This window comes from Rana temporaria, chromosome 1 (genome assembly GCF_905171775.1).
Source record: "Rana temporaria chromosome 1, aRanTem1.1, whole genome shotgun sequence".
In the NCBI taxonomy this organism is placed as follows: domain Eukaryota; kingdom Metazoa; phylum Chordata; class Amphibia; order Anura; family Ranidae; genus Rana; species Rana temporaria.
The window spans coordinates 335,270,020-335,342,108 of NC_053489.1; the positions used below are offsets into that span (position 1 = coordinate 335,270,020).

General features: G+C 44.9%; 1 protein-coding gene across 2 annotated transcripts; it reads right to left on the reverse strand.

Annotated features, from left to right (window-relative positions):
- Positions 1 to 2,099: 2,099 nt before the first annotated feature.
- HEMGN (hemogen) lies at positions 2,100 to 59,900 on the reverse strand. Of its 2 annotated transcripts, none has more exons than XM_040361129.1 (4): positions 59,728 to 59,900; positions 10,089 to 10,179; positions 3,992 to 4,458; positions 2,100 to 2,442 (listed from the first exon to the last, which is right to left on the reverse strand). In XM_040361129.1, exons 1-4 carry the CDS (start codon positions 59,819 to 59,821, stop codon positions 2,336 to 2,338), a joined length of 759 nt encoding a protein of 252 aa, XP_040217063.1. In that variant the 5' UTR covers positions 59,822 to 59,900; the 3' UTR covers positions 2,100 to 2,335. The 2 variants fall into 2 exon arrangements, with proteins under 2 accessions (XP_040217063.1, XP_040217064.1); XM_040361130.1 differs by having other exon boundaries at positions 10,101 to 10,179; positions 59,728 to 59,897.
- Positions 59,901 to 72,089: the final 12,189 nt, after the last annotated feature.

Genomic DNA, 72,089 nt, shown 5'->3' on the forward strand with positions numbered 1-72,089 from the left:
GTCAGACAGCTTTACGCTACGCCGCCGAAAGTTTACAGGCAAGTGCTTTGTGAATCAAGCACTTACGCCGAAAACTTGCGGCGGCATAACGTAAAGGGGATATGTTACCCCGCTGTAGATATTCGTGAATCTGGCCCATAGGTTCTGTGTCGTCTTCTGGGGTGAGTTTTTTTTTCTCCTTGTTAAGTTTGTTAAGTTTGGACAGCAATTGATAATTTGTAGATATAGGTTATTAGTTGATATACACAATTTTTTTACTTTTGTTTTTGTTTTTTTTCTGTATGTTGATTGATGTTTTGTTTCTATTGTAAAAGACTAACTACATTAACTTTTGTGCTGATAAACCAGTGGCATAGGCCATAAATCCGGGCACACAGGCCGAATGTCGGGAGACAACGACTGGTTAAAAAAAAAGGCCGACATTCGGCCCGTGTGTATGTTGGAAAACCAGCAGCTGGCCGACTCCCAATCAGTGTTCTAAGTCAATGGCAGAGAGTGCTGATTAGAGTGTTGACAGGGGGCGACCCCCTTGTAAGGACACAACAGCTCAGCAGGGCATAGTGGAAAAATTGGTACTGGACTTTATAGGCACTGAGATACAAAAATATTTTGAAAATGATAACTTTATTACAAATAGATTACAAAGAACAACCAGACAAGCAGTAATTAAAAAAAAAAGACTTTGCAAAGTATAAGTTGCCTATAAAATATATCAGCAGATAACCCATAACCCAAGGATTGATCCTGGAAAGATCATAAAGATGTCTTTGTTGAGACAGTGATATTTATACTAGCAGGCTTGGTACAGGTAGGTCAGGAATGTGGAGTAGCTTAGTGGGGGAGATCTCTGAACTAACCTTGCATTGTTAGTACAGCGGCTCCGACCGGAGCTGTCATTTTTTTTTCTGTTAAGCCCTGTACACATGATCAGATATCTGATGGAATCTAATCCGATGGATTGTTTCATCGGATATCCGATGAAGCTGACTTTCATTAGTCTTGCCTACACACCATCGGTCAAAAATCCGACCCTGTCCAAACACGGTTACGTTAAACACTGCGACGTGCTGAGAAAAATGAAGTTCAATGCTTCCGAGCATGCGTCGACTTGATTCTGAGCATGCGTGGATTTTTGACTGATGGACTTCCACACAGACGATTGTTTTTTTTCTATCGGTTTTTTATCCATAGGTACATTTTAAAACATGTTCTATTTTTTTTTACCAATGGAAAACAAACCGATGGGGCCCACACATGATCGGTTTGTCCGATGAAAACAGGTCCATCAGTCCGTTTTCATCAGACAAACTGATCGTGTGTACAGGGCTTTAGTGTGTACCAGGCTCAGTGAAGCCGCGGCAACCACAAAATGCATAGACCAACTTTAGTTATTACATGTTCTGGATGCTTGTTATGTACTTATTTTATTTTTAAAGCTTTGTATAATAATAATAAAGGGAATTGTATTTTTGATTCTCTTTGTTTTATTATGGTGGCATACAACTAAAATATACTAAAATATACTAAAACCCTATAATTTAGAACTTTTCTTTGCACAGCAGGATCTTTTTGCAGATGTATTTTGAGACCAGGGTGGGGGGCAGGCCCTTGATGCTCTGGGCTCACAGGAATTTGGTTGAATGATGTGGGATTGGTGAGTTAACAGGTGGCAGCACTGGAGAGTGAGTATTGCAGCATATTTTATTAAAAAAAATTGTTAAAAATATGCTTGGCATGTTTTAGTGGGGTTTTAAGTACACAAATGTACACCAATTTTAACCAAAGTAATGCATTTCATTTTAATATAAGGCATTGGTGTGAAGTAAATTATAGTAACCAAATAAATTTTATTAAAAGTTTGTTCATCTTCATGGTTCGAAGATTGTGGCTTACTTAAAGGACATCTGCTCAGATTTGCATTATTCATCTAGTTGATAAGCATAGCTACTGTATCAGTCATACCTTATCAACAAAACCTAATTATGCCACACCACATCCCACTAATGGATTCCTTTATCCAAATATGTCATTTTAGTGTTACTGGTATATTTTCATCATACATCGTACTTTCTACGTATAAAATAATTTTGCAACAAAGGTGAAATGTAAATCAGTAGAAACTATTTATTGAATATCTCACATATTAACAAGGAGGTGTATGGTCATAACTGTCATTCTTATATAGAAATGTATTTCTAAACACACAATAGTCATTCTACAACTTACAGACTTCAAAACCTAACATTTCCTAGAAAATGCTGTATATTATCTTTTTTTATAAACACAAAAAAGGTTTTCAATGAACCCTACTATGACCTGGATAATTATTAGAAACTTAAAGTAGTGGAGTGTAGTATTGATGCTCCTCTTGCTCAGGAAATTTGAGAACTTCAGATGGAGCAATAAGCGGCTCAGGCTCCACCTCGGCCACCTCTTCTTTATCTGGACAAAAGAATAAAAAGAAGTGAGCATTAGCAAAGAAGATATATTCGTGAAATTATGTCTTTGTAATGATGAAAACAAAATTCCAGAACAAGGTTGACCATTGCTTTTATCTAACTACCTTTTGTACAGTAATATTGAATTCTCAGTAAGGAAATTATTTTTAAAGGCACGGCCAATGCCCTATGTATCCTTTGGTAAGCATGCATAAAGTGAACTGTTTAAAAGAATATATTATTAGACTTTATTCTGTTTCCAATGTGTTACTTTATCGAACATACAGAAGGCAATCAGATGTGTACAAAACACCAGACTGCTCTTAGACATCCTGTGCCAGAAACATTCACTTTAATCTCTGAAGAAGGGTCACCTTGTCCATCCCCAGCCTGTGATTGAACAGTGAAAGGACCAGCTGGCTGGTTTTAGTTGGATCAGGCAACGATCTTGTGTTCAATATTCCTTCAGACGCCATTTTCTGTAGAAATATTGGGGCAGATCCACGTACATCGGCGCATTTTTGCGTCGGGCATAGCGTATCTAAGATACACTACGCCACCGTAACTTACTTATTTTTTTGGAATCCTCAAAGAATTTGCGCCGTAAGTTACGGCGGCGTAGTGTATCTTTGGCGGCGTAAGGGCGCGCAATTCAAATGGATGTGATGGGGGCGTGTTTTATGTAAATACGTCGTGACCAGACGTAAATGACGTCCGCATGCGCCGTCCATGGGGGTATCCCAGTGCGCATGCTCGAAATTAAACCGGAACAAGCCAATGTTTACGACGGTGACGTCATTCTACGCAAATCCCTATTCGCGAACGACTTACGCAAACAACGTAAAAAATAAAAAATTTGACGCGGGAACGACGGCCATACTTAACATTGAGTACGCCTCATAATAGCAGGGGTAACTATACGCCGAAAAAAGCCAAACGCAAACGACGTAAAAAAAATGCGCCGGCCGGACGTACGTTCGTGGATCGCCGTAACTAGCTAATTTACATACTCGACGCGGAATTCGACGGAAACGCCACCTAGTGGCCGGCGGAAAAATGCACCTAAGATCCGACGGGGTACTAAGACATACGCCTGTCGGATCGATCCCAGATGCAGTCGTATCTTGTTTTGTAGATACAAAACAAAGATATGACGCGGGAACTTTAAAATTACTATTGATACGCCGGCGTAATTCTTTTGTGGATCTGCCCCATTGTGTTTTAGACCAGCAACATCCCCACTAGCCATGAGCCTTTCTTGAATATTGTCTACCATTAACTGTGTCTTGTAATCTCTACCCATATTTATCACAACCGTCAAAATAAATAACATTCTCTTTCTAACTGTGCTGTCACTTTTAACTGTGAATAAAATGTAGGACTTGAAACAGTTTTGATTGTAATGATTCATAAAAAGCAAGGCAAAAGTCTCGTAAAATAGGCACACTGAGATATATATTAGAAGTGGATTTAGAGAATATAAAAGTTTACCTGTGGTTCCCTGCTTTGCAGATTGAGCAAGATGTGACGTTTTAAACTCCACAAAATATTACCTGTAATTAAAGAGGTGATTTCTCGCTGAAAGTGTCCATCAGCTTCTTCGTGTACAGCATATGTCTCTTCTGCAGTTTCTCCTTCGGTTGCTGATACAACTGGATCTTCATGATGTTCTAGATGCTCTAGAGGTTCTTGCTGGCTGAGAACTTGCTGGGCATCATACCCTAATGCTAACTTATTTTCAGAAATAAATTCATGCTGCCAATAAGTGGCCTGCTCGTGATCTGGTTTATTCTTTGGTTCAGGTTCATGTTGTGCTTCAGCAGCTTGCTCATCTTCATGATTTGGTTCAGGTTCATGCTGTGGTTCAGCTGCCTGCTCGTGTTTGTGATCTGGTTCATTATTTGGTTCAGGTTCAGGCTGTGGCTCTAGCTGTGGCTCAGGTTCAATAACTTGCTTTCTTCTCCTGCTGCCAGTGCCCCTAGTTTGCCGAGGGCGCTTACTTCTGGTCTGGGTCTGTTCACTAGAAATAAAAAAAAACATTTTAAATAACCTTGTAAGGAGGGAGCTGCTTAAAATTTAAACAGCAAAATCATAGCAAATTAATATACAGAAAAGTCCACAGTAACACAACATATCTGCATTCAAAATGCCCCTAGGCCTCGTACACATGACCGAACATGTCTGCTGAAACTGGTCTGCGGACCAGTTTCAGGAGACATGTTCGGTCGTCTGTACCGGCGACCGGACCGGATTCCCGGCCGAACGGACAGGTTTCCAGCGGACAAATGTTTCTTAGCATGCTAAGAAACATGTCCGCTGGAAGCCTGTCCGTCGGACATGTTCGGTCGTCTGTATGACTCACCGGACATGTCCGCTCGGCTGAAAGCCCTCGCATGCGTCGAATTGATTTGACGAATGCGTGGAAGCATTGACCTTCCAGGGTTGCACACGGCGCGGCCACGTCACCGCGTATTCTGTCCGTGCGGATTTCTGTTTGATGGTGTGTACGACCATCAGACAGAAATCTCCGGTGGACCGTTTTCATCGGACTGTCCGCTCGTCTGTACGGGGCCTAAAATGCAAATGCACAATATTGTTCTAATAGTAGTTTGTACTAATATTATTATGTACACGTGTATCGAGTTAGAACTTGTGTAAAACACAGTTTTCAATATAGTCTAGCTCTATTTAAACTAAAAATCTTGAATATAGGGATTCTGTAAAATTTTGGCAACTACAGATACTGCTATTCATGAATGGTGGTTGTACCTTAACTTAACATTATTATAGTGATCTGGCACACATGGTGATGTACCAACATCCCTACTATTAGAGTATGCATCAAAAGAAAATTGGATTTTTAAAGGTACATCACCATTTGCTGTATGTAGTAACCACATTTGGCTTATATTGATATTTTATTAATACGAGTACATCATTAGAAAAATATATATAACATGCTGTTGATTCAGTACAACGCCTAATGTTTTTACATGTTGACAACTTACACTGTCAAAAACATTTATTCACATCAAATGACCAAAAAAAAATAATGAAAAGGTATAAATGATTATAAACACAATATATTATTCACAGTCCAGTGCTGCTGGAATGTATATTGATTGTTGTCTAAAGTTTCACAGAACCTAAAGAAGTGGGGTTTGAGATGTATCGTTCTATTCCCCTGGCCAGACTGTATCAAGAAGTCAAGATACATGGAGTTGGGTGGAACAAATATCCATATGCTGTGAAACATATTTATATGTATTATATGTTTCTATGCATGACTACCTTCATGCTTTACATGAAACAGAAGTATTGTTAGGTGAAATACACCACATATTTTAATATTTTTACAATAAATGGATGCATTTTAACAGTATGGCACAGCAAGTCCCATGATGGAGGTAACTTGTTTTGGTCATTTGTAGTTTTAGGGAAGATGGTGCCTACCTAAGAAACCCTGGCACCATACATGTATAAGGTTAATACTGTATATCAGGGATAAGCAATTAGCGGACCTCCAGCTGTTGCCAAACTACAAGTCCCATCATGCCTCTGCCTCTGGGTGTCATGCTTGATGCTGTCAGAGTCTCGCTATGCCTCATGGGACTTGTAGTTTGGCAACATCTGGAGGTCCGCTAATTGCTTATCCCTGCTGTATATGTTACATATCATTTATGCCATGCTTGTCTTGAAAAAACGTTATATATAATTCAAACACAGAAAAAGCGCTTCCTAATACGTTTTATGAACTTTATCAGTAACCTGCCATGCATCAAATTCCCCTCTTCTGGGGGGTATGCATATATACAAATCTTTTGGATGCTATAGGTTATAGCCTTGTAAAAAGTATACATTTTTTTTCATGAGCTTTTATTTACTTCATCAGGAGTAGATGCTATTGACAGGGGGCCGGATTCAGATACCTGAGCGTATCTGTCCGGCCGGCGTAACGTATCCTAGATAGGTTACGCCGCTGTAACTTTGGGAGCATGTTCCGTATTCAGAAAGAACTTGCGCCCTAAGTTACGGCGGCGTAACGTATGTGGGCCGGCGTAAGCCCGCCTAATTCAAATGGGGATGTTAGGGGCGTGTTTTATGTAAATTTGGCTTGACCCCGCGTATTTTACGTTTTTTTTGAACGGCTCATGCGCCGTTCGTGAAAACATCCCAGTGCGCATGCTCGAAAATCCGCCGCAAAAAGGCATTGCTTTCAACGTGAACGTAAATTACGTCCAGCCGCATTCGCAAACGACGTAAAAATTTCAAAACTCGGCGCGGGAACGACGGCCATACTTAACATAGGATACGCCGCACATACCCCTCATATAGCAGGGGTAACTTTACGCCGGAAAAAAGCCGAACGCAAACGACGTAAAAAAAAACCGCCGGGCGGTCGTTCGTTTCTGAATCTACGTAAATAGTAATTTGCATATTCCTTGCGTAAACAAACGGAAGCGCCACCTGGCGGCCAGCCTGAAAATGCAGCCTAAGATACGACGGTGTAAGACACTTACACCTTTCGGATCTTAGGGATATCTATGTATAACTGATTCTCTGAATCAGGTGCATAGATACGACCGAGCGCACTCAGAGATACGACGGCATATCAGGAGATACGCCGTCGTATCTCTTTCTGAATCTGGCCCAGGGTCTCTAAGGAATGTAAAAAAAAAAAAAAATTAAGGTACAATAGAGAAAACCGTGGGGCAAATCCACAAAAAACCTGCCTAACTTAACTTTCAGCAGTTAAGTTACACTGGCGGAAAATTTCTACCTAAGTGCCCGATCCACAAAGCACTTACCTAGAAATTTTCGGCTGTGTAACTTAAGTGCCTCCGTCGCAAGGCGGTCTTCTCATCCAGGGGGCGATGACAATTTAAATGAGGCGCGCTCCCGCGCCGGACGTTCTGCGCATGCGTGTGACGTCATTTTTCCCGACGGGCAGCGCGCGAAATTGCGTTACGTCGGGCTTTGTGGATTGCGACGGGACAATAAAGTTGCGTCGGGAAAAAAAAAGTTACAGCGCGAAAAATACAATTTGAAATTTAAAAAAAATTGCGGCGATCGAAAAAAAGGTATGTTTTTACAAGGTGTTACTAGTTTACGCCTTGTAAAAGCATCCCTAATTTTACGCATGCAAAACTTAACTTACGCAGAAAACACAAAGCTAAAAAGCTTTGTGGATCTGCCTAAGTACTCATTTGCATACGCAAAGCGGCATTTCGACTCGAAATGCCCCCAGCGGCGGATGCGGTACTGCATCTTAAGATCTGACAGTGTAAGGCCTCGTACACACGACAGAGTTTCTCGGCAGAATTCGCCGAGAAACTCGGTCAAAACCCGGATTCTGCCGAGAATCTCTGTCGTGTGTACACTTTTGGCTCGATGGAGCCGCCGAGGAACTCGACGAGAAAATAGAGAACATGTTCTCTATTTTCTCGTTGTCCTCGTTCTTCTATGGGAGAAGCCGGCCCGCCGAGCTCCTCGGCGGCTTCATCCCAAAACTCGACGAGGAACTCGACGTGCCAAGCACGTCGAGTTCCTCTGTCGTGTGTACGGGGCCTAAGTGTCTTACAGATGTCAGATCTGCTGCCTATCTTTGGAAAAATCCTTTTGAGGATCAGATCCAAAGATAGGCACAGGGATACGCAGGCTGAACAGCAGTTCCGCCTGCGTATCTCCTTTGAGGATTTGGCCCCATATGTCTGAAACAATTTAAGGGCCAGTATATAGAATTAGTGTGTTTTTACTCACAAACCTGCCTAGAAAAACACAGGCTTCCAGAAATGGCAGCAACATATAGTATAATAGTCTGCCCCTAAAGCCCTGTACACATGATCGGTTTGTCTGATGAAAACAGACCGATGGACTGTTTTCATCGGACAAACCGATCGTGTGTGGGCCCCATCGGTGCGTTTTCCATCGGTGAAAAAATATAGAACATGTTTTACATTTTTCCTATGGATAAAAAAACGATAGAAAAAAACGATCGTCTGTGTGGAAGTCCATCAGTCAAAAATCCACGCATGCTCAGAATCAAGTCGACGCATGCTCGGAAGCATTGAACTTCATTTTTTTCAGGACGTCGTAGTGTTTTACAGCACAGCGTTTTGGCACGGTCAGATTTTTGACTGATGGTGTGTAGGCAAGACTGATGAAAGTCAGCTTCATCGGATATCCGATGAAAAAAAACCATCGGATTAGATTCATCAGATATCTGATCGTGTGTACGAGACATAATAGTATATCAAATCCAAACTTTTCATACTCATATAATGGGTCAAAAATGTATACTTCCCACAAGACTATAACCTATAGCATCCAAAAAATGTGTGTATATGCCCTCACCCCCAAGAAGAGGGGAAATTGATGCATGGCAGGTTACTCGGGAAGTTCATGAAAAATATTAGGAAGCATAATGCAATTCTCCATGTGTTAAAGTAGAACTATAGGCAAAACTTTTTTTTTTTAAATCTTGGATAGAGTAAGAAAGGGTCATAACCCTTGTAAGGTTTATTTTTTCCATCTTTGTCCAATATGACCCTCTATTACTCTATCCAAGATTTTAAAAAAAGAGTTTTGCCTATAGTTCTACTTTAACACATGGAGAATTGCATTATGCTTCCTAATATTTTTCACTTCCAGTTCCATACCCAAACAAATGAGAGGAAATTCCTGAAAATTTATGGAATTCCTTGGGGTTTTTTGATGTTTATTTTTAATCAAATCTAAAGAAAAATGTAGTCATACTCCAGATTAAAAAGCTTTATTTATTGATGAATCTGCTGTATAGCAGTCCACCTGAGCTCCTCCCTCTGGTGTATTTTACTTGTGATAAGCTTATACTAATAGGCTCACTATGAGTGAAAGCCATCAGTAGGAGATTCATTGTGATTGAGATTCAATGGGGGGAACCAAGCAGGCATGCTCCCAAGCCACTGCTCTGTGTGTCCATTCAGACACAGAGCCATGTCTCAGCCCCCAACCCTCTCTCTCCTCGTTTGCTGAGTGGATGTGATTGGCAGCAGAGGGAGCCAATGGCTGTCTCAGCCAATGATAAGGGAGAGTCCCCGGAGAGCCAATGCTCTTGTGCACAATGCTGAATCAAGAAGGAGCTCAGGTAAGTATTACGGGGGCTGCTGCACACAGAAGTTTTTTTTAACTTCATGCATAGATGTGCATAGAATGCATGAAGGTAAAAAAAAAAAAAAAACATCAGCCTTTAGAGCCACTTTAAGGTAAAACTAAAAGGCAAAACTTTTACTTTTTTTTTATTTTGGAAAAAGTAAGGGAGGGTTATAACCCCTGTAATTTTTTTGCCATTTTTGTCCTATTGGAAATGATTGGTTGAACAGAACTAGTGCCCCCATTAGAAGATTTCCTGCTTTGGTGTCAAGCAAACTTTCACTTTTGATGATAACGGTAACCAGGACAAATAAAGAGGGTGGCTCTCACTAAAGGGGGCAGAGACGGCAATAAAAACCTGACAAATGTTCTAATCTCCTTCACTCTGTCCAAAACTAGAAAAAAAAAACGGTTTTGCTTTCATTCATGTCACATACTACATACTGTAAATTTTCCCTGAATACACGTGATGAACATGTTTCAGATTACATTTTGATTTTTGATTTCCCAAAACATTACCCAAAAACCCACAAGTAAGTATCTTTCTCCCTGGACTCTTCTTTTTTTCTCTTCAAAAGCTCACGATCTCTTAAACGACGTGGAGAAATCACTGAAAAACGAAATGGTTTACAGTTATGCAATGAAGTTAAAATCCAGATTGTTAAAAGATAAACAGCTTCTCCTCCAGGTCTGCTACCTATACTGGAAGCTTTTTAGCTTATATTTTGGAGAAATTACAAAAGCTCTTTCATTGTTGATTCAGTAACTTTTTTTAATGAGAGCTTAAAAAAGGAAAATGATGTTAGCATGAAACTTCAGTCAGTGTAATAAACATGTCAGTAGTCTGTTTCCCTCAGTTTTCATTCATCCACCTTTTTAAACAGTGGCATAAGATACGTTTATATTATGGAGCACGCAGGTTAGCTCACAAATTCTAGTGTGTTAAATTATTTATAGCTGCTACCAAGCTGTGCCTAGATGTAATTGTTCCTTTAAAAAAAAAAAAAAAAAACTTTAATGAAGGCATTATTAAAGATATGTTTGCAGTGTTGGTGGGACTTTTGCAAAAAAAAAAAAATTGTAATTCTTTATTTATCGAAAGACATGAGCAGTACAATTTGCTTTCACAACAAAGACAATTCCCTGGCAGCTCGGAGACAAATTGGAGAAAGGATAAAGAGGTAAAATAATTGACATGACAACATATACTCAGTGGGCCAGATCCACAAAAACCTGGCGTAACTTAAAAATCCCATTTAAGTTACACTGCCTTAAAATTTTTACCTAAGTGCCCGATCCACAAAGCACTTGTCTAGAAATTTCAGGCCGTGTAACTAAAATTCCGCCGGCGCAAGGCGTTCCTATTCAAATGGGGCGAGTCCCATTTAAATGAGGCGCGCTCCCGCGCCGGCTGTACTGCGCATGCGCGAAGTTACGTTACGCCGAGTTTTGAGGATCGCGCCGGCTTAAAAAAGTTGCGTCGGGAAAAAAAAAAAAATGACAGCGTCGCTCGGCATGCATTCCTGAGGGAGAACTCCATGCCAATTTTCAAAGAAAAAAAACGGCATGGGTTCACCCCCCAGGAGCATACCAGGCCCTTAGGTCTGGTATGGGTTGTAAGGAGACCCCCCTACGCCGAAAAATCGACGTAGGGGGTCCCCCTACAATCCATACCAGACCTGTATCCAAAGCACGCTACCCGGCCGGTCAGGAAAGGAGTGGGGACGAGCGAGCGCCCCCCCTCCTGAGCCGTGCCAGGCCACATGCCCTCAACATGGGGGGGTTGGGTGCTCTGGGGCAGGGGGGCGCACTGCTCCGGTAGGTACCCACGTGGTGGGTGCACGTGGGTAGGCACCCACCACGTGGGTACCTGCCGAAGCATGATGGGACGGTGATGCCTATATAAATGGGATGCAAGGCGCGCTTCCATCATTACAGCGACAAGAGGCGACGAGGCAACATCGGAAGAGGGGAGAAGAACAGAAGAGAAGACCCTGACGTCACAGAAGACCGCGCCGGCTGCCTGTTAGAAATTGAGCTAACACACAAAGATAGCAGGCAGCCAGCGCTGAAGAAGAAGGCACCGGACAGCTGGAGAAGAACCGGGGTTCGCCGAGTCAACAGCGGAAGAGGGGAGAAGATAGAAGAAGACCCCCGGAGAGCGGAGAAGCCCCCCCCGGAGAGCGGAAGAAGAAACCCCCCCGGAGAGTGGAAGAAGAAGCCCCCCTGGTAATAGAGCTAATAAAGAAGACAGGGGGGGCCTCCGGAGCAGAATAATAAATTATTTTAAAAAACCTTGTGTTGTGTGTTTACTAACTTTAACTTTTTGCCTACAGGTGAATGGATAGGGGTACGATGTACCCCATATCCATTCACTTAGGGTGGGGGGCCGGTATCTGGGGGCCCCCTTATTTGAGGGGACTCCCAGATTCCTATAAGCCCCCGCCCGCAGACCCCGACAACAACGGCAAGGGTTGTCGGGAAGAGGTCCTGTCCTCATCAACATGGGGACAGGGTGCTCTGAGGTGGGGGGGCCCGCAGTGCGCCCCCCTGCCCCAGAGCACCCAACCCCCCCATGTTGAGGGCATGCGGCCTGGCACGGCTCAGGAGGGGGGGGGCGCTCGCTCGTCCCTACTCCTTTCCTGACCGGCCGGGTAGCGTGCTTTGGATACGGGTCTGGTATGGATTGTAGGGGGACCCCCTACGTCGATTTTTCGGCGTAGGGGGGTCTCCTTACAACCCATACCAGACCTAAGGGCCTGGTATGCTCCTGGGGGGAACCCATGCCGGTTTTGTTTTTACAAATTGCCGTGGAGTTCTCCCTCGGTAATGCATACCAAATGCCGTCGCTGGAATGGGCTTTTACATGGTGTGACTAGTTTACACTTTGTAACATCAGCCCTAGTTTTACACTTGCAAACTAAACTTACGGCGAAAAAAACGAAGCTGGAAAGCTTTGTGGATCGCCTTAAGTGCTAATTTGCATACTAGAAACGGCATTTCGACTCGAAATGCCCCCAGCGGCGGATGCGGTACTGCATCCTAAGATTCGGCAGTGTAATTCAATTACACATGCCGGATCTTCTGCCTAACTTTGGAAAACTGCTTCTGTGGATCAGTTCCAAAGTTAGGACAAGGGATACGATGGAGTAACAGCAGTTACTCCGTCGTATCTCTTTTGTGGATCTGGCCCAGTAAGACAAAGAACTGAGGTAAAAAAACAATCAAACAGGAATCATTGGTAAACTACAGGGTGAATCTGAGATGACCGCAACAAGAACAACCAAGACTCCCATGTTGGCTACTTGCCAGGGATCTAAGCTCAATGCCATTCGACAAAAGAAAAAATTGCATATATTATATAAGAAATTATTAGCAAGAGATCAAAAAGATAGAAACAAAGAGGAAGAGTAGACAGAGACAGACAAGAAAAGGGGGGGGCTGGGGTGAAAAGAGGGGTGAAGAAAAAAGGGAGGTGAGCCAGGAGAGGGGAAGCCAAAATCAGTAACTCACATATGAATAAGTGAGCATGGGCCCGCAGATCAGTCTAGGCTGAACCTTGTTGGTCAACTTTAGTTGGGGGGCTGGGACTACCCAGAGGATGACCTGTAGCAGATGGACATGGCAATTCTTGATAAGCAGTAGAACAGGAAAAGATAGACCACAAGTATCACGTGTCACAATGTTTCTTCTCCCTGTTGTAAAAGGTAGCAGTATTCCATGCTTTTATTGTGGTTGATTTTAGACAGCCACAAAGAAATGGGGGGGGACAGTTTGTTTACATAGAGCGGAAATGCAGGGCCTGACTGTGTTCAGCAAGTGTGCTGTAAGTGAAGATTTCTACCGCAAAAGTAGCTCAGGGGGCAAGTACCTAATTCCACTGCCGTGAACTGAAACACCAAGCTGGCATCCTTGGTCCCAGAAAGGTGGAATTTTTGGACAATCCCACAAAATTTGCAGATAGATATCCTGGATGTAGGGATGAGCCAAACACCCCCCCCCCCCGTGTTTGGTTCGGTTTGCAGCAGAACATGCGAACAGGCAAAAAATGTGTGTGAACAGGCGAACACTGTTAAAGTCTATGGAACACGAACATGAAAAATCAAAAGTGCTCATTTTGAAGGCTTATATGCAAGTTATTGCCATAAAAAGCAGATGGGAACCCGGGTCCTGCCCCAGGGGACATGCAAAAAAAGTTTAAAAAATTTCTGTTTTTTTCAGGAGCAGTGATTTTAATAAAAATAAAATATTCCTTTCAATATCGTGCCTGGGGGTCTCCTTAGTCTGCCTGTAAAGTAGTATATCTTTCCCATGTTCATAACAGTACCACAACAGAATTACCATTTCTAAAGGATGCTGATGCTGTACTCAGTAGTTTTTCTTCCATCTGTGGGTCACCCTATCCTTCCTTTTGCCTCCTACACTCTATTGCTACAGATGACCTGAGGACTGCACCCACCCCTTCTTTCCTTCTTTGCTGCTATATGTTACCCCTGTGATGGAACTGTCCAGATGGCATTGTAGGCTATAACACCTGTCCTAATTGGCGGGTAAACCCGGTCTTGCCTTATATAACTACCACTGTTTGTGCCTTCTTTTACAACTTACTGTTATATCCTGCCAAATGGAACGTTCGCCCTTACAGAGAGCTTCTCTGGACCCACTACCTCCCCCACTCCAGTAGGTGACAAGGCCACCGGTTTTTGTTTTCTTGTTTCGGGAACCAAAGCTCATTATTTTTGGGGATGGTTGAGCAGGGTAGGGGGAAAAGGGATTTCGTTTTTTTTTTTTTGTCTTTTTCTTTTTTCGACCCCTCTCACGGTTTAGTTGTTTAAACTGGCTGCACTTCTAGTTTTTTTCTGCTGCTGCTTTTTATGCTCCTATTTCATTCATTTCTGTTGCTACAGTGCATTTATTCCGGTGTCTCTCTTGTGCAATGTTTTATATGTTGTATTGCATCTCCCCATGATCCTCCCTATGTTATGATGTATATGACTGAATATGGCTAATGTGCTAAAACTGATCTCTTGGAATGTCAGGGGTTTTTGAACTCACCTCTTTTTTTAAATCAGAAACAAGTTTATTGTATAAAAGTAGAAATACAATCACATAAGTAAGTACACACATACATATCAGAATTATTTGCATTTACAGGGGAAAAAATTAGGGTATAAATTTATACTAACATATATAAACTTTTGAACTCACCTCTTAAGCGATCCTTGGTATTCTTCTTTCTTAAAAAATATAAGTCAAATATTGTCTGCCTTCAAGAGACCCACCTCACCAATGCTAAACTGCAGTCCCTTAAATGCCCTTGGCTGGCTACACAGTACCATGTTATACATACCAACTACTCCCGTAGGGTTTCTATCCTACTAGCAAAATCCCTCTCGGCTGAAATCCTGTGGATTAAGATGGACACAGAGGGGAGATTCATTATACTTACTATCCAAATTATCTCCATAGTATTTACACTAGTGAACATATATGTTCCTCCCCCATTTTCCTCAGACCTACTTTCCAATGTTTCCCTGATGCTGCTGTCTAGAAACCCAGGCCCCCCGCTCTATATTGGGGACTTTAATGCTGTTCTTGATCCTGCCATTAACCGCTTGGGGGGTGGGGGGATACCCTACCCCTCATTTATTGACTGGACCCAGGTGTATGGTATTACTGAGCTGTGGAAGCACCCAGAGAAGCAAGATTTTTCTTGCCACTTTGACTCCTTATACACTATGTCACGTATACTTTAGATATGGCATTCTCTACTGTTGAAGTACTCCCCATTGTGCAGGTGGCTTCCTACCTTCTCTGAGGGGTGTCTGATCATGCTCCCCTTTCTGTGGATCTCTTCCTCCTACCAAACTCGAGCATTTTTGTTTGGTAGCTGAACTCCCATTGGTTGGAGGATGAGGTAGTACAGAATGACTGCAGGAAGAGCATTGCGGATTATTGGAGTACAAATCAGGGCACTGCTGGGTCCTCAACTGCCTAGGAGGCTTCTAAGGCCGTACTACGATGCACCTTTTGTCCATTACTGGAATTTTGCACAACAACACCCAGCAGCGCACTGAGGATCTAGAAAATAAGGTGGTATCTGCAGAAGCAGCATATCAGACCTCATGGCTACATAGTTGTAGAGAATATGAGCTCCGCCTCTTGGACCTTACTAAAAAACGTATGCTCCATTTCATTCAGAAGTCGTTCTGACCAAGACCGAACTGAATTGGACAAACCTTTCTTTGTTGAGGAGCTCTCCCTGGCAATTTCCCAGCTCCCGACTCATAAAACACCGGGCTTGGATAGCTTTCCATCTCAATGGTATGCACAATTTCGACACCTTTTGAGTCCCATCTTACTCAATACATATAATGAGGCCCTGAAAGATGGAGTGCTCCCTCCTTCTAGAGATTTAATTGTTTTGATACGCTCAAATGAAACTCTTATAGACCCATCTCTCTTATTAATGAGGATGTTAAAATTCGGCCAAGATCCTGGCTAATCGTCTGAATGGGGTTGTTGCAAAATTAGTTGGGAGTGATCAAGGGGGATTTATACCAGGCCGCTCCACAATTTGACCTATCCCCATGCAGGGGCAGATTGGGGGGGGGGGGGGCAAACGGGGGAATTTGTTTTACAGGCACCTCTATGCTGAGTCTGCTGAGTCACTGCAGCTTAGCATAGAGGTGCTGTTAGCTGACAAGTCAGATCTTCTTTCCATGACAAGTGAGAAATTTAACTCATTAAAGGATTATGACTGACCAGTGCCCACTGGTGTATGCCCTCCTGAATCACCCCCAGTGTATGCCCTCCTGAAACCCCCCAGTGTATGCCCTCCTGAATCCCACCCAGTGTATGCCCTCCTGAATCCCCCCCAGTGTATGCCATTCTGAAACCCCCCCAGTGTATGCCCTCCTGAAACCCCCAGTGTATGCCCTCCTGAATACCCCCGTTGTATGCCCTTATGAACCCCCCCAGTGTATGCCCTCCTGAACCCCCCCCAGTGTATGCCCTCCTGAATCCCCCCAGTATATGCCCTCCTGAAACCCCCCCAGTGTATGCCCCCCTGAATCCCCCCAGTGTATGCCATCCTGAATCCCCCCCAGTGTATGCCCTCCTGATTTCCCCCCCCCCCCATAGTGCAGTGGAGGCTGGTGCTCAAAATTTTTTGGGGGCGCAAACATAAAAAAAAAAAAATTGAATACTCACTGTGCCCATCAAATGCAGCCACTGTTGCATCAATTGTCACCACTGTGCCATGCCATCAAACACAGCCACTGTGCCATCAATTGTCACCACTGTGCCATGCCAAACGCAGCCACTGTGCCATCAATTATCACCACTGTGCCATGCCATCAAATGCAGTCACTATGCCATCAATTTGCACCACTGTGCCATGCCATCAAACGCAGCCACTGTGCCATGCCATCAAACGCAGTCGCTGTGTCATGCTATCAAACGCAGTCGCTGTGCCATGCTATCAAACGCAGTCACTGTGCCATGCCATCAAATGCAGCCACTGTGCCATGCCATCAAACGCAGTCACTGTGCCATGCCATCAAGCGCAGTCACTGTGCCATGCCATCAAATGCAGTCACTGTGCCATGCCATCAAATGCAGTCGCTGTGCCATGCAAACGCAGTCACTGTGCCATGCCATCAAACCGCAGTCACTGTGCCATGCCATCAAACGCAGCACTGTGCCATCAATTGTCACCACTGTGGCCATGCCATCAAATGCAGCCACTGTGCCCCTCAATTGTCCCACTGTGCCAATTTGTCACCACTATGGCCCCTCAATTGTCGCCACTGTGCCAATTGTCACCAATGTGCCCATTGTCACTTCTGTGCCCATTGATACCACTGTGCCCATTGTCACTACTGTGCCCATTGATGCCACTGTGCATGTCACTGTGCCTTTAATTGTTGCCACTGTGCCCATTGTCACTACTGTGCCCATTGATGCCTACTGTGCCCTTTGTCGCCTCTGTGCCCATTGTCGCCGATGTGCCCTGTAAAATGCAATTACCTTAAGGGTCACTAAAGGAAAACATTTTTTTAGCTGAAATGACTGTTTGCAGGGTAGAGACATAGGGCCAGATCCACAAACGGAATTACGGCCAGCGGATCTATTGATACGCCGCGTAATTTCAAAGTTCCCCCGTCGTATCTTTGTTTGTATCCACAAAACAAGATACGACTGAATGAGGGCTCGATCCGACTAGCGTACGTCTTAGTACGCCGTTGGATCGTAGGTGCATATTTACGCTGGCCGCTAGGTGGCGTTTCCGTCGATTTCTGCGTTGAGTATGCAAATTAGCTAGATACTGCGATCCACGAACGTATGTCCGTCCGGGCCGGCGCATTTTTTTACGTTGTTTCCGTAAGGCTTTTTCGCCGTATAGTTACCACTGCTATATGAGGCGTATCCCTATGTTAAGTATGGCCGTCGTTCTCGTGTCGATTTTGAAAATGTTACGTCATTTGCGTAAGTCGTTTCGCTGAATAGGGCTTTGCGTAGAATGACGTCACCGTCGTAAGCATTGGCGTGTTCAGTTTAATTTCGAGCATGCGCACTGGGATACCCCCCGGACGGTGCATGCGCAGTTGAAAAAAAACGTCATTTACGTCGGGTCAAGACGTATTACATAAAACACACCCCCATCACATCAATTTGAATTGCGCGCCCTTACGCCGCCAAAGTTACACTACGCCACTGTAACTTACGGCGCAAATTCTTTGAGGATACAAAAAAAAGCAGTAAGTTACGGCGCTGTAGTGTATCAGAGATACGATACGCCCGACGGAAATATGCGCCAGGGTACGTGGATCTGGCCCATAATAGTTAACTGATTCCTTTTAAAAATGATTAAAAATTGATAAAAAACAATCATATAATGTGCCTGCAGTTTAGTTTTGTTTTTGCTGTTGTTTCCTGGTTCTCTGATGTACAGAGCCAGAGAGCCAATAGAGGGCAGTGATGGATTGTAAAACGAAACTGGATTGGTGCTGAGGAGTTTTAGACACACAGGCCCAGATTCTCAAAGGAGATACGACGGCGTATCTCCAGATACGCCGTCGTATCTCTGAGTCTGAGCCGTCATATCTATGCGCCTGATTCTTAATATCAGTTACGCATAGATTTGTATTAGATCCGACCGGCGTAAGTCTCTTACGCAGTTGGATCTTAACTGCATATTTACGCTGGCCGCTAGGGCGTGTAGGCTGATTTACGCCTAGAAATATGTAAATCAGCTAGATACGCAAATTCACGAACGTACACCCGGCCGACGCAGTAAGGTGGTCGGCGCTCAATTTCCGGCCACCTTGAATAGACCTGCGGCAGCTGGCAATAATAACATACATTCATGCAATGCATGAATGTATGTTATTTTCAGTGGCGGTGGTGGAGCCAGAGGGGGGGGGCAGCGCTCCAGCGCCCTCTATGGACGGACCGCCACTGCCCTAGGGTATTGCCCTCCAGATTCCCCCCCAGTGTATGCCCTCCTGAGCCCCGGCCCGCCCCAGTGTATTCCCTCCCGATTTTCCCCCCCAGTGTATGCCCTCCCGATTTCCTCCCAGTGTATGCCCTCCCGATCCCCCCAAGGAATGCCCTCCTGAAACCCCCCCCCAGTGTGTGCTCTATATCTTACTGACCTCTGTACATCACCCTACCTACTACTGACCTCTGTACACTTCCCTACCTACTACTGACCTTTGTACTCTCCCCTACATACTACTGACCTCTGTACATCACCCTACCTACTACTGACCTCTGTACACTTCCCTACATACTACTGACCTCTGTACACTGTATTATACATTAAATTCAATTCTGTAAGTAACACCTTATTTCTGGCAGTGTCCCTCCCGAGACTAGACTCTGGATCCGCCCTGTCCCCATGATTGTACCTCTACCCAGGTGGCCTTATCTACTATGGGTATTGCAACTGTATGGGATTGGCCCTTGACTCATAGCGTGGATATGGCTACTCTACACATCACCGCTTGCCGACTGAGAATTAACTCTCAGGTCACTGAGCCCTTCCGATTACTAGAGGCACCAGGCAGGGGTGTCCCTTATCGCCCCTCCTGTTTGCTTTGGCTTTGCAGCCCCTTTCTGTAAGATCGATAGCTCTCAGATTATTAAGGGTCTTCCTATAAATTACATTGAAGAGCGTACATCTCTCTATGCAGATATAATCTAGTCTATCTGGCAGACCCTCATACATCTCTTGAATAACCTCTTGTCTGAAGTTAACACGTTTGGTGACTATTCCGGATTCCGGGCGACTGGGATAAATCTATCCTATTTCCACTAGATCAAACTGTACTCCCGCTGATTCACGCAAACTCTAAACTGCAAATTGCTACCTCTTTTAGATAGCTAGGGTTATAGTTCAGTTACTAATATCTTTGTATATTGCCAATAATATACACCCCCTACTGCTACAACCACTGTACAGACACAGACCAAACAGTGGAAAGATCTGCCCCTGGAACTCATTGGGGAGAGCCAATGTCCTTTAAATGATTTACTTACCTAAACTACTGTGTTATAGCTAATTCACCTTGCAAAATTCCCAAATCCATTTTTAAAAGCATTGACTCCATCTGTAATTGCGTCCCTTTGGAACGGGCAGTCTCCTAGAGTTGTGCTAGAAACTCTGCATCTCCCCTCACATATGGCAGGTCTGGCATTCTCTAACTTCTACCTTTACTACCTAGCATCCCAGCTGGTTAACATTCTAAGGGTCTGGTATGAATTTTGGGGGGGACCTGCACACCATTAAAAAAACAGTGTTCCCCATAAAATCCATACCAGACTGAAGGGGCCTGGTATGGATTTTGGAGGACCCCCCACACCCTTTTTTTCAGGCACGGTGATCCCCTTAAAATCCAAGGGGAAAAGACCTGGCATGGAATGGGGAGGGGAACTCACACCGTTTTTTCAATGAATTGTGTGTATTTTGCTGGATCCGCAATTCCATTACAGCTGCAAGCAGTTTTAAATTACATTTTTTCCTTTAGAAATTTCATTTTGCTGCTCTCATTCATTACACTATGTACGGCCGCTATGTAAGCAGCCTTACATAATGTGGGGTGTGGACTTAGCCCCCTGAGCCATGATTGACTAAAGGCACCCTGCCTTTGGAACCTTCCCTGCAAGCAGTATAAAATGATCACTGCCGGCGGTTAAAGCGTTGGCAGTAAATGCACAAAAAACCCTGACAGGCTGCTTGTACTTTAGTACAAGAAGCCTGCCCATAGATGGATCGAAATTCCTGCTGAACTGGCTGAAATTCAATCTGTCTATGGCCAGCCTAAGGCTTATTTTACCCATGTGGATCACGGTGACGAAAACAGGCAGTTAAGGCCGCATTTTTACCATCCCACCCCACCCCAAAGCTGCAAAGATAGGGTTGTACATATGCTTTGCGCTGCAGAAAAAAATTATCCCCCCTGCTCTGTTAGACAGGCAGTATCAGCACCGAATGTGACCCATTCAAGTGCCACCCAAATACAACCAGCAGCTCCTGCGATGGTAGTGCTACAGTTGTATTACTCAAATTATTCTTGAATTCATCAGACCAGGTCACCTTCCATTGCTCTGTGGTCCAGTTCTGATGCTCACAAGCCTATTGTAGGTGTTCTTGGCTGTAAATACGGGTCAGCATGGGCACACTAACTGGTTCCATATGCAACAAACTGCAATGCCCTGTGTGTTTCTGACATACTTTATCGGAATTGGCATTAACATTTTCAGCAATTTGAGCTATAGTAGCTCTTCTATTTGAGTGAGCTAAATGAGCTAGCCTTCACTCCTCACGTGTATCAATGAGCCTTGGCTGCCCATGACCCTGTCACTGGTTCACCAGTTTTCTTTCCTTGGATCACTTTTGGCAGTTTTAGTGCTGCTCGGACCCAGTCATCTAGCCATAACAATTTGGCCCTTGTCATAGGTCACGCCTAGGCAGGCCATGGATAGTGTGATTTTCCTTCCTGCACCACGGAAATCACTTGATTCCCCCACAATGCCATCATTGCCAGAAGAACCCAGTGATTACTGTAGCATCCATAGCCGCTGACAATAAAGGCATGTCAAAGATCCAACATGCTGGTAGTAGGCATACCTCCCAACTTTCTGAATGGGAATGAGGGACACCTATCAGCAAAAAGTATGCAGGCATAGGACACACACCCCTTGCCACGCCCCCTTAAAGGAGAATTGTACAAAAAAATAAGATAGGTAAACCCACAAGTGCTTTTTTTACCACTACTATTTCTTTATATTGGCTTTTGGAATTTACAAATGCAGCAATTTAGAAATCAGATTAAAGGTTTAGAACTGGAAACACTTTTTGATAGATAAAAAGTGCATTTTATATACATCTATATAGATCAGACCAAAATGAGGGACAAATGAGGGAGGGAAGGATGAGGGACAGCAGGGACATTGCGCCAAATCAGGGACAGTCCCTCGAAAAATCAGGGACAGTTGGGAGGTATGGTAGTAGGGTACATTTCAGCCTGCCATAGATGGTTCGAGAGCTTGGCGGTCCTGCTGAACCGTGTAGAGATTCAAACTATCTATGGCTTTACGTTTTTGCTAATCGTTTCTGCTTGCAACAATCAATTAGCAGGGACAAAGTGGGTTCTATTTGCTGCCTAATATATCCCACCCTAAAGCAAGATAAACAATGGTTTCTCTTACCTGTCAGTGGCCATAATGTTATTGCTGATCAGTGTATAACAATAAATTAAGCTGATATCTTTTATATGTTTTTTAAAATTCACATAAAGCACTGTACAGTAAGTACATCTACTTTAAATATACCCTGTATTATTGATAGCTATAGTGTGCTTTTCAAAGGATATTTCATTTCCGAAAGTGAGTAAATGAAAAGAATGCACTAGGAAAGATTGTACAAAGGAAGTGTCAACACTGTTTCTACAGAACAATCCTAGCATTAACTATTATTTTTCTGTTAAAGCTGTTCAAGTCCCCAACCCTTTCCCTCCCTGCTGCATTTAAACCACACCCAATAAACAAAGGTTGGATTGTTCAGATATTGTGTACATTAGGATTTATGACTGACTGTAAGATTTACTGAAGATCTAGAGAGAGTGAACTTCTGTTCACCATTTACAGCCAATTTCCCTGAATATAGCTGGCTGTATAGAGAAAATACATCTTCAGTCGGTAAATTGGAATTGTATATTATTTGGTAAAAGGATAGTGAGCACAACTTTTGACCTATTACTATAATGTTTATCCTAAAAGAATAGAAGTAGCTTTCATATTTTCCATGTTTGCTGTACTATTATGTCATTATTGTATTTGATTTACAGTTTTGTAGATTCTCTCAGTGGTGGCTGTCTGTATATCATACACGTGGAATTTTTACCATTGCTGAATGTCTGTTGGAATAAAATCTCAGCCACCAAGTGTTTTAATCTAGGCAAACCATGACCCATATACTTACACTGAGAGAATAAAAAAGTAAGGTACAACTATTGCGCTGCATATTAATTGAGCAAATATAGAGATTCCCATGTACAGTTGTGTTCATAAGTTTACATACCCTGGCAGAATTTATGATTTATTGGCCATTTTTCAGAGAATATGAATATCCCCAAATTTTTTTTTTTACAAAGTTGATAACACAAAAACATTTCTTTCACTCATGGTTAGTGTTTGACTGAAGCCATGTATATCGATCAACAGTGTGTACTCTTTTTAAATATAATGACAACAGATGAACTACCCAAATGACCTCTGATCAAAAGTTTACATACCCAGGTGATTTTGTCCTGCTACCATGCACACAAGTTGACACAAAAGGGGATTGAATGGCTATTAAGGGAGCCATCCTCACCTGTGATCTGTTGCTTGTAATTAGTGTGTGTATAAAAGGTTAATGCGTTTCTGGACTTCTGATAGACCCTTGTATCTTTCATCCGGTGCTGCACTGACGTTTTCTGGATTCTGAGTGATGGGGGATAGCAAAAGAATTGTCAAAGGATCTGCATGGAAAAGTTAGTTGGACTGTATAAAACAGGAAAGAAATATAAAAAGATAACCAAGATAACCAAGAAATTGAGAATGCCAATCAGGCAGTGATTAAACTGTAATCAAGAAGTGGAAAATGAGGGGTTCTGTTGAAACCAAACCACGATCAGGAAGACCAACTAAAATTTCAGCCACAACTGCCAGGAAAATAGTTGGGATGCAAAGAAAAACCCACATATAACTTCAGGTGAAATACAGGACTCTCTGAAAACATGTGGTCGTGGCTGTTTAAGATGCACAAAAAGTTCAGAAACATTTGCATTCATGAGCATGGGATGTACTTGGACATTCCAACATGACAAAGATCCAAAGAACAAGGCCAAGCTGACCTGTTATTGGCTAAGCAGGCAGAATAAACTGAAGGTTCGGGGGGTGGTCATCTCAGTCTCCTGACCTCAGTCTCCTGACCTCAATATCATGAGCCACTCTGAGGAGATCTCAAAACATACAGTTCATGCAAGACAGCACAAGAATTTACAGGAACTGGAGGCTTTTTGCCAAGAGGAATGGGCAGCAGTTACCATCTGAGAAGATAAAGAGCCGCATCCACAAATACCACAAAAGACTTCAAGCTGACATTGATGTTAAAGGGGGCAATACACGGTATTAAGAACTGGGGTATGTAAACTTTTGATTAGGATCATTCAGGGGCGGATCCAGAGTCTAAATCCGGGAGGGCACTGGCAAAATTTTTGCGGGCAATTTGTCGGAGTCAATGGCTGGTGTTAACGCTTCAATCATCGTGGCACTGTGGTTGTATGGTGTCAGAATGATTGAAGCGCATTATTTCTATTATTACATTTTAATGTATAATGAAATAGTTTTCAACTCCCAATAATTGCTTGGTCAACAGATTGTCACTTTCCACATTGCCTTTCCACATTGCCTGTCATCAGATGTAGCATGTCACTTGCCACGTCACCTGCCACCAGATGATGCGGATGTCACTGTGCCATGATCACCTGCCACCAGATGCGGATTGTCACTCTTTGCCAGTCACCTGCCACCAGATGCAAGATAGTCACTTGCCAGAGTCGCCTGTCACCAGATGCAGCTTGTCACTTGCCACAGTTGCCTGTCACCAGATGCAGCTTGTCACTTTCCACCGTCGCCTGCCATCAGATGCAGCTTGTCACTTGCCACTGTCGCCTGTCCCCGGATGCGGATTGTTTCATGCCACGTTGCTTGTCATAAGATGCGGATTGTCATTTTCACGTTGCCTGTCATCAGATGCAGCTTGTCACTTGCCACCAACGCCTGCCACCAGATGCAGATTGTCACTTGCCACCAACGACTGCCATCAGATGCAGATTGTCATGTGCCACGTCGCCTGCCTTCAGATGTGGATTTTCACTTGCCACGTCACCTGCCACGTCGCCTGTCATCAGATGCAGCTTGTCACTTGCCACCAGATGCAGATTGTCACTTGCCCGTGGCCAGTGACAGTATCCCTGTTGTCCCAGAGTGAGAGCGGGCAGTGCTTGCACAGTAATGGCAATCTTCTTTTAGATGCAGAAATGTGGTGATGCAGGGGGGCAGTGAGAGATGTCTTCTCTCTGTTAGCCCGCCTGCCCTCTCAGCAGCCTGCCAGCCTGCTCCCTCACCTGCCGGCTCTCCAAATCACCCACAAGCCTGCTCACTGACTCGCGGCACCTGCCCACCCGCCCACCAGCCTGCTCATTGACCCGCTGCGCCTGCCCGCCTGCCGTTCACTGACTAGCGGCACCTGACCGCCAGCCTGTCCAGTCACCCGCGGCATCGGTCCGCTCATGAGCCTGCTCGCTAAGTCACCTGACAACCTGCTCATTATTTTCTCGGGGTGAGGTCTTTTTCCCGTTGCCTCCCTGGATCCACCCCTGGGGTCATTTGGGTAGTGTCTGTTGTGATTATGATTTAAAAAGAGTAAACACAGTTGATTAATAATAAATGGCTTTAGCCAAACACTAACAATGAGTGAAAGAAGTTTTTGTGTTATCATTCATATTCTCTGAAAAAAGGCCAAGAAATCGTAAATTCTGCCAGGGTATGTAAACTTATGAGCACTTGTATATGTACAATTAAATACTATTTAAAGAAATCATTTTTTTTTAAATAGTATGTGTGTGAGATATTCTAGAAGAGTAAGTATGTGGCTAAGTGATTAGCATTTCCGCCTAGCAGTATTTGGGTCACCAGTTTGAATTCCAACCATGACACTACCTGCCTGCAGTTTGCATGTTTTTTATATAATCAAAATGATTATTAAGTTTTAGATATGACAATACAGAATATAAAAAAATTCACAGATATACAAAGTGCACTTGCCAGGCTCATATAACAGAGACAAATCTAACAATCAGTCTATGAACAAAGTATACAGATCAGGTGCGTAACATTCCAAAGAAGACCCAAAGGTTCTCCGCCTGTCCCCACACCATCCTCAGCACGGGCGTGAGAGAACAGGGGGAGAATAGATCAGAGTGTTGTATTTTCACAATGGTATCAATATACCCAAGAAAACCCAAAGTGTATCAGATACATTTAACATTCCGGTGCACAATCGACAAGATACCAATTCCATAACAAAAAAGGTAACCAATAGAGGGAAAGGAACATTTAAAAGAAAAAAGGGGTCGACTAGGCACTAGCCCTAACTAGCTAGTGCCTGGCACAATTATAGGGGGCGCATTTGGCAAAGGCTAGCATACCATCAATCAGTGCATGTGGGTTACAATCCATCAGGTAGGATCTTGGAAATGTAATACATCCACCCTGACCAGATGTATTTAAATTTGTCATATTGGTCTCTAACAGTTTGTATCCACCGTTCTGCCTCCATAGTGGCATCCACTTCCCTCTTCCAATGTAAAAGAGAAGGGCAGGTAGTTTGTTTCCAAAACCTGGGGATCAGGGATATGGTAGCATTGAGCAAATGAGGAGTCACACTCCTTTTATATAGCTTAAAAGAGGACGGATCCTCATGGAAGAGAAAGTGCAATGGAGAGCTCACAATGGGTTGAAGAGTCATCTTTTAAATCCATGGGGTGATGGACTCCCAGAAGGTTTTAATCTTGGGGCAGGATCACCACAGATGGAGGAATATGACTCGTTGTCCGCAACCCCTCCAGCAGCGACCATCCGCTGTCTGGAACATCTGAGCTAAATGGGATGGGGTCCTGTACCATCTAGTAAGAAATGTATAAGATGATTCTTGGATACGAGAGCTAACAGAAGTGGTATGTGTTAATTTATTCATCCTCTGAACCTGCGAGGGGGTAAATTCCTGTCACAGTTCTCTCTCCCACTCCCTAATATAGTATGGGACTGATGTGGATTGCTAACTTAATACCAGCCTTTACATTTGAGATAATGAATGTTTGGGATCTGGGAGATTGATACATAGGTATTCGAAAATAGTTAACGTATTGAAAGATTGTAATTGGGGTTGTCATTTGTGGAGAAAGTCTGCTATTTGGTAGTATCTCCTGGCTGCACAAGGTATAGTACCATGGGATGATTGTAAAAAGGTGAGAGACAATAGGATACCCTGAAAAACTCATGCTCTTCCCCGGGTGGAAACCAAGGGTAACGTCCCAGGGGTGCCAGGGGGACATTTGTGGAGAATAGTGAACTGGTATATTCAGTCTATCCCATATAAATAGGGAGGACCGAGTCAGAGGGGCAGTCCAGTCAGAAATTCCCCTGGACACGGCTGGAATCCAGGGAGCACCTGCAATTTTTCTGCCTGCCATTGTTTTTTTTTTTCAATGGAACCCACACTTTACTGATAGAGACATGGCACCATTTTGGGATGCACACAAGGCCCATGGCTATATAGTAAAGAGCCACATCTGGAAGTTCCACTCCTCCATCCGATTTTTGACTACATAGGAGGTCGTAGGCCAATCTGGCAGGTTAATTGGATCCTGTCCAAATTGACCATAGTATGTGCATGCATGAATGTGGATTAGGGACCTTAGATTGTAAGCTCCTTGAAGGCAGGGATTGATGTGAATGGGCAATATTATGTGAAGTGCTGCATAAATTGACAGCGCTATATAAGTACCTGTAATAAATAACAAAATAAAAGTATTGCCCAGCCTAAAAACCTAAGACCTTTAGTAAATCTCTGTACACATTATAAGCAAGTTATGAGATGGGAGCGCTCGTTCTGGTAAAACTAGCGTTCGTAATGTAGATAGCACATTCGTCACGCCGTAACAGACTGAAAAGCACAAAGGCTGAAAAGCGCGAATGTCTATCACCAAACTTTTACTAACACAAAATCAACGCAAAAGCGAGCCCCAAGGGTGCGCCATCCGAATGGAACTTCCCTTTATAGTGCCGTCGTACGTGTTGTACAGTACGTCACCGCGCTTTGCTCGAGCATTTTTTTTCACGATCGTGTTGTAGGGCAAGGCAGGCCCTTGGACAAGAATCACATTGAAAAAAACGTTGTTTTTTTCTAGACCATTAAAAATGGTCGTGTGTACGTGGCATAAACAGTATCTGTGCACTTGCTGTTTGTTGAGATCAACTTAGATAATACTCAAAATTGTAAAGATAAAAAATGTACTTTTATATTTCTCATTACGAATAGCTAACCATCCCTTTTATTGATATTAAGAATTTAATAGACAGTCATTTTTGGGAAAAAATATGTGTGTTCTATTAAATCGGCCTTCAAACTCATGACAATATGTTTTATTAAGCAGTATAAGATTTGTGCTGACTGCTTTTTCCACCATCTGTAAAGTGGATGGCAAGTCGTGTTTCCCTGAACTATACAAGAAAACTGTAAATTGTATTCAAATACTTACCGTAAAAATTTTTCCTTTCCTGACGAGCTCTATGTCAGCACAGCTGGTACAGGCCTCCGGCCACCCCCACGCCACAGGACTTAACTCGTATAAAATTTCACTCACCTCAGCCTTAGTGTTTCGTAACTTTAACTACTTAACTGGATGGGCTCTGCGCTGACTTGGAGCTCGTCAGGAAAGGAAATAACGGTAAGTTTTTGAATTAATTTTTCCGTTTTCTCTGACGGCTCCATGTCCAGCACAGCTGGAAATTAACTAGCAAAACAGGGGAGGGATAATGCTACACACTCCTCAATTCTGACTAAAACTGTAACAGAAGCCATGATAAAAACTTGGGAAAGAAGATATGGACAGCCGCACACCAAAAAAAAACGTAAAAAAAGGCAGCCTTTTAATGTAAAAGAAAGAAGGCACTACAAAAAACAGCAAGCAGTGGGGTATATAGCTGACCGCGTTTCGCACTGGGGTTAATTGCTTAGTCATAGCTAAAGGAAGCCATGATGCCTCTGTCAAGCTCAATTGTCATTAAGCCAAGAATATGAATATTTGGTGTCCATATAGCCGCATTGCAGTTAGTTTTGAGACACCGGCCTGCTGTCACTCCTTAAGGTCCGGACCCTTCTAGTTGAGAGTGCCGTGATTCTATTGGCACAGCCAGCCCTACAGCCTGCAGGCCAAGGAGATGAGGTTACCAACCAAGAGACAATAATCTTGCTAGAAGCCGTGAAATCATTATGTGTTTCACCTGAAAATGACAAACAGATGCACAGACTTCCTGATGGCAGGAAGTCACCTTGATTAAATATTTTAGAGCTTAGCCCACATCCGATGGGCTAACTTCTTGAGTACCCTCAAAGGAAACGTAGGAAGAAAACCTCCTCTGTGATATGGACTCTGATGATCAGTTCAGGCACAAATTCGAGCACTGGCATGAGCACCATCCTGTCTGGGAAGTACGCGAGTATGGGTTCTCTAAACCCCAAGGACACCAATGCTGATGTAATTGCCACCAGTAAATCAGTTTCAGAGAGAGGTATCACAGGGTAATTGAAGGCATCTGATGAAATAACATCCATCAGCATTGTGATATCTCTCTCCGGAAACAATTTGAAGTTTTAACCAAGTCGCATCTTGAAAAACTGTATAATTAGGCGTTGGAAGCCCGATGTATACCGGTAAAGACAGGGATAACCAAAATGCATGCCTATGGCATGCTTGCGAATAGAGCTAAGTCAAGCCTCGTCTGTAGGCATTCAGAGCAGGCTTCTGAGGAGTCCAGCATAAAATCTTGATCAGCAAATAAACTGGGCATATATGCCATGTTCCAATATAGGTATGCTTAGCATTGTCCTTTCTTGTCTCATAAGATTATTCCAATCTTCACAGAGCATTCGACATCCGTTAGCCCCTGCCCTCTCCAGACCCCGGCCATCAGCCTGAGCCTGTCGGATGCCAGATGAATGGGACTGGAGAAGATTTAATCTACTAGGCAGAGGGAGTCACTCCTTGACACTCATAAGGATGAGCAGCGGGTACCAGAACTGTCACCTTCCCTCTCCCCAGCCTTAGCTGGAAGCTGAGAATCAGAGGGAGCAGCAGAAAAAGGCATAAGCCATCTTGGCAATCTATTCTGCGGTCAGCACCTCCACTCCCGAGAGCTTGTGGATCCTGGGCCCTGGAATGGAACTTCAGCAACTTAGTGCCGACTGGGAATGTAGACGGTCTACCTCTGACAGAAAAAACACCAAGCTGTTAGTTCTCGGAAGACTCACAGTAGCCTGGATCATCCATTGTCACCCACATTTGTCCTGGAAAAGTAGTTCACCTGAAGGTTCTACCAGCCAGGCAGATAAGTCGCAGATCGTTGGGAAGATTGACTTGGGCGAATTCTAGAATTAGAGAAAACTTCAGAAGTGAGAGACTGAGCCTCGTTTCCAGATGTAGGCCACAGTCGTTGTGCTGTCCAACTTTCCCAGGACAGGCTTACCCTGGATGAGGTGACTGAAGGCTAAGAGCCTGAAAAGACTGCCCTCAACTCCAGGACGGAATCTTGGAATCTTGACTCAAGGTCATTGGCCCTGAGCACATCATTCTTGAAGTAGGGTTCTCCTACACTGGCTCGTGTCTGACTGCATTACCAGATCGTCTGAGCTGCTGGAGCGAGGCGATTTCTATGTGTCAGAGAACCAACCGTGGAAGAACTGGCAGACCTGTCTTGCACGGACCTACGAGCACAGTGCGCATGCGAGCACAATGCACACGCATACGAGCACAATGCCCGCGCATGCGCGAGCATACAGGCAACAACACCATAAATACATTGTTCTTTACTGCGCGTGCACCATTACGCACGCAATGCAGGCGGGACTACTGGCGTTGGTGCCCTATTTAAAGCTTGTTGCAGCAGTCACCAACTGCTGCATGATCTTCAGCCCTTGATGTGGTCCTGAATCCTTGTTCCTGTTCTCCTTGTATTCCTGTTGTCGACCCGGCTTGCCTGACCAGACTTCTCCGTGCATGACCCCTGGCTTGTCTCTCAGCTTATTCTTGTCCTGTTCCTGTCTGCTGGATCCAGTGTATGACCTCGGCTTGCCTTCTGACCTGTTCCAGTCACTTCCTGCTTCCTGTGTATGACTACCGGCTCGGCTCCTGACTCCGTCCCTGGGTTTCGTGCCAGCCCACCTCATCTACTAATTCCGTGGTACCCCTGCCTGACTGCGTATCCTGGTCTACAGCTGATCTCCAACATCTACTCAGCAAGTCGCAGCTGGCAACTCCTGCATCTCTGGGCATAGCTCCCCCTGTGTCACCTCCAGGGGGCGTTCTGCACTTAGTCGCAAGGAAAGCCCTCCCAGCACTTCAGCCTCTGGTAAGGTACGTGACACTATGGCTCAATCTGAGACGTGAAGGATGAAAGATCTCCAAATATGGCCCAAAATGCTTGCCTTAGGAGACCACGTATTAATCACCACAGCCGTACTTATGTCCACAGAGGAACCACATAGTGCCCCTAGGGCATGTATGGGTGGCACAATCCCAAAATAACCGTAAGCCTTCTGACGTGGAAGTTTCACTGACTTCTTGGTATATGCATTGGTTTCCCTGTCTTTCCTGGACTCCCAGCCAGAAAACGCAGAAGCTAAGCTCTCTGGCCTGAGAATGAACATGGAAACTGACTCTTGAGTTTTTGGTTTTCTTTAATTCAGTAGACCTTCATCTTGAGGCAGAAAGCCCAAACTAGCCACTATTACATTTAAGCTTGACCTTCTGTGATTTAAGAAAAAATGCTGTGATAACGTTTGTCCTTGAAGGTCACATCTTCTGATGGTAAGGTCATGTATATGGCCAATCCCACCAGGGACACATACTGACCAAAGGGGTGATCCCAACCCCTGAACCCCTATTCGTTCAAAAGGCATAACTTTGACATCCTGCCGTGATGATATACTCCAATCTTGACGAACAGGCACTTGATCCATTCCACATCCAGCCGTCTGGACGTACTTAAAATACTTCCAAAGCTTCACTTCTATATAAATGCATTTCACCAACCTTACCAATCTGGACACAGGTCGTCCTCATCTTTCTGTTTAGAAGAGAATTGATTGGCCTGAGAAGGCCCTGAAAGAAGGTTGGGCATTGCCAAACAGACGGTTCCTGCACAAGAAAAATCTAGTCCTTCCTTTAGAGCGTCTTGACCATCTGCTTAAGTGTGACAACTGGTTAGGTGTCCTCGTCATCTTTATCCTAGGTTGTTTGACCTAGGCAACATCCCTGCAGTCATATTCGTTTCTGTTTCTCTCTGGAAGGATCTGAAGCAGATTGTTCGCTTGGGAAGGCTTGGAGGCTTCACAGGGTGAGTGAAAAACACTTTTAGAGTGTATTGACCACATGTTTAATGAATGCGATACCTGTTAGGTGTCGTCATCCTTATCCTTGGATGCTTGAACAAAGCAGAATGTATGCAGTCATGTCCATCTGGATGTTTGGAAAATAATCTGCTTTACTTGGTATGGTTAGGTGGCTTCTTATTGCCAGAGCAGATAATCCTTTCACAGGGTGAGCAGAAAACACTCCTTTGGAGTGTATAGGCAATGTGTTCCTTGGATGTGACAACCTTTTAGGTATCACCCTTATCCCTGGCTGTTTGAGCCAGTGGGATACATTCTGTCATGCCCATCCAGAAATTCTGAAAATGGGTAGCTTCACCTGGTGTGGATAGGCAGCTTTTTATTGTGAGAGCAAATAACCCTTTCGATACATATTGTCATGCCCATCCGTGTATTCCTCTTATGGAGTCTAAAGAGGGATGTCAGTTTAGGAAAGCTATGAGACGGCTCCTTGCCATAGAATAACACCTTAAACACTTCCGAGGGTAAGCTGTCAGCACAGTTGGGAATAACTTCTTGAGTGTATTGGCTACTTGTTAAATAACCAAGGCAACCTGTCAGGTATTATCATCCTCATCTCTGGCTGCTTACTCAAAGCAAGATTCACACAGTCATGTTCATCCCCGTCTTCTTCTTTCAGAGCCTGAAGCGTGTTCGTTCTGAGATTGGTAAACCTTTATAGGTAACCTCTCCACAGGGTTTGCACACCATTCAGCAAACCAACCCATAGCCCCGGATCACACTGGTGCGTTTTTGACATGTGACCCGATGCGCCAAATCGCATGTCAAATAGGCGACAATAGCACCGCCCTAATCGGTGCAATGCTGCATCTGCGGCGCCGCACCAATTTCACGAAGGCAGTATCATATACTACCCTTGGGATTTCGGGTCGCGACCCATATTGACATCCGTACAGAGACTTGCACAGATGTCTCTGAAAATTGCAACCGGAATCGAAACTGATCAGCGGAAGAAAAGGCTGAATTGCACAGCCTCATTCCCGCAATCCAGTGTGAACCTGGACAAGGGAAAAAAAGGTTAAATGCCGTAAATAGATTGCTTAGTAACAAACCCTGAGGGGTTAACCACAGCTAGAGGGAGCCAGAAGCTTCCATCTACAGCTCTGATCATCAGGTTTGAGAAAACCAAAGATCACACAGAAAAATAAAAAGGATATTCCATATCTCAACAAGCCATGGCTGGCTCCAGTAGACATCACAGGTGACTCCTCTACCTTCTCTGGAAGTGCTGGTCTTTGGAGGTTTGGCATAATGGCACAACAGTAAAGTAAACATGAGAAGCCATCAATAGGTTATTGCCATATGTGAACAGACAATGGGCTAGATTCAGATAGAATGGTCTATCTATCCGCCCGGCATAACGTATCTCAGATACGTTACGCCGCCGTAATTTAGGGCGCAAGTTCTGTATTCAGAAACAACTTGCGCCCTTAGTTATGGCGGCGTAACGCATCTGTGTCGGAGTAAGCTCGCCTAATTCAAATGTGGATGATGTGGGCATGTTTTATGTATATTAACTGTGACCCTGCGTACTTGACGTTTTTTCCGTCTCCCAGTGCGCATGCTCGAAATTCCGCCGCAAATCGTCATTGCTTTCGACGTGAACGTCCAGCCCTGTTCGCGAACGACTTACACAAACGACGTAAAATTTTCAAAACTCGACGCGGGAACGACGGCCATACTTAACATAGGATACGCCTCTGTGGTGACCAGGGAGGGTGAGTCCCACAGCCACACACATGCGCTTGATGGTTAGCTACTTGGTTCTTGGGGCTAGGAGCCCAGGGTCAGGTGGTATTAACCCTTAGTGAGGGCCAGATGGTATTAACCCTCTCTGTCACGTGACGCCACTGTAGTCTTGGTATACCCCGGGAAACTACAGCTCCGGGGGCCTCCGTATCCCCGCTAGTTAGGATGGTAATAACACAGTCCACAACAGGGGGTTAAAACAACAAAGGCTTTACTGGCATGAAGGCAGGTGTCAAAATCTTCACAGCTTTAAACAGAGTGTCAAAATGTTCTGCAGGCAGTCTCTGGATCACACAGCTGATAATGCTTGAGCTTAGTTGATCATATACTGTATATACTGGGCTGCAAAAGCCGGATAGTAATTCAGGGCCTATGCTTAACTAGGCTGAAAAATAGATACACTTACTGGAGTGTCTGTAGACTTGAGGCTTTTTGCCGGAATAACGGATTGATCTGATAAATGAGCTGAAGTACTGGTTCTGTAATGTTTAGGGATACTCCACTCTTTGCTGTATTTTCTCCTGGAGGCTTCAGGCCTGCACTGCTGCTCTGACTGTGTGTTGCTCTGCTCTGCCAGCAGGGCCGGCCTTAGCGTTGTGCGAGTCGTGCGCCCGCACAAGGCGCCATGAGCAACAGGGCGCCGTGCCTGTTGAGTCCTGTGGTGGCCAGTAGCAGCCGGATTTCTCCACTCGCTATCGCTGTCACGATATGCGATGTGCTTTGAGCCAGTGGGTGCTCTGTGATTGGCAGAACAGTCCATGTGCGATGGGCGGGGCATGCCTGGAAGCAGACATGGGGGTCTGTGAATGGCCATGCTGAGCTGGTGCTGGTCATGTGTGTAGGCGGGGGCGGAGCTGCATTGTGGATTCGATGATCGTGCCTGCTTGCTTGCTCCCAGAGTCCTGCCTCCCGATGTGTGTCTCCTGAGGACTCATCTGCCAGGTCAGTTTACCCCCCCTCCTCTGTGTCACCCCCCCCCCCCCAGGGAGTAGGTATTGGTCTGGGGAGAGGGAGGGAGCAGCCAGAAAGTCAGTGTGTAACGTGTGATGCCTCCATAGTAAAATGCTGGGCCTTTTACTATAGGGGCTCTGGTGGACTACAAGGCCCAGCATTTTAATATAGGAGGCATTGGTGGACTACAAGGCCCAGCATTTTACTATAGGAGGCATTGGTGGGACTAAAATGCTGGTTATTGTAGTCCACCAGAGCCCCTATAGTAAAATGCTGGGCCTTGTAGTCCACCAGAACCCCCTATAGTAAAATGCTGGGCCTTGTAGTCCACCAGTGCCTCTATAGTAAAATGCACCAATTACTATAGGGGGCATTGGTGGACTACAAGGCCCAGCATTTTACTATAGGGGGCTCTGGTGGACTACAAGGCCCAGCATTTTACTATAGGAGGCATTGGTGGGACTAAAATGATGGTCATTGTAGTCCACCAGAGCCCCCTATAGTAAAATGCTGGGCCTTGTAGTCCACCAATGCCTCTATAGTAAAATGCACCAATGCTGTAGTGTCTGTGTGTATTGTATAGCGGTCTGTGGGTTGTTTATTGTGTAATGGTCTGTGGGTAGTTTGTGTAGCGGTCAGTGTGTGTGTATTGTGTAGCGGTCAGTGTGTGTGTATTGTGTAGCGGTCAGTGTGTGTGTATTGTGTAGCGGTCAGTGTGTGTGTATTGTGTAGCGGTCAGTGTGTGTATTGTGTAGCGGTCTGTGGGTAGTTTATTGTGTAGCGGTCAGTGTGTATATTGTGTAGCGGTCAGTGTGTGTATTATGCAGCGGTCAGTGTGTGTATTGTGTAGCGGTCAGTGTGTAGTTTATTGTGTAGCGGTCAGTGTGTGTATTGTGTAGCGGTCAGTGTGTGTATTGTGTAGCGGTCAGTGTGTGTGTATTGTGTAGCAGTCAGTGTGTGTGTATTGTGCAGCGGTCAGTGTGTGTATTGTGTAGCGGTCAGTGTGTGTATTGTGTAGCGGTCTGTGGGTAGTTTATTGTGTAGCGGTCAGTGTGTATATTGTGTAGCGGTCAGTGTGTGTATTGTGTAGCGGTCAGTGTGTAGTTTATTGTGTAGCGGTCAGTGTGTGTATTGTGTAGCGGTCAGTGTGTGTATTGTGCAGCGGTCAGTGTGTGTATTGTGTAGCGGTCAGTGTGTGTATTGTGCAGCGGTCTGTGTGTAGTTTATTGTGTAGCGGTCAGTGTGTGTATTGTGTAGCGGTCAGTATGTGTATTGTGCAGCGGTCAGTGTGTGTATTGTGTAGCGGTCAGTGTGTGTATTGTGTAGCGGTCAGTGTGTAGTTTATTGTGTAGCGGTCAGTGTGTGTATTGTGTAGCGGTCAGTATGTGTATTGTGCAGCGGTCAGTGTGTGTATTGTGTAGCGGTCAGTGTGTGTATTGTGTAGCGGTCAGTGTGTAGTTTATTGTGTAGCGGTCAGTGTGTGTATTGTGTAGCGGTCAGTGTGTGTATTGTGCAGCGGTCAGTGTGTGTATTGTGTAGCGGTCAGTGTGTGTATTGTGCAGCGGTCTGTGGGTAGTTTATTGTGTAGCGGTCTGGGGGGGGGGGCGCCACAGGATTAGCTCGCACAGGGCGCCTGAACACCTAAGGCCGGCCCTGTCTGCCAGGAACTGAGGGAAGCATTAGACTGGCTTAAACAGGAAGTACAATCCCTTATAAGGGCCTGTTTAGACTGAAGCCTATTGGTTGAGAGCTGTGGATCATAGAGACTGACCTGTAGGATAACATAACACAATAAGGTCTTATCTAGCATTTAATCCTCCTGACTCTAATACACTGACTTAACATGAGATGGTTGACTAAACCTCTTAAAGCTATACACACCTAATAAACGTATTATCAACCATAACAGTATATAAATCACATCATAACTAGCTGAGTCCCTGCAGGGGAGATCCCACAAGCCGAGGGCCTCAATCTGACAGGGCCTACAGCAAATACCTGTACTGGGACACCACAAACCCCACCACTAAACAGAAGTCGTCCTCGACGATTAAGGCACTGACGGATTTAGGAACGAGGTGACCTTGGGGCCACTAGAAGTCCTGAGGCATTTGTACACCAATGTCCGTTCCAGGTTCTTTGGGAAAAATAAACATATAAGAACAGGATCATATGATAAGTCCTGAGGCATTATACACATAAACGTCCCTTGCAGGCTTATTAGATAAAGTGAGATCATTATTTTGTGCAGGGTAAGTGGTTATCTGGGTCCCAGACAGAATACATATCTGTTAAACGTTATCACTCAGTTTTGAACAGTATATTATTGTTAGATCACACTTTTAAGACTGAGCAGGTTTTGGATTGGGCTGCCGGAGGCTTTCTACCCAATGCCTTGGCTACTGGGGCCCTTAGGCTATTAGCTCTTCTCCCCAGAACACACTTTAATATCTGCTAGACATTTTTATTCTATGCCTGAAGTACACAATTAGACATTTCTTAGAGGATACCCTTTTTCTTTTTGTAGTGCTTAAGTGAGGGATAGGAGACTTACTGGCCAGGTATGTTCCTATACACTAAATAAGGTAAGTAGGTAACTAGTGGCATATTAGTTAGTAATGATGTATACTTGAGATGTATACTAACTGAGGTGTATGTAGTCTATCTACATATATTGTATGTATAATTAATAGATTAATCCCTATATCTTGCTGGGGGATTTCCGAAATTAGGTCTGGCGGATCTACGCAACACCATTTCTGAGTTTTCTGGAGCACTGTTTTCTCCTTGAACACTTGCTTCTTCTGGACTGACAGCTGCACCTTCATCTTGGACAATGGGGGCCAGTGATGGCTCTTGACTTATGGAGCTTTCTCCCACATTAGAAGGTTCTGATGGGACTGCAGCAGGTGAGCGGATGGCTGGAGTAAACTCTGGAGCTTCTGGTGCCAAGACTGAGGTTGATGGAATGGAACTGATTGGCACATAACCAAAGAAGACGTTTTGGTCAGAAGGGAAGAGAGGATCATCTTCGAACATCAGGAGTGGCCTCTCAGGCTCAACTGGCTTGGTGGGCCGCACTTGTGCTGGCTGAACTGGAGGTGGAAGACTTGGTGGTGCAGAAGGAGGCACCAACACAGGCAGGTTCCCTTTGTGACACAGCTTGATCCGGTTTCGGTGGACAACTTGTGGTTCATATCCGGTTTTTTGAACTGAGTAGACATCAGAGTCCGGGTAAGGGATGGAAATCACTGTGTATGGTTCAGTTTCCCAAAGGGAGTCCAACTTATGGGTTCTAGGATGCTTCTTCAGCCAGACTTTATCACCAACTTGCAACGGCTGGGCAGAGGCATGGCGGTTGTAGTCCTGTTGCTGCCTATAGTGTGCCTCGCCCATCTTTTTGTTGACTATCTCTCTCGCTTCCTGAATCCTTTTCTGATGTTCCGAGACCCACTCCGAAGAGGCTTGGGGGGAGTGGTTGAAAGGTGCTTGAAGTCCAAAGACCCTGTCTTTAGGCAGTTGACCGTGTCGGCCCATCATGAGGTAAAATGGAGTATAACCAGTGGAACAGTGGATGGTATTGTTGTAGATTTCCAACAATTCAGGCATTAGTTGAGGCCACTCTTCAGGTCGGGATACAGAAGCCGCTCTCAGCATGTGGATAAACACCTGGTTGATCCTCTCACAGAGTCCATTTCCTTGCGGATGATAGGCAGTGGTCCTGAGTTTCTTACAAGCATGGAACTGGCACAATTCTTGAAACAGTTGGGCCTCAAAGGCCGGACCTCGGTCGGACAAGGCAGTTTCAGGACATCCAAGTATCTGTACCCAATGGGTGTAGAACATCTGGGCTGTTGTCTTGGCTGTTAAGTCCTTGACTGGCACAACCACTACCCACTTGGAATAGTGATCCACCATGGTGAGAGCATATGAATACCCGGACCGGGTAGGTGACAGCTTGACATGATCCAAGGCGACCAATTGGTTGGGCCTCTCGCTCTGAATGGAATGGAGAGGTGCTCGCGCATTCTTGCGACCATTCTTGGTGATATTGCAGACTGCACACTCACTGCACCACTTTTCAACGTCGCTCCTCATTCCAATCCAGTAGAACCGGCGTCGGATGATGGCTTCTGTTTTATGGACCCCAAAGTGTCCTGACTGGTCGTGGTAGGCATTCAATACCATGGCGGCATCTCTCCGAGGGATCAGAATTTGGTGTAGCCTTTCACCCGACACTGGGTCCAAGAAGTTCCTGTACACCATTCCTTTGTGCACAAATAGTCTTTTCCTCTGACGCCACAATCGCTTCAATTCGTAGTCATTCTGGCCCCGTCGTAACCGGGGAGGTACCCTCCTGGTCAATAAATACTCCTGCAGATCTCCCATAGTCTGACTTTCTTCCTGTAGGGTCCTCCAGGTATACAGGTCTTCCTGGATTGCTTTAGACCCAGATTCACTCCCCTCGCGGGTGACGACCACATCCTGATTCACGAATCTTTGATAGAAGGGAGGCATCTCCACATCTTCCCACTTGTCCTCCACTGGGGGATCTTCGCCAGGAGCCATGCGTGATAGCACATCCGCATTAATATTAGACTTGCCACTTCGGTACTTGATAGAGAAGTCATAGTTGGTCAGTCTGGAGGCCCATCTTTGCTCAAGGGCACCTAGTTTAGCGGTGTTCAGGTGAGCCAGGGGGTTGTTATCGGTGTAGACCGTGAATGAGGTGGCTGACAAATAGTCCTTAAATTTTTCGGTGACTGCCCACACAAGGGCCAGGAGCTCTAACTTGAAGGAACTGTAGTTAGAATCATTCTTCTCAGCCCCTCGCAGATTCCGGCTGGCGTAAGCTATCACCCTCTCTTGTTTTCCCTGCATCTGGGACAACACTGCCCCGAGTCCTTCAAAGCTGGCATCTGTATACAGTCGGAAAGGCTGAGTATAATCCGGATAGGCCAGGATGGGAGGCTCTGTCAATAGATGTTTTAGAGCCTGGAAGGCCACCTCTTGCTCTTTGGACCATTCCACAGGCAGCTTGCCATTATAGTTCCCCTTCGCCGTGCCTCGCAGGAGAGAGGTCAATGGCTCGGCAATTTGTGCAAAATGAGGAATAAAGCGGCGGTAATATCCTGAAAATCCTAAGAAGCTCCGAATATCCTTAACGGTGCGTGGGATAGGCCAATTCTTGACAACTTCGACTTTAGCTGGATCAGGTTGGACCCCTTCGGCACTGACGACGTGGCCCAGGTAATGTACTTGTGGCTTGAGTAGGTGGCACTTGGAGGGTTTGACTTTCAGACCATGCTGGATCAGTACTTGGAAGACGTCGGACAGGTGAGTCAAATGTTCCTGATAGGATTTGGAATACACAATCACGTCATCCAGGTAGAGTAGGACACTCTGGAAATTAAGGTGTCCCAGACATCTCTCCATCAGCCGTTGAAAGGTAGCTGGGGCATTGCACAGCCCAAAGGGCATACTCTTAAATTCGAAAAGACCCATGGGGGTGACAAAGGCTGTTTTCTCCCTGTCTTCGACGGCCATGGGCACCTGCCAGTATCCGCTGGTCAGATCCAATGTAGAGAAGTAGGCCGCAGAACCCAGCGCGGTGAGTGACTCCTCAATCCGGGGGAGAGGGTATGCGTCTTTATGGGTGATGTCGTTCAATTTCCTGTAATCAACACAGAAACGGATGGTCCCATCCTTCTTCTTAACTAACACCACGGGTGCTGCCCAGGGACTCTGGCTCTCTTGTATTACATCTGCCTCCTTCATGTCGGTTAACAGTTTCTTGACGGTTTGGTACATGCCTGGTGCCACAGGCCGATGCCTTTCCTTGATGGGGGGTTTATCGCCGGTCAGGATTCGATGCTTAATCATGGAGGTTTTTCCAAAATCGGTTGGGTGTTTGCTGAAGGCACTCTGGCACTCCTTCACCACCTCAATGACCCCTTCGACTTGTTCTGGTGGGGTGAGAGATCCTCCTATTTGCAGTTGGCGCCACCAAGGTTCTGGAGAATTTTCGGTAGCCCCTGACACGGTTTGGGCACTCAGCTGTTGGGCCGCCTTCCGTGAAGAGAGTATGTCACTGGAGTCCAAGAAAACAAGTTGGGCCACTGGAGTGTACTTTGGTAGGGTGGTGGCTACGCCGGACAAATTAACTAGGCGGACTGGGACCCGTCCATTCACCACCGTCACTAGGCTCCTTGCAGCTCGGACCAAAGGAAAATCTTCAGATTGTATGGGCTCCAGTAAGGCCTGATAGTCCTGATTCCTTACACCAGGGCGCGCCCGACACCACAAAATTGTCTCTGTGTTCGGCTGCAGGGTCACGGGTCTCATGTCTTGGATCCGAACTTTACCGATTTCTCCTCTCCGGTTCGCGAACTTCTGTTCTGCTTTTAGAATTTTGAGATGGTGTTGCGCAGTCCTCTGACCTGAGGAAGACATGTGGGGGAGAGAGGCATGCAAGGCATCCAAAATATCACTGAAGCAATGTCTCATTATATTCATCCCCAATATAAACTCTGTGGCCCCTGGTACCGTGACATTAGTGACAATTATACCTTGACCTCTAAGTGTGTGACCTCTCAGCTGAATAGTGGGCTCCCAGTACCCATGTCTGGGAATTGGTTTCCCGTCCCCTGCCAGGACACTAAAATCCATATCATCTGGTTCACACAATGAATCGACATTCCAGTACCTATAGAATAGGCCCTTAGAGATGGTAGACACCTGCGAGCCTGTATCAATCAGGGCCTGCAGTTGGACACCATCTATGGTAACATTTACATAGGGGCAGGATGCAATGTATAAGGACTGTCCTGAGTATATTGGCTCTTCTGCTGGACCTGTGATTCGTTTTCCTGAGGGCCGGTCCTCGACCTCAGGGGACGCCCGTTTAAAGCCCAGCATTGCATCTTCCAATGACCGGGTTTGTCACAGAAATCACAGTAAGGCCTACTAGATGGTCCCGAGCGAGGCCTGCTATAACGGGGAGGAGGGGCAGGAGTAGGTCTCTTAGTCTCTGGAGGCTCTCTAAGTAGAGACACTGAGTGGTGTGATTAGCCAACTCCTTTACCACTTGGGTAAGCTGGGCAATATCTTGTCTAACCTCTTGAATCTCGGTAATTGTAGTGGAGGCCGGGGTGACAGCCACGGGTGCGGGGGCTGGTGGTAACAGTGGTGCAGGGCACGCCGCCGCACCCATGGGTTCTGTTTTAGGGTCAGGATGCTCCTCAGGGCTTGCCCCCTGCTCTATAACTTGAAGGGCTAGGCGCTTAAAGGCAGAGAAAGACATATTGGGGTTCTGTACAGCTAACATCTTTAATTGCGCCTTGTCCCATTTATTTTGGACCCCTTCTATGAATCTATCCATCAATAGTTTGTTACCCTGGTCAGGGGTGATATTGTCCAGTTTCTGGACTGCCTCCAGGGCATTCTGCAAGGCTACTGCATATGCCCTTAGTGTTTCCCCCGGCTTTTGTCGCCTCTCGTACAGCCTGAGGCGGACCTCTGAGGGTGAGTGGGACTCAAATACCTGATGTAATCCCTCGAAGATCTGATCTACTGTAGTCTTCTCAGAAGTGGGCCAGGTACGGACTTCCTCACGTGCAGGTCCCTGCAACTGTCCCAAGAGCAACAGCACCTGTTGGTTAGGGGGGAGAGAGTAGAGAGAGAAAATGCTTTGGAAGCTCTCCTGGAAATCCTTGAGGGAAAAGGGATCCCCTCTGTAGTTAGGCAACACAGGTTTCCCCAGGTAGAATGGGGGGGCCCCACTGTCATGACGTCGCACTGGAGGTGATCCCGGAGGGGTAGCTTGTGCAGGAGCCGCAAGAGGATCTGGTACATCACCTGCATCTGGTGATCTTGGGGCTGACATGTTGTAGCCTTGTTTGAGTGCGCTGTCACTTTAAGAAACTTTGAGTGCGCTGTCACTTTTATTTTTATTTTTTTGGTCCGGTCAGCAATTGTTTCCTCCGTGCAACACAGAGTGGATTCTCCAGTTCCGGCTTTCACACTGAAGAGGCGTCACCGCCGGGACTTGACTGGGCGGAGCTGCGACCGCTCCCGCGCGCGGGAAATGCTGGAAACAATTTAACTCCTTCAGGTACAGACTTTCTCCACTTAATAATGGCAGCTAACAGTCTTTCCTTCACCTCCCCCACCACTTGTATATGCGCCTCGCTGAGTAAAATACTTTCAATGACACAGTTCAGATTCTGGGGGGGGGAGGACTTGCTTTAGTGGCTGAATAGTTAAGGCGTACACCCGTATCCTGTTCGTGACGCCAGAAAACGATGTGGTGACCGGGGAGGGTGAGTCCCACAGCCACACACATGCGCTTGATGGTTAGCTACTTGGTTCTTGGGGCTAGGAGCCCAGGGTCAGGTGGTATTAACCCTTAGTGAGGGCCAGATGGTATTAACCCTCTCTGTCACGTGACGCCACTGTAGTCTTGGTATACCCCGGGAAACTACAGCTCCGGGGGCCTCCGTATCCCCGCTAGTTAGGATGGTAATAACACAGTCCACAACAGGGGGTTAAAACAACAAAGGCTTTACTGTCATGAAGGCAGGTGTCAAAATCTTCACAGCTTTAAACAGAGTGTCAAAATGTTCTGCAGGCAGTCTCTGGATCACACAGCTGATAATGCTTGAGCTTAGTTGATCATATACTGTATATACTGGGCTGCAAAAGCCGGATAGTAATTCAGGGCCTATGCTTAACTAGGCTGAAAAATAGATACACTTACTGGAGTGTCTGTAGACTTGAGGCTTTTTGCCGGAATAACGGATTGATCTGATAAATGAGCTGAAGTACTGGTTCTGTAATGTTTAGGGATACTCCACTCTTTGCTGTATTTTCTCCTGGAGGCTTCAGGCCTGCACTGCTGCTCTGACTGTGTGTTGCTCTGCTCTGCCAGGAACTGAGGGAAGCATTAGACTGGCTTAAACAGGAAGTACAATCCCTTATAAGGGCCTGTTTAGACTGAAGCCTATTGGTTGAGAGCTGTGGATCATAGAGACTGACCTGTAGGATAACATAACACAATAAGGTCTTATCTAGCATTTAATCCTCCTGACTCTAATACACTGACTTAACATGAGATGGTTGACTAAACCTCTTAAAGCTATACACACCTAATAAACGTATTATCAACCATAACAGTATATAAATCACATCATAACTAGCTGAGTCCCTGCAGGGGAGATCCCACAAGCCGAGGGCCTCAATCTGACAGGGCCTACAGCAAATACCTGTACTGGGACACCACACCTCATATAGCAGGGGTAACTATACGCCGAAAAAAGCCTAACGTAAACAAAGTAAAAAAATGCGCCGGCCGTAAATATGCAGCCTGAGAAACGACGGTGTAAGACAATTACGCCGGTCGGATCTTTGGGAAATCTATGCGTAACTGATTCTATGAATCAGGCGCATAGATACGACCCCGCACACTCAGAGATACGACGGCGTATCTGGAGATACGCTGTCGTATCTTCTCTCTGAATCTACCCCAAAGTGTTTTTTTGTGTATCGGTTATGCAGAGTACCCCCAGTGGGGAAGCTCACCCAGTAATGCAGCATACATTTAAATACAAAGCATTTAGCTCACCCAACCTCCGTCATCCGACCGTCGATACTGGCACAGCGTGGATGCACGTGCATAGGGGAGCACTCTGCCATGACCGCTATCCATCTTGTTTGGACCCTGCGCACCCCAGACATGGCTGGTAGCCATAATAAAGCCACCCAGAGGACCCGCAGTGGGGTTTCCTGGATTATGGTCATTTAGACGAGACACCAGGGACTGCGTCCAGCTTGATTCACATGTACGGACGGACAGCCCTTTAGACCAACCAGGTAGAGAAGCACACCTACGCCCTGCACGTAGGAGGAAAAGAGAAGAACACTGAGGCTGAGGAGAGTGAAAAATGTATACGAGCTAAGTCCTGTGGGCGTGGGGTGGGCGGAGCCTGTACCAGCTGTGCTGACATGGAGCCGTCAGGAAAGCAACATTGATCAATGTAGTTAATATAAAAAACCCTGTAAAGCTTGTCAATATATATGTCAAATTATTGCCTAATTAGTTATGTATCCCTTAACCACTTAAGGACCTTGGCTGTTTTTCAGATTTGGCGTTTACAAGACTAAAACATTTTTTTTTGCTAGAAAATTACTTAAAACCCCCAAAAATTATATATATATATTTTCTAACACCCTAGAGAATAAAATGGCGGTCATTGCAATACTTTTTGTCACACCGTGTTTGCGCAGCGGTCTTACAAGCGCACTTTTTTTTGAAAAATTCACTTTTTTGAATTAAAAAATAAGTAAAGTTAGCCCAATTTTTTTATATATTGTGAAAGATAATGTTACGCTGAGTAAAATGATACTCAACATGTCACGCTTCAAAATTGCGCCCGCTCGTGGAATGGCGTCAAATTTTTACCCTTAAAAATCTCCATAGGTGACGTTTAAAAAATTCTATATGTTGCATCTTTTGAGCTACAGCGGAGGTCTAGGGCTAGAATTATTTCTCTCGCTCTGACGATCGCGGTGATACCTCACTTGTGTGGTTTAAACACAGTTTTAATATGCGGGCGCTACTCACGTATGCGTTCGCTTCTGCGCGCGAGCACGTCGGGCGGGGGAGCTTTAAATTTTTTTGGGGGTTTTCTTATTTATTTGTATTCATTTTGTTAATTTTTACACTAAAAAAAAATGTATCACTTTTATTCCTATTACAAGGAATGTAAACATCCCTTGTAATAGAAAAAAGCATGACAGGCTCTCTTAAATATGAGATCTGGGGTCAAAAAGACCTCAGATCTCATATTAAGACTTAAATGCAAAAAAAATAAAAATAAATGTTGTCATTTGAAAAAATGACAACTAGAAAATATTGCTTTAAGAAGCATGGGCGGAAGTGATGTTTTGACGTCACTTCCGCCCTGCTATGCTATGGGGACGAGGGGGGGGGGGCATCTTGCCCTCACTCGTATCCCAGTCGTCCAGGGGACAGCACCCGATCGCCTCCACCGCTACCGACGGCTCCGGTAAGCGGCGGAGGGCGACGGAGAGCGGCGGGAGGAGGGGGGCCCTCTCCCGCCGCCGATAACGGTGATCTTGCGGCGAATCCGCCGCGGAGACCACTGTTATCGTTTACAGGACCGCTCACAGTAAAGATGGATATCTCGGTTGTGGCAGCAGCTGCTGCCGTTACCGAGATATCCATCTTTAAAATACCGACGTATATGTACATGAGCAGGTCCTTAAGTGGTTAAGTCGTCCCTTACCTTTTTCTAAGATTTACAGTTGTCAAAATATGCACATACTTCCTCATTTTGAACCCCTGTAAAAAAAATGTACAAAAATTAAAAATCTAAAATAGAATTTAACCACTTCCCGCCCGGCCTATAGCCGATTTACGTCCGGGAAGTGGTTTTGAAATCCTGACCGGACGGACGTCCCGTGGGGGCGCGCAGCACGGCGTTCGGTGATGCGGAGGCTCTTTACCACGTGATCAGCCGTGTCCAATCACGGCTGATCACGATGTAAACAGAAAGAGCCGTTGATGGCTCTTCCTCAGTCCTTCTGACAGACGCGAGTAAAGGAGAGCCGATCGACGGCTCTCCTGACAGGGGGGGTTCGCGCTGATTGTTTATCAGCGCAGCCCCCCCTCAGATCGCCACACTGGACCACCAGGGAAGGGCAAACAAAAAAAAAAGTATTGAAAAAAAAAAAAAAAAAGTCTTGGAAAAAAAAAGCTTTAAAAAATAAAAAAGATGCCAATCAGTGCCCACAAATGGGCACTGACTGGCAACATGGGTAAATCAGTGCTGCCCACAGTGTCCATCAGTGCCACCCCAGTGTCCATCAGTGCCACCCCACAGTGTCCATCAGTGCCACCCCACAGTACCCATCCATGCCCAGTGCCCACCTATCAGTGCCCATCTGTGTCACCCATAAGTATCCATCAGTGCCACCCACAAGTGCTGCCCATGAGTGCCCATCTGTGCCGCCTATGAGTACCCAGTGCCGCCCATGAGTGCCCATCAGTGCCGCCCATGAGTGCCCATCAGTGCCGCCTATGTGTGCCCATCAGTGCGCCTATGTGTGCCCATCAGTGCCGCCTATGTGTGCCCATCAGTGCCGCATACCAGCACCGCCAATCAGTGCCACCTCATCTGTGCCCGTCAGTACTACCTCATCGATGTCCGTCAGTGCCATCTCATCAGTGCCCATCAGTGCCGCCATATCAGTGCCCGTAATTGAAAGAGAAAACTTACTTATTTACAAAAAAATTACAGAAAAAAATAAAAACGTATTTTTTTTTCAAAATTTTCAGTCTTTTTTTAGTTGTTGCGCAAAAAAAAAAATCGCAGAGGTGATCAAATTCCACCAAAAGAAAGCTCTATTTGTGGGGAAAAAAGGACACCAATTTTGTTTGGGAGCCACGTCGCACGACCGCACAATTGCCATTCAAAGTGTAACAGTGCTGAAAGCTGAAAATTGGCTTGGGCGGGAAGGTGCGTAAGTTCCTGGTATGGAAGTGGTTAAATATACTTGCTTTGGTCTTTGTTCTTACTATGGGGTCTCTTTAGATCCAATAAAGTATATGTCCAGCCAAAACGTTACTCTTTCTGTAGACAAAAACTCATGTCGGTCAGGCTGGTGAGCAGGCTAGCGTGTGACCGAGCAAGCAGGCAAGTGTTCTGTCAGGAAGCCGCTCCCCATCTGACTATGCAACTGAAGTGACGTTGCGTCGTGGCCATCTTGGTACACCCGCACTCGTCCACAGTAAGCCTTGAGTTAAAAGTCGGCAAGCGGACATCTTTATACAACCACCAGAGTCTTGCTTTTCACAGTTATTTCTAACAGTAAACCCAACTTATATTTCACTATATGAGCTGAGTTTAAATAGCTGTTCAAAATAACTGTGAAAAGCAAGACTCCGTGTGGGTGTATAAAGATGTCCGCTCTAGGTTTACTGCGGACAAGTGCGGGTGTACCAAGATGGCCGCAATGAAACATCACTTTGGTTGCATATTCTGATGGGTAGCAGCTTTCTGACATCTCTCACCGCCCGCCCTCACTCTGTGTCAGGAATGCTGGTAGATCAGACTGTGTGACTGCACAGAGGAACCAAACAAGGTGAGTAGTGAAATAAAAGGTGTTTATTTACAAATGTGGGAACCACCAGTGCACAATAAAACGACAAACAGTATGTACAAATAAAGGGGAATACAGTATTCATAAACGAGCCAAGCCGAGGTCATACACATGGGAGGTCAGTAGATGGGTAAGGATGGGGACAGGAATCAGGACACAGGGAGGACAAGTCCAGGCAGGGATCAAGGATCGGGATCAGGATCAGGTCCAGGGATCAGGTCCAGAAATCAGGGTCAAATACAAGCTCAAGATCAGGGTAAGTAGACCGATACCAGGGCGAGGACTGATTGCACACTCCGGGTATATATAAGCCTGTTAATTACGTTCAGGTTACACCTGAACGCAGGAAGGGCTGTGTGCTCCACACTGCTAAGAATCCCCCGCTGGTGGACGCCAGTACTGCAGCCCAAGGATAACATAGCACCACCAGGGAAGAACTCCCCCGACAGTCCAAGACTGTCGGGAGACACCTGGTGGTGGGCCACAGTACTGCACGCCAAATACCAGGCAGTAACACCAGCAGGGGGAACCTTCCCTGACACTCTGGAACACAGCCACTGGGAAGTGACAATTCACATCTCTGGTGGCAGGGAATGTGGCAAGTGACATGGCAAGTGACAATCCGCATCTCGTGGCAGGCAATGGTAGTAAGTGACACGCTCAGGGCTCCCAATGATTCTGCATTAGGGTGAGTTGAACTATTACATTTTATATTACAATGTATTAATACAAATAATGCGCTTCAATCATCCTGACACCATATCAACCAAGGCACCGTGATGATTGAAGTGCCAACACCAACCATTGCCCCGACAAATTGCCCATAAAATTTTCTGGCAGTGCCCCTCCCGAGACTAGACTCTGGATCCGCCCCTGCCTTAGGTAGGTAGGTGCTAGGGTTGGTTTTTTTTGTGTAAGCAGCCAGCGCAGGTAAATTCAAGCAAGCCTATGCTGTGAGCTAGGCCTGTTTGTTTTGATCTGGGGGCAGGGGAGTGGTCTAGTATAGCAGTAGGTGACTGACATGTACTTCAGCTCTTGGGTGCCTCCTCTGTTTCCAGGGAGAATGTTCTAGAGTGGCATGGGGTGCATATGAGGAGCTCTGACCAATCTCCAACTAGGATTAGCAGGGAGCAGGCATCCTACATATACCCATGGTCAGCCTGCTGGAAGAGGAGTTGTCGGCTGGGTGAACTGGATGATGGAGTGTTAGACTGTTGTGTCTGAGGGAACCCCCTTTCTGGGGGGGGGGGGTGTACCTCTGGTGGGAAGCTCGGGAGCTGGGAGATGTCCTCTCCTTACACGGTCATGGAGAGGTTTCCTGAAACAGGAGCTGGAGGAGACGGTTGGTTTCGCACGCCCGGAGTGAAGTAATTCAGGAAGTATCCAGGACATGTGTCAGTTAGTGGAAAGCACAGTGGACAGCTCTGGAAGAGACATGCCAGTGGAGCTGGATGTAGAGCCAGAGGGAGAGACTGTGGAAGTTGTGTGTCAAGTCGCTGTAGCTAGGAGGGCGGGCAGGATTTGCAAGTCAGACTTGCTGGGATCAGTAGTCCATCTACATTTATTCTTCTCAAGTAAATTGGTTGCTGCGACAAAGGGGTACTGCAGGCCCCGGCCTACATAGGGCTATTAATTTAATATTACACTGGGACTTATTCAGATTGAGGCCTAGTCATGCTGATGGCGTGACAGGAGTACTAAAATTGGACAGTGAAGTAGTGTACTGGAAGAAGTGTTCTGATGTAAAAGTATGTCAAGTTTAGGGTCAGCCATCTTATTTAGCAGAGAAGTGTGACACAGTTACTTTAATTCTATTCAATTTATCTTATGGGCATCCCATGTTCCTTTTCCCCAACCAAGTTCAATCCCCTAATAAAAACACCAAAAACAAGCAAGAGACTGTTCATTGACTGAGAAGTGTGGCTAATGGATGTCTGGCAGCAGGGTGAAATGTGTGGATGCTGTAACACGTAGCAACCCCGCAGGGCCATCGCTACTTGTGCTTATGCATTCCAGAAGTAGGCCACACCAAAACTAGCCTAATATTGGAGAGTGATTTACCTACACCTTGTTACGTCCTTGGACTGTGTTGTCCTACCCACCCCACCTTATCAATGTACCTTTTAGGCCCCGTACACACGACCAGATCGATCCGCTGAAACTGGTCCGCCGGACCAGTTTCAGCGGACAGATCCGGTCGTGTGTAGGCCCAAGCGGACAATTGTCCGGCGGATCGGACAGTTTCTAGCGGACAAAAATTTCTTAGCCTGCTAACAAATCTGTCCGCTGGAAACCTGTCCGTCGGACGTGTTCGGTCGTCTGTACAGACTCACCGGACACGTCCGATCGACCGCCATCCCTCGCATGCGTCGTACTGATTGGACGCATGCGTGGAAGCTTTGAACTTCCAAGGCCGCCCACGTCGCCGCGTCATCGTCGTGGCGACGGCGCGGCCACTTCCCCGCGTATTGTTTACGCGTGGATTTCTGTCTGATGGTGTGTACAACCATCAGACAGAAATCTCCGGGCGGACATGTCCGCTGAAAACGGCCTGGCGGACCGTTTTCAGCGGACTGTCCGTCCGTGTGTACGAGGCCTTACACTTATTATCACTTCCTTAGTATGGGGGTCAAACAATAACTTTCCCCAAGATAATTAAAAAAAAAAAAAGGATTAGAGTTTTTATTCATTCTAAATGTAGTTTCCTATCCCTGGTCTTCTTTAGCACATTTATGACTATAGTGGAAGCTTTTACTGGATTAACAAATTAACACGTAATCTTGGAGGAAGCAGCAACATTGAGCTGCAAGCTTGCAATATATGCTTTACATGCTTCCAGCTTCATTTCAGCTGTTTCATAATATTATTCAAGTTTGATGTGTGTATCAATGTACTATGTGACTAAAATATCCTTCTACTACATAAGGCTTTTTGAGCAGAAGTTAAAAGCATTGTGAAAATGTTGCATAGAGATTTATTAATCTTCTATAAATGTGCACTCTTGTGTCCTTGACATTAGCTGTAATATCTTCTAAAACATACTTAGCTAGATTCAGTAAGGCCCCATACACACGGGAGAATTTATCCGCGAATACGGTCCAGCGGACCGTTTCCACGGATAAATCCTCTCAAAGATATCCGCTGATTTCGATGGGATGGAGTGTACACACCATCCCATTGAAATCCGCGCGGAAATCCTCTGGCGATGACGTGTCGCGCCGTCGCCGCGATTATGACGCGGCGACGGGCGCGACGCTGTCATATAAGGAATTCCACGCATGCGTCAAATCATTACGACGCGTGCGGGGAATCCCTTTGGACGGATGGATCCGGTAAGTCTGTACAGACGAGCGGATCCATCCGTTGGAATGGATTCCAGCAGATGGATTTGTTGTGCAGCACAACAAATATTCGATCTGCTGGAATCCATCCCAGAGGAGATTTCTCCGCGGAAAGAGATCCGCTGGCGTGTACACACCATAGAATCTATCCGCAGAAACCCATTTGCTGGGATTTATCTGCGGATGGATTCTATCGTGTGTACGGGGTCTAAGAGTTAGGTCGGCGTATCAGTAGATTACGCCGACCTAACTCAGAATTTGTGCCGACCTATGTTTAAGTGTATTCTCAAACAGAGATACGCTTAAACATATCTAAGATACGACGGCTTGCGCCGTCCTATCTTAGGTTGCAATATTTCTGCTGGCCGCTAGGTGACGCTTCCATTGCGGTCGGCGTAGAATATGCAAATCAGTAGATACGCCTATTCACGAACGTACACCCGGCCGCCCCAGTACATTTATGCCGTTTACGTAAGAGATAGGCCGCCTAAAGTTATTCCATCAAATAGATGGAATAGTAATGTTAAGTATGGACGCCATTCCCGCGTCAAAATTCGAAAATTTACGTTGTTTACATCCACGTCGAAATCAATAGGCCCATGCGGTGGACTTAGCCGCAATGCACACTGGGAAATGTAGGCGCACGGCGCATGCGCAGTTAAAAAAAAACTTCAAAAACGTCAGGTCAAGCCCCATTAACATAAAATGTGCCCCCTCAGCTAAATTTGAATTAGGCGCCATTGCGCCCGCCCGCTTTAGGCTACGCCGCCGTAACTTAGCAGGCAAGTACATTGTGAATCATGTACTTGCCTCGCTAACTTACGGCGGCGTAGTTTAAATGCCTTAAGCTACGCCGCCTTAAAGTTGCGGCCATCTACGTGAATCTGGCTAACTATCTTTTTTTTCCATGTGGGTTTAATCTTGTGCTTGTTTGCAACTCCTAACTGTTTAGCATTCCTCTCTATGCTGCTTCTCCCATTAGTGCTTTTATCTTGGCAAACTATAGAAAACCTTACAGTCCTGACAGGCCTACTTATAGTTTATATCAGTAACAAATTGGTGTTTTGTGCTCATTTTAACATGGAATAAAAGAAGACCAGCAAGTGAAATGTTTTGCTATTACTATTTAACAATTGTTTTTTACTAGAATTAAAAATGAGGAAAAAAGTCAAAGTGCAAAAATGACCACTGATTCGCCAAAAAAATCATCACCAACAGTTTTGTACACAAGACACATTTCTAGAATAAATAAATATATGGGTCCTCATAGGCCCAGCTACCATATCAAGCAAAGCTTATTCCTATATTCATCTTACTAGCATCTTATATTTCCATGCATATTTCCATATTTCCATGCAAATATTTCCACTTCCTTACACTTTATGGATCTATACTATTTACTTACTTCTGTCAGTGCCATGTAACCACTCTATTGGTCTGGTGATTTGAAATCCCCACTCTTCTCCTTCTCTGTGCAGCGCTTAAAGCGGAGTTCCAGCCAAAAGCTTTAAGCACTCCTCACCCCCTTACATGCCACATTTGACATGTAATTTTTTTGGGGGGGGGAGTTGGATCTTTGGTAGGGGTGGGACTTCCCACTTCCTCCTTCTGCCCAGGGACCGCTTTGGCGACTTCTCTTCTCGCCTTTGGCGGCCCCTTCCTTTAAGCGATCTCCAGGGACACGAGACAGGTCCCAGGAGATCGTCTGTCCACTCATAGAGCGCAGCGGGACTCGTGCATGAGCAGTGACTGCCCGGCCGTGAAGCCAAAAGCTGTCACTGCCGGGTGCCCACACTATGAATGGAGGCACCAGCCGGAGGGGGGGGAGAGGAGCGGAGCTCCGAGCGGCCGCATTGCTAGACCGTGGAGCAGGTAAGTGTCTGTTTATTAAAAGTCAGCAACTACACTTTTTGTAGCTGCTGACTTTTAATAAACACTAAAAGGCTGGAATTCCGCTTTAACCACTTCCTTACTGGGCACTTAAACCCCCTTCCTGCCCAGAGGACTTTTTGCGATTCGGCACTGCGTCGCTTTAACTGACAATTGCGCGGTCGTGCGACGTGGCTCCCAAACAAAATTGACGTCCTTTTTTTCCCACAAATAGAGCTTTCTTTTGGTGGTATTTGATCACCTCTGCGGTTTTTATTTTTTGCGCTATAAACAAAAATAGAGCGACAATTTTGAAAAAAAAATAAAAAAAATGTAATTGTTGCTGTAATAAATGGCTTAATTTTTTTTAAAAAAACATTTTTTATCCTCAGTCTAGGCCGATACGTATTCTACATATTTTTAGTAAAAAAAAAAAAATCGCAATAAGCGACTGGTTTGCGCAAAAGTTATAGCGCCTACAAAATAAGGGACAGAATTATTATTTTTTTATTATTATTTTTTTTACTAGTTATGGCGGCGATCTGCGACATTTATTGCGACTGCGACATTATGGCGGACACATCGGACACATTTTTGGCGCCATTCACATTTATACTGCAATCAGTGCTATAAATATGCACTAATTACTGTATAAATGTGACTGGCAGGGAAGGGGTTAACACTAGGGGGTGAGGAAGGGGTTAAATGTGTGTTCCCTATATAGTGTTCTAACTGTGGGGGAAGGGGGGTGACTGGGGGGGTGACTGATCTGTGTCTCTATGTACAAGAGACACAGATCCGTCTCCTCTCTCCCCTGACAGCACCGCTGTCTGCGAGAGCCGGGAATGAGAGATGATCTCATACGTAAACATATGAGATCATCTCTCATTGGCCGCACAGATCGCCTAGGAAACGGCCGCTCCGATTGGCCGTTCACGGCGATCTGTGACTGGCTGTGTCCAAGGGACACGGCCAGTACAGAAGTTCCCCGCCGCGCGCTCGGGAGCGCGCGCGGGGAACGCGGAAATGAGCTGCCGTCAATTGACAGCGGCTCAGAGATTTAGAACCACCCTGCGGCCGTCAATAGTCGTACGGCCGTAGGGAAGTGGTTAAGGAATGGACAAGTGTGATTTATTGTGCAGGTGCTGACCAATCAGAATTGCTCTGGTCTGTCCCCAAAGCACTGCACTATCCGTAGACTTCTGGATCAGCTGCGTGTGCACTGACAGCTCAGCATCATCGAAGGTAAGTACAGCAGGGACCAAGGGTGTGGGGAGGGTGTACGGTGTTAGTTCACCTTTACATTTTTTCTGTAAAGGTGAACTAACACTTTAAAGCAGAACTTAACAAAGCTTTATTCTCAATGAAATATGCAAAATAATCCAACACTATTTAATGACCATAGTCCTTGTTTTTTTATTATTTAGAACTTCTTTACAGTTTACTGATGTACTCTGTTTCATAAAATTTAAGATAACAATTTAACACGGCCTTTTTCATCTTGTGGCCAAATAGGAGCTTTGCCTGACATCAGAAATACTTTTACAAAAGCTAAGTTAGTTTGTATTACTTCCACAATCAAATTGCCTTATGACACATCTAGAAAGTCACAGCATAATACCGTGTTCCCTTTTAATGACAACAAGTAAGTTGCATTTAGATAATAAAGGGTATTAACATTTGGAAGATCGAATAACTTGAACTACTGCTATATTTGGATAAAGCAAATCATTAAATACTGAAATATGTAAAACAAACTTTATGGGTGGCCATAGACAAATGTCTAATTGGAAGCAATGACTCTTTTTAGTCTGTTTAGACTCACTGATGTTCTCAGTTTGGATGTGACACTAATGTGGTGATATTCTGTTCCCTGTTCTCATTATAAAGGGAGTGAAGAGTGTGATAATAATGATTGTTTTTACATGATCAGAAGCCTTTGGTGATATACCTCTATGTACCCCTACCCATTCACAAAAAAGTAGAACTGACAGAAGACAGTTTTTCCTTTAGAAATGTCATTTTGCTGTGGGACTCTAAAACACATTGGAAAGATGTACTACTTTACAGGCAGACTAAGGGGACCCCCAGGCACGATATTTAAAGGAATGTTTTGTTTCTATTGTTTCACTTTAAGCATTCATAAAATCACTGCTCCTGAAAAGCGGCTGCTCTAAAAACTTTTTTTTGCGATGATACATGTTCCCTGGGGCAGTACCTGGGTCCCCATACACTTTTTATGGCAATACCTTGCATATAAGCCTTTAAAATTAGCACTTTTCATTATTCATGTTCGCACAATTTTTTGCCTGTTCGCATGTTATGGTGCAAACCGAGCCGGTTATTCCTACTTATCAGCTATTGTGAATAGGTACTAAATAAATATTGCTGAGTGGAAACCCCTTTCTATCTCTTAAAACACCTTCTGCTGTGCACTGAAATGTTGTTGTATATCTACACCAGTGTTTCTCAACTCCAGTCCTCGGGGCGCACCAACAGGTCATGTTTTCAGGATTTCCCTCAGATCAAACTGCTGTGGTAATTACTAAGGCAGTGAAACTGATAAAATCACCTGTGCACAATAATGGAAAGCCTGAAAACAAGACCTGTTGGTGCGCCCCGAGGACTGGAGTTGAGAAACACTGATCTACACTGCCCTACACCTTATCTACTGAGCTGCTCAATACAGTTAGCAATAACTGATAGGCTTATGCCTTATCTTCTTGGATACTGCACACATACAGTCTAGCAGCAAACATACTCATAGTAAGTTGTCATGGATCCTGTGCTACAGTGGAAGATGCAACAGCAGATCAATGCATAACACAATTGTCATAAGCCAAATACACATTTAACTTTTTAAAAAAAGCTAAACTTCCTGTTAATATTAACTTAGATGCAAACATTTACGGGACCATATATATTTAAATTGTAAAATTTCACATTCACCCTAGATTCAGCATGCATTCACTTACAAATCGTAAAATAAAGAAAAAGTTACCCAAACCACACTCTGCCTCACTCATTACCCTCTTAGAGGTTAAACAGCTAGTGTTCCATACCTGAAGTCCAGCCACAAAAGCTTTATTGCTAATCATCAACGATAATGTTCAAGGAACTTATTTGAAAGAACAAATAGAGCTGAAATTCAACATGTGCTGTGGCACACTGTATTATTCAAAAACAATCTATCATCTAATTAAAAATGAATCAAAGCATTTACCCCCTGTCAAAGATTTGCCAACATTTGGAGTTTACACAACATTTTCAATCCCTAGACTTGCTAACATTAGCCACATTACACATTAGCCACTGTCAACTGGCAATTCCAAGTTTTTTCACTTGTCCAGGCCCACATTTGCCATACAGTTGACAAATATTTTGCACTTCACCAGTTCCTTTTGCTTCCGACATTTGCACTTTGCAACAATGCTGCCAGTGAATGCATAGTAATCTTGGATTGTGAATGTCATAGGATTTTACCAACTCCTAAGTGATCTTTGCAAGTGATGCATACATTTTAGTGGTGAATAACACCAGGAATAACAAATAAGGGAAACCCTTGATTCCAGCCACAGCAGAATATTTCCAGCACATCAAACAACTTGTCTGAGATTATATTAGCATTCTTGCTGCTACAGAGATACATTACAGCCTACAAGTCTGAGTGTCAGATGGTTGCTGTCTATCCATTACAAGCTGGTCCTCTTTGTACAGGACTATAGACTGTGCTGGACTGCTCCTGGCCATGTAGGCTGTAGATAACGGCCCGGATTCAGGTAACACTTACGCCGACGTATCTACAGATACGCCACGTAAGTGTCAATGTGCGCCTTCGTATCTATGCGCCTGATTCTTAATGCAAGATACGCCTGAAATGTGGATTCGTTCGACCAACGTAAGTTCCCTACGCCGTCGTATCTTGGGCGCATATTTACGCTGTCCGCAACGGGCGCTTCCATTGAATTACGCATCGAATATGTAAATGACCTAGATACGCCGATTAACGAAAGTACTTGCGCCCATCGCAGTAATCTACGCCGTTTACGTAAGGCGTACATCCGACGTAAAGTTATTCCACATATAGGAGGCGCAACCCATGCAAAGGTATGGACCTTGTAACAGCCGTCGTATTTTACGTAGTTTACGTAGTACTACGTGAATAGGGCTGGGCGTAGGTTACGTTCAGTGATTTGGCTATCTTAGGCGTTCGTTCCGACATGATTCTGAGCATGCGCACTGGGAAGCTTCCATGGGACGATGCATGCGCCGTTCGTTCGGCCCTTCATTTGCATGGGGTCACGCTTCATTTAAATGGATCACGCCCACTTCCTTCCTACTTTGAATTAGGCGGGCTTACGCCGGCCAATTTACGTTACGCCGGCGCAACGTTGGGAGCTAGTGCTTTGTGAATACTGTTCTTGCCTCTCTATGTTACGTCGGCGTAGTGCATATGAGATGCGCTACGCTGGTATAAAGATGCGCCGATCTACGTGAATCTGGCCCAACATGTTTGCCACTATCTGTTAAACATGCTTTTCCATTGGACTCTTATAAATGTAATATAATGTTTTTATATTATTACAGAATTCATGCATTTAATGCACTAGCTTTGTGTGCATTACATGCTGGTTCTTCTCACCAGTTGTACAGTGGGTTGCAAATAATGTTTCTGTGCCCAAAGTCTAAAGTTCAGCCTTTTGAAACTCTTCACTTCACTTCTGAATGTTAGTATGTCCTGCTAATAAATGAACCCATTAACTTTCATTGTCATACTAGGTCATAAGAGGCATTGTTAGCACCAAAACCCTTGAAAAACCCTTGATTAGGTTTGGTTCTACATTTTCATTCAGTGCAATATAATTTTCCTTGCTCTGTTACACGACAGAGAAAAAAACTAGAACACATTCAAAGTAAAAAACCCAGATAAAAGAAAATAGAAAACTGTTGCAAAACTGGTGCATTTGGCCGGCATAACCAACAGCTTTCAGAAATTATGAATTTAACTGGTTGCTTTAAACCACTGCCCCAATTGTAATTTTATCAGACCTATAAACCAACCCCTATTTCATATACAGCATGTATATAGCACTGACATACAGGTATTACAATGCAAAATACAGTGTATGTAGAATCCCTGAAGACAACCTACAAATATATTTTTAGGACTGCTGAAGGAGATCCACAAACATGGATAACATACAAGCTTTATGAAGATAGCATCCTCGGTTGGATTCAAACCCCTGACCCAGAACTGCAAGACGTGTTTGTCCTTCATTGGCTCATCTCCGGTTAATACTTTAACAAGTGGAAAAAACGATGGGTACTTTTACATTTTTGAAGGCTTCTCATGTGTTAATATTTGTTGCTTTTTTTGAAGATTAGGAATATTTTGCTATCATTTTAACTTGCTGGAAAAAAGATAAAGCTCATTTCGAAAGTAAGTTATTTTAAAAATTAGAAACCCATATAAATGTGCAGTAAGTGGAAGGTCAACTCTGTATATTTGCCTTGCCATGAGAGAATAAAGGAGGCTGCTGTCCTTTTGAGAATGACAACATCTTCACTGTCATGCTAATGCTTTGGCCTCAATTCTTTTTTAGTTGTTGACATGAAAAAAATGTTTTAGGGATAGAGAATTTTTACATTTATGTACAGTATGCGTGTCAGAATCACTTAAATGTTACTTGATTAACAAAATCAGATTACATTTTTTTTAAAGTAATTTGGATTTTGAATATTTTAAAAATGATAACATTTTTTTCTTTACGAAAGATAACAAATATTTTAAATATTTATAAGCCAGCATGCCTGCTTGAGAATTCATATTGTATTTACATCACAGGTATACATTTCTAATTAAATTATTAACCTAGTGCTAGAGTTTTTAATTAAGCATTTTCTAAGTCAAATTGCAACCTGGTCCCTTCATTCACATACAGTATATCAGTTTCACATGATGCATACATAACTCCAGTGTAAGTTCAGTACAGAATGTTCTGTGTGAAAGATCATTCTCTAATATGTATGAGTAGCTTAGCACAGTGTTTCTCAACTCCAGTCCTCGGGGCGCACCAACAGGTCTTGTTTTCAGGCTTTCCATTATTGTGCACAGGTGATTTTATCAGTTTCACTGCCTTAGTAATTACCACAGCAGTTTGATCTGAGGGAAATCCTGAAAACATGACCTGTTGGTGCGCCCCGAGGACTGGAGTTGAGAAACACTGGCTTAGCATATGTTCTTTCATTTACAATGACATAAACAGTTTTGTTGTCTTACCTTGAGCTTCTTTCTTCTCTTCATGGTGCTGACTTGCTGGAGCAGAGTGTTCTGCTTCTTCTAATGAGTGATGGTCTATTTTAAAACCATCCATTTTTATTGACACCACTGGTTCGTTCTGTTGCTTCAACTGCTAGTCACAGTCATTTCAAAATAAGCTTAATTTTGAATAAGGAGTGTCTACAAAACTTTTCTTCCCGCCCAAATGTCTTATCAACCCTGACCATTACAGAATGCTAATAAAGATTTCTTATCACAGGCTAAATAGGTTTGTGTGTCTCACAACTTGGAGAGGTTTTTGGGCATTTGGACAGAAACTCAGCTTGCTGACCAATGTTGCCAACAGCATATAATGTTTGCTTATTTAATTTTAAAATGTTTTTACCTTTATTAAAACTCATATTTTTTAAATTGAGAAAATTTTATTATTTATACCCATACATTTTTTGCCTCCTGGCTGGACCGCTCTAATGCAAAATCTATTTTTTTTAAGATATCCTTTAATTGTTAATTTAGGACTATTCTTATTTTACCATTGGCTAGATTGATTTAAAACTTCAACTTCTAAATGTAAAGGGTAGGCTTTCCCAAAACACATCTAAGTTATAGTAGGAATCTCTTGGCCTGGACTGCCTAAAGGCTTTTAATGTCTTTTACATTTCCAACAACACCTTAATCGCCTTACAAAAGTAAACAAACGCTGCTGTATACAATACAGGTAATATACTTACCTTCACCTCTGTCAGCCTCCTGCAAGGTTAAAGTCGGGTACACACGGTCCAAATTTTGGTAGACATTTGCCGGTTCAAAAACAAACGTTCGACATTCGGCCCGTATCTCGGTTTGTTCGACAGAAGCCGGCCGTTTGCCTGGCTTCTTTCGGACCTGCATACTGGAAAACCAGCAGCCAACAGCCAACCACCTCCCAATCAGCACTCTCGGCCAATGGCAGAGAGCCCTGATCGGAGTGTTATAGTGGGGGGGCCATCCCCCTGTCAGAACACCATAGCTCAGCGGGGGAGACCGCTATACTAACTTTGCATAGTTAGTATATCAGCTCCAACCAAAGCTGACAGACTATAGGTACACACTACTATTTCTTTTTTGTTCAAGCCAGCGGGCTCTCCTCCTGTTCTATTGTGTTATGACGGGGGAAGGCCACCCCTGCCAGAACACTCCAGTGAGCGCTTTCAGCCATTGGCTGAGAGCTGTGAACGGAAGCTGATCGGCAGACCTTTTTCAGCCATGCTCGTTCGACAGAAGCCAGCAAAATCAAAAGTTATAGTAGGAATCTTTTGGCCTGGACAGTTTAGGGAAAGGATAGTGTTAGACTAGCAGATTTAGATGGACTTAACTAAGCAAATTAACCACTTACCCCCCGGACTATATTGCTGCCCAAAGACCAGAGTACTTTTTGCGATTCGGGACTGCGTCGCTTTAACAGACAATTGCGCGGTCGTGCGACGTGGCTCCCAAACAATATTGGCGTCCTTTTTTTCCCACAAATAGAGCTTTCTTTTGGTGGTATTTGATCACCTCTGCGGTTTTTAGTTTTTGCGCTATAAACAAAAATAGAGCGACAATTTTGAAAAAAATTAATATTTTTTACATTTTGCTATAATAAATATCCCCCAAAAATATATAAAAAAACATTTTTTTTCCTCAGTTTAGGCCGATACGTTTTCTTCTACATATTTTTCGTAAAGAAAAATCGCAATAAGCGTTTATTGATTGGTTTGCGCAAAAGTTATAGCGTTTACAAAATAGGGGGTATTTTTATGTCATTTTTATTATATTTTTTTTACTAGTAATGGCGGCGATCAGCGATTTTTTTTTTTTCGGTACTGCGACATTATGGCGGACACTTCGGACACTTTTGACACATTTTTGGGACTTTTTATAGCGATCAGTGCTATAAAAATGCATTGGATTACTATAAAAATGCCACTGGCAGTGAAGGGGTTAACACTAGGGGGCGGGGAAGGGGTTAAGTATGCCTGGGTGTGTTCTTACTGTGGGGGGGAGGTGGCCTCACTAGGGGAAACACTGATCCCCGGTAATACATTGTATGAACCGAAGATCAGCATTTCCCCTGCTGACAGGACCGGGAGCTGTGTGTTTACACACACAGCTCCCGGTCCCCGCTCTGTACCGAGCGATCGCGTGTGCCCGGCGGCGATCGCGCCCGCCGGGCACACGCACAGGAGTCGGGGGCGAGCGGGGGGCGCGCGCGCTCCTCCGGCAGTGCGCGCGCGCCCCTAGTGGCGGCTGGGAGAGAGGAAGTCATACTACGTGCTCTCGCCCAGCCGAGCCAACTTGTCGATGTAAAACGGCGGTGGCCGGTCGGCAAGTGGTTAAGCTGAACTCCAACTAACACTTTATAAGCAGTTACAGCAACAGTTTTTTTCCTTTTGGTATAAAGGTTTTTACATAAATGAATAAAAGCTGATTATTTTAAGCACCCCATAAGTGTTAAATGGTTTGTCTCAACTGTCTAACTGCTACTTTGTCTACACAGCTCGTCTGTTAAAGTAAATTGAAAAACAACAAATTTGCTTTAAGTGAAAACAATAGAAAAGCCTAGAAAAAGTAGAAAATAAAATAAATGCAACCATCACTTTTAAGAATTGCTGAGCTATAATTTAATATATTTTTGTTTTTGGGTTTAATACCACTTTAATTATTTGTTTGAAAGGTGCCCAAATAACAGTGTGAAAGGACATTAGAGGAATGTAGGAGAGAAATCTATATGCAGAACAATTGTTACTTTTTTGAAAATTGTTCAGTTTTTTTTTTTATTTAAATAAGAAGTATGGTGGATTAAGACGTAAGAATTGTAGGGTACAGATGTTTAGTGTCAGGCCCGATTCACACTGGTGCGACACATGCTTAGACATTGAAAGCACATGTCACATGATGTGTGTAAATCAATGATTCCCTATAAGAGCAGTCTTAACTGGTCCAACTTGTGTCGGTCTGACTTTGAAAAAGGTCCCTGCACTACTTTGATCCAACTTTGGTCTGATTTCAGTCCATTGAAAATCATTGAAGTGATATCCACTTGTGACATGTTCAGAGGCATTGTTAGCACTGCAAAATGTATTGGAAAAAAAAAACCTCAAATCGATACCAGACCCAAGTTGCACTCATCTCAAGTCTGATCCTGTTCATTAAAGTCTGACAGATGTTGCAGGGTAAAGTGGGACCAGAAGTCTTGGGACTTGCCGGAGCAGTGTGGACCTAAACTGAATTATTTGTGTAATTGGCAATCAGCGAAGAAAGTGACAGAGAAAAGCAACACCAGAAGAAAAAGAAGAAAGATCCATGATTAATGCAGCAAATAGTGGTTAGGTGTCAAAGGCTAAAAACAAATCTAGAAGAATGAGTTTAAATAAGCGGCCTTTAGATTTCCCAATCAATACCTTATTGATAATGATGGCAATTTTAGAGCAGAACCCACACTGAGGCCCCGTACACACCTCCGAGAAACTCGACGGGCAAAACACATCGTTTTGCTCGTCGAGTTCCTTGTGAAGCCGCCGAGGACCTCGGCGAGCCAACTTTTCCCATTGACTAACGAGGAAATAGAGAACATGTTCTCTTTTTGGCCCGACGAGATCTTTGTCGGTTTCCTCTGCGAAAAGTGTACACACGACCGGTTTTCTCGGCAGAATACGTCTCCCATCGAGTTTCTGGCTGAATTCTGCCGAGAAACTCGGTCGTGTGTACGGGGCTTTAGGGTGACGAAACAGGGAATTAGAGGGGATATGTCCAATAGTTTGACCTGGCTGAATGAATACAACAGTTGTAGTGAAGGTATAAAAAACACCAAGGGTAAAATGCCATAATACACATTCCACTTGTCATCATATTTTAACCGGCAAAATTCTGTCAAATTTTTTTATTTTTTTTTTAGCCTGAAGTAAAGACCTGCTCAAAAATGATAAACCTGTTGAATGACTGTGCTAAAATAAAAGCAGATGACTCTGATAACAAGTTTACTATCCTTCATTGCCTCGTAAGAGAACATTAATGCACAACGAGGGTAGCATTATCTGTCAGCTGACTACAGTTGCCACAAGTTTAGATGTGAAAAACAAGGTTATTGTTTTTCTTGTACAGTGCTAGTTTTTAAATTATTTTTTGTTTCACATATGGCATTTTGAAGCCATGCTGGCTGCCACAATATTGATATATATGTATATATATATATGTATCAAACTATCAAACAATCTGAATATTTGTAGGATACTGGGGTTGAATAAAGTCTGGAAAAGCAAGGTGCACACCTATCATAATAATGTATGTATCAAAATACTACAGAAGACATAGTATTTATTTCAAACGGCCCTTGGTGAATCTGTGCCAGAGGTGACAGAGACTAATGCCTTCTACACACGACCGGAATTTCCGATTAAAAAAGTCAGACAGAATTTTTTCATCGGATATTCCGACCGTGTGTGCCCCATCTGATTTTTTCCATCGGAAATTCCGACGGACTTAGAAAGAGATGTTCTCTTTCTTTACAATGAAAAAAATTTCTCTCGCATATTCCGATTGTCTGTGTGGAACTCTGGAGAAAAAAACACGCATGCTCAGAATCAAGTTGGCGCATGCTCGGAAGCATTGAACTTTATTTTTCTCGGCTCGTCATAGTGTTGTACGTCACCGCGTTTTGGACGATCGGAATTTGGTGTGACAGTGTTTATGCAAGACAGCTTGACCGGAATTCCGTCTGAGTTTATCCCGACGGAAATTCAGACTGTGTGTACGAGGCATAAGGTACCCAAAATCATTTAAAAGATGAATTTACAAACATCAAAGTAACAATTTGACAGGTTCCTCTTCTTGTGTTAGATTGTCGCACCACTGTGCTCCCTTCCAGATAACTTACTGGTAGTGATGAGCAAATCTGCCTGTATTTATTTGTCCTATTTCATGAAACCTCAAGAATTGTCCCCATCCTCTGTGATATTAAATTCTTTTGCAGGGCTAATAAACAAATTATTTCAAAAAGAGGCACAGGAAAAAAGGCACTGCCATGAGGAACATATACCGATGCTAGAATAAAAAAAATATAAAAAAGCAGAGAGAAGGCCATATCATGCAGTTGTGAGGGCTACATTGAAGATACAAAAATCTTTTAAATTACAGGTTTGGACAATGCTTTAAAGCTGTATGTGGTGTTACGGAACAGCATGGTGTTCACAGAGAGTCTCAGAGACAATGTACTCTGACAATGTATATTTGATTGTAAAATTATTATTATTATTATTATTATTATTGCTTACATACATACATACAATCTAAATAATTTCAGTTAAAAAAAAAAAAATAACTTTATTTATCTGCTAACTGAATTTACAGGAATCTTTTAGGACAGCTTAACATAAGACATAGGTTCCTCCCACCAGGGAAATACATGATCTACTTTTTTCATTAAACGTCCTGTGCCCCCTTAGTCCTCAGTATTGGAATATATCAGAAGGCATAAAAGAGAACATATGACAAAAAAGGAGAAAAAATATAACCACGTAGTGAAAGAATAACAGCAAAATCCCTCAAAAAACGTATTAAATCGGGAGGGAAATGCGCTCTCTCTTGGAAATTCAGATAGCATGTAAATAACTGTATTTTCCCAAGTCATCTTCCAGGACAGGTTAACAAGAAAGGATTAAATAGAAATATGTTCATAGGGGGGGGGGGGGGTCCGCTTGTAAGACCGTTTTTGCCAAATGCCTGGTCTATATTGGAGGCTAAGTAGTGTTTAGCAAAAGTATTGAAACTGGACCATGTCGCCAGCTCTGCAGATCTGTCCAGGGGAGGCACCACTATCTCTGCTCAAGAGGTTGCTGTCGCTCTGGCTGAATGACTTTCAATCAACCACATTGGGGGCTGTAAAGCGCTGTCTCGTAAGATTCTTAAATGGCTTCTTTAACCATCTTGCAATGGTGCCTTCAGATGCTCTTGAGCCTTTCTTAGAATCACCAAACAAAACATAAAAAAAATCTTGTGCTGAATGAAGCCAATCCTGCAAAGCCCCAGCTCCAAGGAGGACGGCCACATTGAGGCAGCCTCTTTACCCCACCAAACAGCCTGTATAAAAATAACAAACGGCAATCTGTCTATACTGGCTAGAGGACACACTAAAATTGAGGACAAGGGGGTACAGAGACCTTTATGAAAAAAGTGGATCATGTATTTGCTGGTGGGGAGGAGCCTGTTGGACAACAGACCTGAAATAAAGTTTTTTTTCTGAAGGAGTGATGTGGCACAGACTGTGGTCAAGTTTACACAGATATTGTGGTGCAACAGAGTAAGAGCAGGGACCTGTCAAACCCCAGACCAGGAAGGATGAGCGGAATCTGGGGTGGATGTCATAAACAGCTTCTACAGCACATTTAGGGTGGAATTCCAGTGCATGGGGGTGCCGCATATCAATTTTTTGGCAGGCAGCTAGTGTTGATGCTGTGTTTCTGCCAGGTGAGGCATGGCCTGGTAGGAGTGCCTAAAAATTGTGTGTAAACCCTTCTGTATTGTGAAGCATGGGTTGGAATCCATGGTATTTTGACAGAAAGAGCAGCACTATGAGGTCTAGTAATTGGACCAGGCAAGGCACATGTGTTAGGTTACTCTACCGAAAATTATACAGCAGGTTTGTTAGCCATTACTTAACTTGGAAACATTACCATGTCTGGTGTCTTCTTTCTCCCAGGCATGTAGGCTGCAGCAATGTATGGCAGCATTTTGTATATGCCACACGTCAGGCTTAAAGAAGGCCAATGGCGAGGCAAATTCAAATATTTTATCCCTCCCACCCATAACAAAATGTATATTGTATCAAGGGCGGATCCAGAGTCTAGTCTCGGGAGGGGCACTGCCAGAAAATAAGGTGTTGCTTACAGAACTCAATTAGTTGTCCGGTGGTGTCCGCTGCAATGTTTGCAGGTACCGCTAAAAAAATCAATGATCGCCGCAATTACTAGTAAAAAATATTTAAATATAAATGCGATAAATCTATCCCATAGTTTGTAGACGATTGTCAGGGACTGCAGACATGGTACAAGAGATGGTCAGAGACTGCAGACATGGTACAAGAGATGGTCAGAGACTGCAGACGTGGTACAAGAGATGGTCAGAGACTGCAGACATGGTACAAGGGATGGTCAGAGACTGGAGACATGGTACAAGAGATGGTCAGAGACTGCAGACATGGTACAAGAGATGGTCAGAGACTGCAGACATGGTACAAGAGATGGTCAGAGACTGCAGACATGGTACAAGAGATGGTCAGAGACTGCAGACGTGGTACAAGAGATGGTCAGAGACTGCAGACATGGTACAAGAGATGGTCAGAGACTGCAGACATGGTACAAGAGATGGTCAGAGACTGAAGACGTGGTACAGGAGATGGTCAGAGACTGCAGACGTGGTACAGGAGATGGTCAGAGACTGCAGACGTGGTACAGGAGATGGTCAGAGGCTGCAGACGTGGTACAAGAGATGGTCAGAGACTGCAGACATGGTACAAGAGATGGTCAGAGACTGCAGACATGGTACAAGAGATGGTCAGAGACTGCAGACGTGGTACAGGAGATGGTCAGAGACTGCAGACGTGGTACAGGAGATGGTCAGAGGCTGCAGACGTGGTACAAGAGATGGTCAGAGACTGCGGGCATGGTACAAGGGATGGTCAGAGACTGCAGACGTGGTACAAGGGATGGTCAGAGACTGCAGACGTGGTACAAGGGATGGTCAGAGACTGCAGACGTGGTACAAGAGATGGTCAGAGACTGCAGGCATGGTACAAGGGATGGTCAGAGACTGCAGACATGGTATAAGAGATGGTCAGAGACTGCAGGCATGGTACAAGGGATGGTCAGAGACTGAACACATGGTATAAGAGATGGTCAGAGACTGCAGGCATGGTACAAGGGATGGTCAGAGACTGCAGACGTGGTATAAGAGATGGTCTGAGACTGCAGGCATGGTACAAGGGATGGTCAGAGACTGCAGACGTGGTATAAGAGATGGTCAGAGACTGCAGGCATGGTACAAGGATGGTCAGAGACTGCAGACGTGGTATAAGAGATGGTCAGAGACTGCAGGCATGGTACAAGGATGGTCAGAGACTGCAGACATGGTACAAGGGATGGTCAGAGACTGCAGACGTGGTATAAGAGATGGTCAGAGACTGCAGGCATGGTACAAGGGATGGTCAGAGACTGCAGACGTGGTATAAGAGATGGTCAGAGACTGCAGGCATGGTACAAGGGATGGTCAGAGACTGCAGACATGGTATAAGAGATGGTCAGAGACTGCAGGCATGGTACAAGGGATGGTCAGAGACTGCAGACGTGGTATAAGAGATGGTCAGAGACTGCAGGCATGGTACAAGGGATGGTCAGAGACTGAACACATGGTACAAGAGATCAATGCAGCCTCATCAGTGCCCACCATTGCACCCTCACTGTGCATATGAACGCAGCCCCACCTTTGTGTATAAATTCAGTCCCACTTTTGTATATCAATGCAGCCCCACTTTTGTATATCAATGCAGCCCCACTTGTGTCTATGACAGTGCCGGCCCAAGACATTGTGCTGCCTGGGACCAAGAATGAAATGCGCCCCCCCCCCCCAGAAAAAAAATCACGCCAACCAAAAGGCCCCCACATTCATTATTTTATATCATGATAACTAAAGGGGACCCGTCATGGCTCTATACATGTATAAAGGAGTATAAAGAGGACCTGTCATGTCTCTATACATGTATAAAGGAGTATAAAGAGGACCTGTCATGTCTCTATACATGTATAAAGGAGTATAAAGAGGACCTGTCATTGCTCTATACATGTATATAGGAGTATAAAGAGGACCTGTCATGGCTCTATACATGTATATAGGAATATAAAGAGGACCTGTCATGGCTCTATTCATGCATATAGGCGTGTAAAAGGACCTGTCATGGCTCTATACATGTATCCAGGAGTATAAAGGGACCTGTGAATTGCCGGCGGCCACAATGTCTTTTGCGCAAACTAATCAATGTTCGCTAATTGTGTTTTTTTTTTGTACCAAAAATATGTAGAATACATATTGGCCTAAACTGAAGAAAATTGTTTATTTTTCAAAATTTTGGGGATATTTATTATAGCAAAAAGTTAAAAAATATATATATTTATAGCACAAAAAATAAAAACCGCAGAGGTGATCAAATATCACCAAAAGAAAGCTCTATTTGTGGGAAAAAAAGGACATCAATTTTATTTGGGTAGCGGAGCTGGCGGAACGGGCTGGCGGGCATCAGTATACTTCCCCCCTAAAAGTGCTGCCTGGTACCCATGGTACCACCCGGTCCCATCATAGGGCCGGCCCTGGTCTATGAATGCAGCCCCACTTGTGTCTATGAATGCAGCCCCACTTGTGTCTATGAATGCAGCCCCACTTGTGTCTATGAATGCAGTCCCACTTTTGTAATTGAATGCAGTCCCACTTTTGTCTATTAATGCAGCCACACTGTGCATGGCACTCACCATGGCATTGCCTCGATCACACACACAACAGGTATCTCCTCTCCCGACGTGTATCATGGAACAAACAGGAGCTGTAGGTCTGTGTTCGGCTCTAGCAAAGTCCCCCCCTAGACGGGCTTGTGTGATAGACAAAACACAGATTCAATCAGTGTTCCATCTCCATCTACTATCACACGAGCAGGTCTAGCACAGGCAGCACAGCCGAACACAGACCCAGCTCTCACACACAGCGAGAGATGGCCAGTATCATACAAGCAGGAGAGAGGGGGAGCACTGCAGTCAGCTACAGCTCAAAGCAGCCTCAGGACAGGCAGCCTACCAGCCCTAGTGATGAGAGAGGGAGAGAGAGTGAGAGACTCGGCAGCGGGAGCTGCAGGCACCGAAAAAGCAGTTTAAAAGCCAATGTGACATTATTGCCTCAGGGGGGGGAGCAATTGCCATGTTGCCCCCCCCCCCTGGATCCGCCGTTGCCACAAAGCAGTCTAAAAAAATTGTATCTGGATCCGCCGTAGTATAAGCCCTAAAAGAAAAGCCCCCAAAATAAAAGCCTACTTTTTTTTACACAAGCAAATAATAGAAAAATGTTCACCTAATAAATCATAAAAGAAAATAAATGGCTACAAAGGGGCGGTACAGAGGTTAGCAAGGTTAGCCCAAACCCACAGGAAGCTGTCACATGATTGCAGGCTGAGGGCCCAAGCAGCAGCGTCCAAGGAATTCCCTGTTCCACTGTCGCACACAGGGCTGGTGCAAGGAGTTTTGACACCCTAGGCGAAACCTAATTTTGCGGCACCCATTTCTTCAGCCGTGGTCCACAGGCTTGCACATGTGCCTCTGGACCCGGCACGAAGACAAATAGTGGATGGCACTAGCTCGCTTCCTCACGCCAGCCGTGGTCCACAGTCCACTGTGTAACTGCCTGTCTGTACAAGCAGACAGATACGCTGACAATGCTTTACAGGTTCTTACTAGAAACAATAAATGCACATTTTTGTATCTGCAAAAAGATCTGGATTTTTTTTTTTTTTTTTACAAAGGTGGACTTGAACCGTTAGGGCCCTTTCACACTGGTGTGTTTTTGCGGTAAAAACAGCGCTATTAAAACGCTCATAAAACGCTCCCCATGCCCCATCCATTGAAATGAATTAAAAACCGCTGTAAAAACGGAGCATAAAATCGCGGTTTTACAGCGTTTTTATCGCGTTTTTAATTCATTTCAATGGAGAGGGGCATGGGGAGCGTTTTAATATCGCTATTTTTACAGCGAAAACGCAGCAAAAACGCACCAGTGTGAAAGGGCCCTAACACCTCAAATGACCCCAATTCCTGTATTTTCAGGTCTGATCATCACCCCCCTCTGTACCCCCCTGCACACACACATATCTGTTCCCCCTCTGTACCCCCTGCACATCTGTTCCCCCCACACACATCTGCTACCACTCTGTACCCCCTGCACATCTGCGCCCCCCCCCACACACATATCTGTTCCCCCTCTGTACCCCCTGCACATCTGTTCCCCCCACACACATCTGCTACCGCTCTGTACCCCCTGCACATCTGCGCCCCCCCCACACACATATCTGTTCCCCCTCTGTACCCCCCCTGTACATCTGTCCCCCACACACATCTGCTACGCCTCTGTACCCCCTGCACATCTGCCCCCACACACATCTGTTTCCCCTCTGTACCCCCCTGCACACCTGTCCCCCCATACACATATCTGTCCATCCGTCCCACACATGTCAGTACCCCCCTGCACGTCTGTCCCCCACCCCACACATATCAGTACCACCCCTGCACGTCTCCCCCCCCCGACACACACAAATAAGTACCCCCCTGCACGTCTCCCCCACCCCCACACACACACACATCAGTACCCCCCCTGCACGTCTTTCCCCCCCCACACACACACACATATATCAGTACCCCCCTGCACGTCTGTCCCCCACCCCACACATATCAGTACCCCCCCTGCACGTCTCCCCCCCCCACACACACACAAATAAGTACCCCCCTGCACGTCTCCCCCACCCCCACACACATATCAGTACCCCCTGCACGTCTTTCCCTCCCCACACACACATATCAGTACCCCCCTGCAAGTCTGCCCCCCACACACATATCAGTACCCCCCTGCACGTCTGTCCACACACACACATACCATTACCCCACCTGCACATACCATTACCCCCCTGCACATCTGTCCCCCCCCATACACATACCATTACCCCCCTGCATGTCTGTCTGTCCCCCCACACACATCATTACCCCCCTGCACGTCTCCCCCCCCCCACACACACACACATCAGTACCCCCTGCAAGTCTGTCCCCCCCCCCCCCACACACATATCAGTACCCCCATGCACGTCTTCCCCCCCCCCCACACACACATATCTGTCCCCCCCTGCACATATCAGTACCCGCTTGCACGTCTGTGTTCCCCCCACACACATATCAGTACCCCCTCTGTACACAGTGCAATGTGCTATTAACTTAAAAGCAGTCAATATTTTATTTTTTGTGACTGAGTGCTGCCTGTAGTGTTGCCACTATACATGAGCCAGAGGTGGGGGATTACTTTACTCCGGTCTCCAGGAGAGTTGCGCTGCGCCTGTCTGTCCTTGCACACTAGATCCCGGGTGCCCAGGAGAAGGGGGGAGCGGATATCGCGGCAAGCCCTCTGTAGTTACAGTGCATGCAGGGCTTCCATCTCATCCTCCTCCACTGATCATGTGGCACTTCCGGCCGGCTCTCTCCCCACATCTCCTCACTGTCGCCTCTACTAGGGCGGCACTGCAGACTGGTGATAGAGCGGTCCGTCCGGGATGT

Bases quoted from the DNA above. Each gene is read 5' to 3' on its own strand.
- HEMGN (XM_040361129.1), bottom strand. From the start codon at position 59,821: ATGGATGGTTTTAAAATAGACCATCACTCATTAGAAGAAGCAGAACAC. The intron at 10,180-59,727 runs GTAAGACAACAA...TTCGTTTTTCAG, and splicing joins AGAGAAGAAAGAAGCTCAAG to TGATTTCTCCACGTCGTTTA. The intron at 4,459-10,088 runs GTAATGTTTTGG...TTTTATTTCTAG, and splicing joins ACTTACTTGTGGGTTTTTGG to TGAACAGACCCAGACCAGAA.